The following is a 72,089-nucleotide window of genomic DNA, read 5'->3' on the forward strand; positions in this document are numbered from 1 at the left end:
TATTCAATACATGAAGTTTCAATATACGAACGAAACTCCAGGGACGAATCTACTTAGTATACAGAGATATTACTGTACCTTAATACTTTTAACAGAATAAATATTTTCAATATACTTTCGTGTCTGGTCTCATTTCATCGTAATGGTCATTTATAACTGTCACTGTAACATTATGAAACCATTATTGATGAGTAATCGTTTCCAGCCTTAAGAAACATTATAGTATCTATTTATATAATCGCAATAATTATTCACACATACCATTATGGTCTTAGTAAGATTGTAAGCAACAATATACACATTTCAAAAACTCGTTTGTGGGTCGAGTCTCATCTCTTCATAACAATTTAACACTTACTGTGTAACTGTGAAACCGCTGTACAATAATTCACTGTAATGGTTTACAGCATTAAAGGCGCATTAACTATATTTTAATTATAACGTTGATTTCAGCATTTTTAACTATAATCAGCAACCGCTGTGTTCTTTGGACGTGAAAGTCCGTCCCTCTCCAGTCAGCCAGCAAAACTTGTAATCTCGTACCGAACCCTGAATCTCCACCTTTATCTAACCTTCTCTGGAATTTATATCCCAATATATCCCGATGTATTTGTTTCAGTTTCTACAGTAGTTGTTTCTCGATACCTTTGCCGCTTCTACCTCTACGTCCCTCTCCATTCCTCTCATACCACCACTCGCTCTTCTTAGTCCCTCCTACCTCTCCTTTGCCGTCTCAATATCTCGCATTTCCACATCGTGGATGTGAACCCAGCGACCCTGGTTCTATTCCGAGCCACAGCGAACTTCAGTGGCGAGTGATATTTGAAACCAGCGGTATTGCATGCCGCCCTTCTACTCCCTTCACCCACTATCATCTACCCTTCAAACAACATAAATTCCAGGCACCTGCAAGCACTGTGATTCTTCGTGTGTGATACGTGTTACATTTGATGTTTCATTATTATTAAATTTTGTATTATAATTTTTATTTTTGCACGTGAAAAAAAGTTGTTCAAGAGTGGACAATGTTGGGGCTGAAACGTAGCTTAGCTTTTAACGAGAGGGGGGAGTCAATGGGAAAACGACGATCATTTAATGAGTTTACGCTTACCGAGCAATTTTCACGGAACGTATCTCGCTCATTCAGCGAGACACGCTTATATTAAGTGAGTAATATGATGTTCAAGACTTTAACAGAATACAGCCACATTTTTGACCTTGTGGTGTGCTCAGATCCACGTTCAATTATTAACCACCGAACTCACTCCATAACAGACTAAGATTATCCCACGGATCCCTACATCATATCTCTATTTCAGACACTGCCAGTGACTCAATTCCACGTACTGTGTACCCATACACAAGAGGTATCACACTCGATCTCTCTCAGTCCACATGGTGCAGCAGCGTGCCCGTCTGTTCCCCAGATCAGAGTCGAGACCGCAGGACGGGAATGTGTTCAGGGTGGGCAAAGCCGCTTGTGTGAATACTGCTTCTTGACCGGCCATATCGGCTACGATTTTTAATGGGAGTAGGGGGGGAGAGGGGGCTTCTCCCAGACCCCCTACCTCACACCCTGTGCCATGCGTGCACAAAAACATGAAGTTTACAACATAAGAGAAATAGCGCATCTGTAAAATGATAAAATTAGACGTGGAAAAGTGTGTAGTTTGTGAAGTCACCACTTTGGTACAAAACGATGTATAAGCAAGTAACTTCACGGGGCTTAATGTGGTTATGTCATACTTTTATTTAAAAGCCACAACAAAGACTGAGACATTTTAAAGTGCTTCTTAAATTGTGACTGTTAAACGTAGACAGCCACCACGTTAAACTCCCAGAAAGAGCCTTTTTTGGAAGTGCAATTTTTTTCCATAAAACCTTTCTGCAATCTTGAAAAATGTCTACAAAATTTCATGCCAGCCATAAGGTATGTAATTGGGCATGAGCAGGTAACGTCTCTATCGAAGGGATGACGGCCAAAGGTCAGGAATAGTGGCGTTGTGGAACCCGAGGGAGTGGAATGTGTCTGAGAAAACGTCTACCACGGAGATAGAGTGATGGAATCAGCTTGTGCGAGGGGGAATGTTAAACCACAGAGCGGCGAGAGATGGCGATGACTTGCGGAGACCATACAACAGTGGATTGATCATGGCTGACGATAAAATATAGCATTTCTTCTTGTGTCAGGGTTTATGGCACACTCAAATATCCCAGGGCTAAAGGAATACATTCAAAATGTCAACATTGCAAACGCAACCCTTTACTTTCACTGAAAAGCAAACGTATATATGCAGATTGTCCGTAGAATAGAAAAGGAACAGTTATAGGTCGATAACCCTCAGAAAGTGTAAATTAGGGCGGCCAAGGGAAATAGTTCGGTGCCTGTTTCAGATTTCTCTGGGGGATCGGCACCAATAGGCGAGGGAAATCTCCAAATTCGGTGAATTAAGAAGAGCCCTACGTGGCGCCAAGATTGAGATATAAACATATACTGTACAGCATCACTTAAATGCATCACTAAGGCTGCAATTTTCTTCAAAACTTAATCATTTTCTTTGTTATACTTTGTTAAAAACAGATTATTTTATATATGTACTTTTAGGACAGTGAACGGTAAAGTTTCTGAGCTGGTTTTGATGACAGAAAACGATAACACAAAGTCGTTACATTAATATAAATATCCAATTACAGTGAGGGAAATAAGTATTTGATCCCCTTCTGATTTTGTACGTTTGCCCACTGACAAAGAAATGATCAGTCTATAATCTTAATGGTAGGTTTATTTGAACAGTGAGAGACAGAATAACAACAGGAAAATCCAGAAAAACGCATGTCAAACATTTTATAAATTGATTTGCATTTTAATGAGGGAAACAAGTATTTGACCCCCTCTCAATCAGAAAGATTTCTGGCTCCCAAGTGTCTTTTATACAGGTAACGAGCTGAGATTAGGAGCACACTCTTAAAGGGAGTGCTCCTAATCTCAGCTTGTTACCTATATAAAAGACACCTGTCCACAGAAGCAATCAATCAATCAGATTCCAAACTCTCCACCATGGCCAAGACCAAAGAGCTCTCCAAGGATGTCAGGGACAAGATTGTAGACTTACACAAGGCTGGAATGGGCTACAAGACCATTGCCAAGCAGCTTGGTGAGATTATTCGCAAATGAAAGAAACACAAAAGAACTGTCAATCTTCCTTGGCCTGGGGCTCCATGCAAGATCTCACCTCGTGGAGTTGCAATGATCATGAAAACGGTGAGGAATCAGCCCAGAACTACACGGGAGGATCTTGTCAATGGTCTCAAGGCAGCTGGGACCATATTCACCAAGAAAACAATTGGTAACACACTACGTCGTGAAAGGCTGAAATCCTGCAGCACCCGCAAGGTCCCCCTGCTCAAGAAAGCACATATACATGCCCGTCTGAAGTTTGCCAATGAACATCTGAATGATTCAGAGGACAACTGGGTGAAAGTGTTGTGGTCAGATGAGACCAAAATGGAGCTCTTTGGCATCAACTCAACTCGCCGTGTTTGGAGGAGGAGGAATGCTGCCTATGACCCCAAGAACACCATCCCCACCGTCAAACATGGAGGTGGAAACATTATGCTTTGGGGGTGTTTTTCTGCTCAGGGGACAGGACAACTTCACTGCATCAAAGGGACGATGGACGGGGCCATGTACCGTCAAATCTTGAGTGAGAACCTTCCCTCAGCCAGGGCATTGAAAATGGGTCGTGGATGGGTATTCCAGCATGACAATGACCCAAAACACACGGCCAAGGCAACAAAGGAGTGGCTCAAGAAGAAGCACATTAAGGTCCTGGAGTGGCCTAGCCAGTCTCCAGACCTTAATCCCATAGAAAATCTGTGGAGGGAGCTGAAGGTTCGAGTTGCCAAACGTCAGCCTCGAAACCTTAATGACTTAGAGAAGATCTGCAAAGAGGAGTGGGACAAAATCCCTCCTGAGATGTGTGCAAACCTGGTGGCCAACTACAAGAAACGTCTGACCTCTGTGATTGCCAACAAGGGTTTTGCCACCAAGTACTATGTCATGTTTTGCAGAGGGGTCAAATACTTATTTCCCTCATTAAAATGCAAATCAATTTATAACATTTTTGACATGCGTTTTTCTGGATTTTGTTGTTGTTATTCTGTCTCTTACTGTTCAAATAAACCTACCATTAAAATTATAGACTGATCATTTCTTTGTCAGTAGGCAAACGTACAAAATCAGCAGGGGATCAAATACTTTTTTCCCTCACTGTATTTTTGACGTTCAGTGTTTTTTTTCTTCATGAGCGGGGTTGATGAAGAAAAAGAATACCAGCCTTCAAATTCATCGGCAGAGTTTACTGATGCTTTGAATTGTGATAAAATGTATTCAAAACAGTACACTCACAAAAATCCCAACAGTGTAAATGTTATTTTTAAATTGAAAACCTACTTTTATAGACTGCAGTATATTATGAAATAATGTATGTGACAGTTACAATATTAAAACACAGCTGAATTTTTTTGCACGCAAAAAATATACTCCTGTATTCTGTACGGTATTTTTTACCTTTGGGCCTGCACTCAGAAACGGTGTTAAATATATTAAATCATAGATGATGATTGTGTACAACAATTACGCGAGAGACAGAGGTTATTTGCAAGCCATTGGGCTACCATGAGAGATTCGTTCATGAGGCTATCCACATACAAACACAGAGACAATTTCAACCGAGAAGATGGATTCTGGCTTACCAATCATTGGAAGGATTTGATAAACCATTTCGGGTCTTAATTGATTGTTCACGCTTACGGTGGCTTTCAGACAACATACATTAATTTTTAATCTCCCCCCTGCTCTTTTCCGAACATAGATGGACTCTTCCTTATAAACAAACTGCCAAATCGCTGTCCGTGGTGCTAACGTTTAAAAATAAATAAATACAAACCGCCACTTCTTTCAAATCTTTCTTGCCGTTGGTTTTCACACCTGATGATGACTGTTTGTGTTACAGTCGAAACGTCGTGAGAATTTTATTGTTTTATATATATATTCTTATTTTATTGTTTCCCTTCAACGTGACTTTATCGAAAGAACCAAGAATATGAATTACTGGAGTCACGAAAGCTTTAAATCAAAATTGAAAGAGCTATAGTTCATGGAAGCACAGTTCTGTTCCCCTTTAATGGTGTAGTTGAGTTCCTGAAGAAACCATGTTATGCAAAATCGCGTTATACTAAATAATACATAATACAGGGGTAAAGCACAGTCCGCAATAACACGTGAGATGTGTATGCAGGCTGAACAAAGACTGAGGCACGTGTGGCATCTAAAAGCATCCAGCAGCATCCCACCGTGTGTGATGCTACGCAGAGGCAACCGTACAACCGCTTATTCTTACTCGCGCGACGTAGTTCTGTTCACTCAACCGCGTTTTATCCAATTCGCATCGGCGTTATAAAAAATGTGTTCCCTAATACATGCATCGCGTTATATCCAATTTCATTGTGAAAACATGCGTTAAAGGGGAACTGACTGTAAATTGACTTGGGCTGACATCAGTATACAGTATACTGTGGTATGATGAAGAAAGCTGCAGAAGAAAATTATAACCAATGCACTCTCCATCTGTGTACTAAAACCATTTAAGCAACTCAAGTCCATAGCCAAATATGATATTTCAAAGGTAAATTATTCGTGCATACTGGCTCTACAGTAGTGTCTACTGACTCCGTAGTGGTATCTCCTGACTGTAGCAGTATCTACTGACTCTATAGTAGTATCTGCCGACTCTATAGTAGTAAATACTGACTCTACAGTAGTATCTACTGACTATAGTAGTATCTACTGAATCTATAGTAGTAACTACTAACTCTATAGTAGTAACTACTAACTCGATAGCAGTATCTACTTACTCTACAGTAGCCTCTACCGACTCTGCATTTGTATCTCCCGACTTTACAGTAGTATCTACTGACTCTATAGTCGTAACTACTGACTATATAGTAGTATCTAGTGACTCTACAGTAGTTTCAACTGACTGCAGCAGTATCTACCGACTCTATAATAGTGTATATCGACTCTATAGCAGTAGCTACTAACTCTACAGTAGTATATACTGACTGTAGTAATATCTACTAACTGTATGGTAGTATCTACCGACTCGATAGCATTATCTACTATCACTACAGTAGTATGTACTGGCTGTAGTAGTAGCTACTATCACTACAGTAGTATGTACTGCTGTAGTAGTAGCTATACTAACTCTATAGCAGTGTGTACTGGCTGTAGTAGTAGATATACTAACTCGATAGCAGTGTGTACTGGCTGTAGTTGCAGCTATACTAACTCTATATCAGTGTGTACTGACTGTAGTAGCAGCTATACTAACTCTATATCAGTTTGTACTGGCTGTAGTAGAAGTTATACTAACTGTATATCAGTAATCTTTGGTTCTTTCGGTAAAGTCACGGAGATAGAAAAATAATAATAAAACAGCATAAAAAAACAAATAACCATTAATGTAGACTGTAGCCTGGTTTTTAATCAGAGTGAGTGTACTGGCAGTCTATAATGTAGACTGTAGCCTGGTTGTGAAGTTTGGTGAGTGTACTGACAGTCCATAATGTAGACTGTATCAATGGTTATTAATGGTTACATTATAGACTGCTAGTACGCTCACCGAGGTGAAGAACCAGGCTACAGTCTGCATTATAGACTGTAGGTACACTCACCCAGTTTAAAAACAATTGCTACAGTCTACATTATAGACTGCCAATATGCTCACCAAGCTTAAAACCCAGGCTAGGTCTACATTATAGACTGCCAGTACACTCACCGAGGTTAAAAACCAGGCTACAGTCTACATTATAGACTGCCAGTACACTCACCCAGCTTAATAACCATTGCTACAGCCTACATTATAGACTGCCAGTACACTCACCCAGCTTAATAACCATTGCTACAGTCTACATTATAGACTGGCAGTACAGCCACCAAATTTAATAAGCAGGCTACAGTCTACATTATAGACTGCCAGTACACTCACTCCGAATCAGAACCAGGAAACAGTATACATTCGTGGTTTTATTTAATATTGTTATTTTTTATTAACGTTATTTTTTGTTATTATTTTTCCATCTACATGACTTTACTGAACGAACCAAAGAATATGAATTCCTGCAGTCATTAAAGTTTTAAGTCAAAATCTATAATAGTTCTAACTTCACAGAGTGTAGTGGTGAGGCCTAGTCCCGTGTAGAGCCCCTGGCCTCGCCTAGATTGCCCAGCTGGCAGGCTGGGGCTGAGCTGCTACCCCTCACCCCTCCCACCCACGATCCCCCCGCCCGCTCTGCAGTAGCATCTACGGCCTATAGTAGTAACATCTACCGACTCTATAGTAGTAACTGCACACATTGGGGTGGGGGAGGAGAAGAGGACATCACTCTATGAAGAATTTACCTCAGCGTTTTGTGTATTTTTATTGCATTTTTAAGGTGAATGATAATTTTTCCCCAACGCCACCGATCGCGGGTGTGCGTTGCTAGGGGCAACCACGGCTTTGTCGCGCATGCACAAATGCGTGCTTTGGCGCTTGCAGGGCAGCGTAATGAAATAAATAAATAATAAATTGCGCTGATTTGTTAATTTAACTGCTTTAAAGTTTACGGATGGAAAAATGGAATAGCGCTGGCTCACCACGGGGCTTATGGCGTGGTACCTGGCTACTTTTTTAAAAAAAACTTAAACCCCACGGTTTTGCTAGCCAAATCCTTCGCAAGTTGCGTCCGCACACAGACAGACGGACAGACAGACAGATGGACAGACAGACAGACAGACAAAAAATGACATTCATGGATAACTAGCGGGAAATACCCGTTGTTGCCCGGGGGCAAAAAAGAGACACACACATCGACTTACACACACGGACATCGACCGACACACACAAACACATCGAGCCACACACACACATCGACTCACACACACACAAACATAAACTCACACATACATCGACCTAGATGCACACACATATGGACTTACAGACACACACATATTGACTAACACACACACATGGACTTACACACACAGACATCGACTTACACACATACATTGGAACTTTTAGAGCAGGTTGGCAGCAACATAATTATCTCATCAAAACGTTATACCACAGGGCTCATTGCATTTCGGACCAACACCACCTGACCAGTGAATTAAAACATGTACATCTGGCCCTAAAAAGGAATGGATACTCTGACCGTACCATCCGCCAAGCTGTTTCTCCCTCCATACAGAAACAACCACTTGATACTCCGATCAAAACCATCACACTACCATATATAGCAGGCGTTACTAAAAAGATATCCAAAATTCTAAACAAACACAAGATCCTGGTCCGGTTCAATACAGTACACAAAATCCGTGACCTGATCCCTTCCGTGAAGGATGTCATTCCTGACTTACAGAACCCCGGAGTTTTACAAATTGATCTGCACCTGTGGTGACTGCTATATCGGGGAGACGAAACAACATGTCTCTGACCGAATTCGCGAGCACAAATCAGATTTGAAACACGGCAGAACGAATTCTTCTGCCGTAGCTGATCACTGTTACAACGCTGTGGGTGATCACGATATAATTTTCTCCGATCCCAAGGTTCTTTGCAAACCCACGGGTTTTTTTTTTCATCAGAGATTTGTTCACGAGGCAATTCAGATTTACAAACACAGACACAATTTCAACCGAGAGGATGGTTTCAAATTAAGCAACCATTGGAAAGATGTTCTGAATCAAACCAAACATTAAACTAATTTTCAATGGTACAGTATATTTTTTCAAGTAGTGGTATCCCAAACTTTCGCAGCTGCTTAAATTCCCTTTTCACACCATCAATATGTAAACTCCCCCTCCCCCCCTCGCCGCTCTGCACATGCTCCCCCCTGTACATCGTTCATCATGCTAAGTCCGCTAATTAAATGTTAATTTTTATGCTAATTCCTTTGTCAAGGCGCTCTGCTTCCTCTCACACAGCTTAAAGGTCGCGGTGTTCACTCCAGCGCTGTCCTCTAGACAGTCTGGTCCCTTCACCTGATGAAGGCCACTTGTGTTGTGGCCGAAACGTCATGAATTTTTTATTGTTTTCTTTTTTTTTACGTGACTTTACCGAATAGAACCAAAGAGTATGGATCCTTGCAGTCATGAAAACTTTAAATCTAGAATTCAAAGAACGCCATCAGGGTGGTATCTTGTGGAGCCAGGGCCTGTTGTTGGTCATTTCCTTCGGTGAAGTAGATGCGTTGACCATTTTTGAATTGAAATGGCAAATGGACGACTGTGGGGGAACGCACATGGATGGGGGAGGCAAGAATTATCCAAATGGCCTAATTGCTGCTGATGTATCTTCCTTGGACAAAAAGTTTAACTTCATCCACACTTTGCCCCTCTTTTTGTAAGGCAAAGACAGGCATGTCAGAGCCGTTGTTGATGTATTTGCAAACATTTGATGGCTTGCACAGAATTGCAGAATTCCACATGAATGTGGGGCTTGAAGATCTTGCACAGAAGAGGGCAGTAGGGAACGAGTTAGTGGCAGGTCTGAGCGTTGTTTGAAATCCACCATGCTCAGTATTTCTGCGACGATATGGAGGATAGACATCATGGCCTGACTGAATGTCTTTCAAGAAGTTACGTGGATACTTCTTGGTACACCTGCGGTCTTGCATACATGGCGAAATAGGATTGAACTGCCCACATGGGCCATGGACCATTTGCTTGCAAACCACATCAAATAGGGCAGGGTGTTGATGGGGGTCAGGTAGCTCAGCACTAACAAATGTGTCATTGTCACTTGCATGAATTATTTCCGTCATCCATAGCAAAATGTGAGCAGGAGGAAGAGCACGTTTTTGCCACTCAATGGTGTGCAAGTTACATGTTGTCTTTCCAAAGACACCGCCTTCCTTAGTCGTAATAAGCCTCATGGGTTCATCAACTTTGCAATGATGTCACGTGTGTCTGTTGCCTTTGGGTTTGGAGAAAGCTCTACCTAGATCTCCTTCCATTTAGGATTGCAAGTGAAGGTGATAAAGAGATGGTGCCTGCCATATTGCCTGATGTGCGTCATGGCACCCTGAGTCTTCTCATGGATATATCTTGGTCCACGTGTGAAGGCAAAATAACGAATCTGCCCACATTCTGACCGTTTGCTTGTACGTCAGCATTGATAGTGTCTCTGGGATGAGCATACCTGTTGTATACGCAGGCGTTTTTGATTAAGTTGAATGTAAAGAAGGCACTCACTCTCAATTTTGGCATACTCATCGACAACATACTTATTTGAAGTGGTTTGTGCACCATAATATGTAGTTTCCTCCTTCTGTGTCCATGATCATGAAGGAATATAAGACTTTAGAGGAGACAGTTTTGTGAGGATGTATTTGTCATGTAGCTTTGATAATTTTAGGAATCTGGACGTGGTACAGTATAATGGGGTAGAGTAGGGCATCATATGCTCTGCTTGTGTCAGGAAATTGTTTGATGGTGTTGTCTTGCTATCGAAGCACAAAGTCTCATACCCACTATGGTGGTACCTGCTTTAACTACAGCAGTGCACACCGACTGTGGTGGTTCCTGCTATCACTACAGCAGTGCATTCCGAATGAGGTGGTACCTGCTATCACTGTAGCAGCGCATTCCGACTGTGGTGGTACATGCTTTCACTACAGCAGTGAAAATCGACTGTGGTGGTACCTGCTATGATTACAGCAGTGCATACTGGCAATGGTGGTACTTGCTATGATAACAGCAGTGCATCCTGTGGTGGAACCTGCTTTCACTACAGCAGTGCATACTGACTGTGGTGGCACCTGCTTCCACTACAGCAGTGCATGCCGACTGTGGTGGAACCTGCTTTAACTACAGCAGTGCATGCCGACTGTGGTGGTACCTGCTATGATTACAGCAGTGCATACTGACTGTAGTGGTACCTGCTTTCACTACAGCAGTGCATACTGACTGTGGTCGGACCTGCTATGAATGCAGCAGTGCATAATGACTGTGGTGATACCTATGATTACAGCAGTGCATACTGACTGTGGTAGTAACTGCTATGATTACAACCGTGCATCCTGACTGTGATGGATACCTGCTATGATTACAGCAGGGCATACTATGGTGGTACCTGCTTTCACTACAGCAGTACATACTGACTGTGGTGATACCTATGATTACATCGGTGCATACTGACTGTGTTGGTAACTGCTATGATTACAACAGTGCTTACTGACTGTGGTGGTAACTGCTATGATTACAACAGTGCATCCTGACTGTGATAGATACCTGCTATGATTACAGCAATGCATACTATGGTGGTACCTGCTTTCACTACAGGAGTGCATACTGACTGTGGTAGTACCTGCTTTCACTACAGCAGTGCATACTGACTGTGGTGATACCTATGATTACATCAGTGCATACTGACTGTGTTGGTAACTGCTATGATTACAACAGTGCATACTGACTGTGGTGGTAACTGCTATGATTACAACAGTGCATCCTGACTGGGATAGATACCTGCTATGATTACAGCAATCCATACTATGGTGGTACCTGCTTTCACTACAGCAGTGCATACTGACCATGGTGGTACCTGCTATGATTACAGCAGTGCATACTGACTGTGGTGGTACTTGCTTTCACTACAGCAGTGCATGCTGACTGTGGTGCGACCTACTATGATTACAGCAGTGCATACTGGCTGTAGTGGTAACTGATATGATTACAGCAGTTCATACTGTGGTGGTACCTGCTATGATTACAGCAGTGCATACTGTGGTGGTAGCTGCTTTCGCTACAGCAGTGCATACTGACTGTGGTGGTACCTGCTATGATAACAGCAGTGCATACTTACTGTGGTGGTACCTGCTATCACTACAGTAGTGCATCATGACTCTATAGCAGTATATATCGACTCTATAAAACAAAGTACTCACTTGACAGAGTGGCATGGTGAGGCCTAGTCCTGTGCAGAACCCCCGGCCTCGCCTAAATTGCCCTGCCGGCCGAGGTGGCACCTTTGCAGGCTGGGATGCTATCCCCCCCACCCACCATCCATACAATAATACTATCTAAGCACCATAATATTAGTATGTACCGACTCTATAGTAGTAAGTGCACACATTGGGGTGGCGGGGGAGACGAGGACATGACACTTTGATTCATTGACCTCAGCCTCGTGTGTATTTTTTTTGCATTTTGAACGCGAATGAGAAATCCCCCCCCTCCACCGATGACGCGTGTGCATTGCTAGGGGCAACCCCCGGGCAGCTTTAGCGGTGTGATGAAATAATTGAATAACAAATATCACTAAGTTGTTAATTTATCTACTTTAAAGTTGATGGATGGGAAAACGGAATAGCGCTGACTCACCACGGGGCTTACGACGTGGTACCTAGCTACTTAAACAAAACAAAAACGTAAACCCCAACGGTTTGCGAGCCAAGTCCTTCGCAAGCGTGCGTCCACAGACAGACGGGCAGACAGACGGACAGACGGGCAGACAGACAGACAGAAAACAAATGACGTTCATAAGTAAGATAGACAGATACAACAAAGACGTTGATTTAGTGCAGCTGTCACTGCCCAATAAAATAAACAAATATATGCCAACTTCATAAACAGCAGATAATTATATTTCATCAGTGTTGTTTCAATATTTTAACAAGAATATCCAGTTTCTAGCAATAAGAAAACAAAAACTGAACTAATTCGACCAAAAAAAATAATCCCTGAGCCAGTTATGGCAATTCCACATTCCTATGACAGAAAAAAGTCTTACAATCAGATAACCACTGTAGACTTTCCCCACAAGTGATGCTCATTTATCAACTCCACATTGATATTGGGGCTGACACAACCCCCCAAACAGCATTTGAACTGGCAACCTTCTGAATCAGAATTTTTATTTAGACTTTAGACTGGAGGAGCTGCTCACTCTAACACTGGGCCACCTGGCCAGACTATTATCACTGAGGGTGAACAGCACACTCGACTCCTAAGATTAAAGCAACTATTTAAAATGTGCTTAAATCACTCCTGGAACAGCTATGCTTAATATTCATATTCTTAGCTCTTTCGGTAAAGTCACGTTGAAGGGAAACAATAAAATAACAAAATATATATGTAAATTTTGATTTAAAGCGTTCGTGACTGCAGTAATTCATATTCTTAGCTCTTTCGGTAAAGTCACGTTGAAGGGAAACAATAAAATAATAAAGTCACGTTGAAGGGAAACAATAAAATAATAAAATATTGTTATATATTTTAATATTTTATTGTTTCCCTTCAACGTGACTTTACCGAAAGAGCTAAGAATATAGAAAAATATATATAACAATAAAATTCTCACAATTTTAAAGCAACTATTTAAAATGTGCTTGAATCACTCCGGGAACAGAAGAGGTGTATAGTTATTGCTCAAATCAGAACTGAAAAGAAGAAAACGTTTGGAGGCTTTGTCGCCCCTGGTGCCTCCATTTTAATCTCGAGTGCTCGCTAATTTCACTCCAGGAATGAAATTAATGCTGAGCAAACCTTGGGGCAAACCACGCATAAGAGAACGGACGTGTAACGGTGGCCTTGTATTATGCAACCCCTCCATATTTTTATTTACCCTCCCCTTCCCCTTAAATGTAATTTACAAACACACGCAAAATTACGTACAAGCAATGACTAGCATGTTCAAAATGTAATATATCGGACATTATTTTAACACGAATGTAACTGCCCTTCATGTGACGGGTATTTTTACGTTGTAAACGTTCCAGTGTTTCTTGACTTTGTCAATAACGCCATCTCTGCTGTCTTTCTCTGTTCAATCGACGTCTTATTTCGTCTGCAGACTCTTCTGGATTCATCTGAATTAAATCTAAATTACGGAATGTGATGTACTGAACGTCATTTACTCTTTGTGAGAGTAATTTATTACAAACCTGTAAATAAAGAATTACAATTGTAAATCACCTTCATCGCAGCGTTAAGAGAACTGTTTGAGTTACCTTTCTATCAGGAAGTAAACAAAATGATTCCGTCAAAAATTGGTTTGCCAAACTTCCATTATTCCTCATCTGTGAGAGTGAATAAAAAAAATAGAAACACTTGGTTCTCAACTTACGTTTGTTGCAAATGTGCAATTGTTGTAGGAATTATTTAATTCTTATGAGTATTACAAAGGCGGTGCTGGTATATTTTTGGGAGAAAATGTATTATGCATGTAACAAACTAATAATTAAGGACAATTTTAATAAGCCTTTCATAAAAAACAAAAAAAATATGTTTAAAATTGCATGAAAATCCACGTAGTCTACCCATCGTTACACACACGCGTACAGAGTGTCAGGCGTTAGGCAGAGATCATCAAAACAATATGAACAGGATGCTTCAAAGAAATGTTAACACTTCCGAGAATTTGCAACAACACTACAAGAAACGTGCCTTCGGGCTCTGGAGACCACCTCGAGAAGATTCCAGGCAACGTGTTGACAATGATGGTGAACAGGTGGAGACTTTGACTTTTGAAGCTATTAACATCCATTTGTTATGTTGCAGTGTATTATTCGTTCTTTTTCCATTAAAACCGATAGTCCCATGTTAGTGTTAACATGTTTTTGAAGCACACTGTATAATGGGCACGAACATGTCAACAATTCCAGTATGAACCCGTAAGATGTCTCTTCAACCAGTTCTACATATGTTGAACTTCTTTTGCACCGTATCGTAGCCAACCGTGCTAATCGGAGGTGCGGGGAAGGACAACAAACTAAAGACAGCAACAAGCGGTTCTAAAGCGTCGTTATCGATCACAGAGTTGATTTATATTTAATGCAACGTAGTGTTGTGCGGGGATGTATTTCTCACTTAAATTGTTCTAGGTCGCTGGTAGACTGGAGTAGACATGTGTCTAGGAGCCAAAGCAATAGGGGTACCCAGGTTGGGAGTGAGGGGGGTCAGGTTGGGGGCAAGGGTGGAGAGGGGGGGAAATGGGGCACAGTGCCAAATAACCTTTTGGATTTAACCATTGCTATGGCAAATCATATTTCAGAATATAGAGGTATGTTTTAAATGACATACCCACAAACTGCATGAATCTGAGTGTGATACATTATCACATCAAAGTTTTGTCAGGTTAGAAAATGAAGCAATATCGAACAATTATTTTTTTACATTTTCTCATAGTCAAATAATTCACACATGTAATATTTTTTTACCGTTGCCAATAATGTTATATATAGCCTTTTTGATGGGAAATAAAAGGTGTCTTAAATGTAAGTGTAAACATAAATTAAGTTAACGTAAGTGTCCAATGTAAAAAAAAACAGTCGAGAAAAATCAATGCTTGACCATTTCACACTTCAGGCACAGTAATTTAAAGAACTGAAGGATATCCGAGCAGTGCTTGTAAAGCCAGTATGGGATGTGAATTAAGGGATTACATAGCGTGGAAGAAGTAATTCATCAAATGTTTTTCATGGAATGAAAATGAGATTAATATGCAAGGCCACACTTCCATATCTAAAGGGTGTTTGATATTAAGTCGAGAAATGCTGTGAATTGCACATATTCTAAGAAAATGATGGTGATGATAATGGTTGTCTGTTGAACTACACTTTCTACGGCAGCAATATCTATATATATAGCAAGATGTAAAATGAATGGAACATTCCTCATGTTTATCTAGATTATATATATTCCTATTATCTTCAAGAGGCAATGTCTGCTTGACCGCCATTTTGTTCAGATAATTGTATTCAATGATGAAGAGCTTGTGTGACATTACGCAAAATGTAAGGGACATTGTTTACATTTTAATGACATTTATTTTTTCAAACTATGTAAAAACAACTGAAAAATTAATACTTTTTTCACTCTGTTGCATAAAATGAATGAAAAAATATGTACCACATTACAATAATTCGACGAATGTGCTTTAAGCAAAATGGTGTGATTCTCAAGATAGTGAGTGTTATTCATTGGAAGGGCAATGGGGGAAAACACATGTGATTGGATGGATCAGTGGGCAGGTAAACAAACACTATCAACAAACTTTCAACTATTTTTTATTTCCCCAGGTAAGCCCCACTTGAGCGACATAGCTCTTTTTCAGACACAACCTGGCCACAAATGATAGCTCAACGAAGTGGCTCATCGCGTGGAAATGTATAGCAGTCAAATACTGCAAAAACGCATGTTTTCAAAATGTGGAGGGAATTACCGGAGGACCCAGGGAAAAATCCACGCGACCACGGGGAGAACATGCAAACTCCAAATATACAGGCATCAGGGTCGGGAAGGAACCCACGACCTCCTCTATACGAGGTCAGGTAGTTAACACCTCGCCAATGTCGGTTAGTGGACGGGTAGCGGTCAGCCCCCTAAAGTTGTAGCAACTGGAGGGGCAAAGCCCCCCCCAACCCACCCCCAACCCCCTCCTCTTGCTGAAGGCAGGGCCCCTTATAAATTCTCAGTCAAGTCCAAAAAATGTGGGATGAAAGCAACTGGACAAGATGAAAACATTTCCACAATCAAGCAATGTGTTGCACAGCCTATACCTTATGCATGTATGTTGAACTTGTTTCGCACCATATGTAGCCAACCGTGCTAATCAGAGGTCCTTATGTGCATATGGGGTGAGAGCTAGAGCAGAGTGCATGACAGATAGAGGCAAATTGTGTTGTTACCTATTCTCTCTGGCTTGTAACATTTTTACAAAGTTTATTTCACACTGGCTACGCCGTGCCCTGCATTTAAAAAAGGTCACGATTCAGGGTTTGCGGCAGTTGTGATGAATGCTGGAATTGTGCGAACTTAAACGCTAACCCGCCAAATTCAGGTGAAATGATGACTTAAAAATGCGTCATAAAAACAGTGCGCAACAGATGCTAAGGCAACCAGTCGAGAAGTATCTCACTTGCTGACCCGCCCATACTGGACAGCTGTGAAAGAGAGCTTTATGACTCATCGGATTCCTCCTGCAGTCTAAATAAAGATTCTGATAAAGATTCTGATTCTGTAATTGAGCTGTGTATGCGGGGCATTATGTGACTACCCTACACGTTCGGAATAGAGCATGGCAAGAGAGTGTTGTAGATATGGAGCGGAGCAAAAGGAGGCTATGGTGGGTGGATCGGGCGCAGGAGACACGAGGGCAGGTTACAGGGACGCGCGTTAGAGTGAGCACATTGGGGTCTCTGACCATGGTGAGGACCAAATGGAGGGACTATGAAATAATGGACCTTGGATGTTGAGAGTGTGGACTTTGCCATAACTACAAAAGACCTAGCAGAGAGAAGAGATGGCATTGACCTCTTGGCCTTAACATTATTCTCTCGTTGTTAAATGCTCATGCATTATGATGTTTGAAGAGGACAAACAGTAGTTATCGGTCTAAACCATGACCTTATACAATTAGAAATCCTCACTTCCGCTAGCGAATGAACAACATTTTACGTCCGCTGAGAATTGTAATTTGCAGAGAGTTTGATGGTCTCAAGCAAACCTGTTCACCATTATTTAACAACCCCAAAGTCATATGTTTAAAAACGATTGTTTATACTTTGCCCATTCATATGAAGCTCTGATCATATGACTATGGCATCGTGGACACAGTGAAACGCTTATGAGTAGCGTGCACTGCGTAACCCACTCATTGATTTCGCCACTGGGTTATTAGAACAGAGAACAGCTTCACTTTATTATAGACCCAGGTAACACATTGGCACATAAAAATGTAATGTAAAATAAACTAACGTTTCTCAGCTGGGTCTCTCTTTAAAGCAGTCCTCTTATTTGAATTTGGGGCTTTCGTGACTGTAGGAATTATTCTTTGTTTTTTTCGGTAAAGTCACGTAGAAATAATAAAATAACATAAGAGTGTACGACGTTTCTATTGCAACACAAGCAATCATCATCAGGTACAGAAGAGCTAAATTTACGAGAGAGAGGAGACCTATAACCGCAGATATATGTACAGACACAGATACAACAGGGGATACAGGGAGAGAGAAACGTGGGAGCACACTAAATCAAACAGGCTTTAGCAAGATTTGGAAACCATATAACGCAACACAGACGGTCGGTCAAAACACAATTAACGCAAGGTCAGGTTGATTACGTTATTTCAAAGATTGCTAAATTGTAAGTTAAGTGTGAAATTTAAAATCTAAAAAAATATACAGACCGCATACACATATACGGACATCCAAGCATTGAACGAGTTAGCACAGAGACACATGGAGAGAGACAGGCACACAGTGAAGCATCATCTCTGTGTCAAGGTTTTCTAATAGACAGAGAGGGCGGGGCTGAGATGTAACGGGGCAACAAATTCGAGCGCTGCGCCCAGGCCAAGCAGGAAACTAAACATGCTTGGCGAGACAATGGGACACAAATTAGCATGAAGCGTGCAGCAAGGGGGGGGCGCGGAGGCAGCAGAGGAAACGGCACACACTCGGAAACCCAAGGCACAAACACAGGCAGAGACAACACAGAGACACAAACCCATGTCAAGAACACCAAGGTAAACACACCAGTAGAGAACACAGAGAACACATACCTCCCCGAAGAGGTGGTTGAAACTTGAATTTGGAGCTTTCGTGACTGCAGGAATTATTCTTTGTTTTTTTTCGGTAAAGTCACGTAGAAATAATAAAATAACATAATAGTGTACGACGTTTCGATTGCAACACAAGCAATCGTCATCAGGTACAGAAGAGCTAAATTTACGAGAGAGAGGAGACACATAACCGCAGATATATGTACAGACACAGATACAACAGGGGATACAGAGAGAGAGAGAAACGTGGGAGCACACTAAATCAAACAGGTTTTAGCAAAATTTGGAAACTATTTAACGCAACACAGACGGTCGGCCGAGCATGTTTAGTTTCCTGCTTGGCCCGCGCGCAGCGCTCGAATTTGTTGCCCCGTTACATCTCAGCCCCGCCCTGTCTGTCTACTTAAAACCTTGACACAGAGATGATGCTTCACTGTGTGCCTGTCTCTCTCCATGTGTCTCTGTGCTAACTCGTTCTGCTTGGATGTCTATATATGTGTATGCGGTCTGTATATTTTTTTAAGATTTTAAATTTCACACTTAACTTACAATTTAGCAATCTTTGAAATAACGTAATCAACCTGACCTTGCGTTGATTGTGTTTTGACCGACCGTCTGTGTTGCGTTATATGGTTTACAAATCTTGCTAAAACCTTTTTGATTTAGTGTGCTCCCACGTTTCTCTCTCTCTGTATCCCCTGTTGTATCTGTGTCTGTACATATATCCGCGGTTATGTGTCTCCTCTCTCTCGTAAGTGTAGCTCTTCTGTACCTGATGATGATTGCTTGTGTTGCAATCGAAACGTCGTACACTATTATGTTCTTTTATTATTTCTACGTGACTTTACCGAAAAAAAACAAAGAATAAGTCCTCTTATTGTGAGAATCTCCCACATATAGGTGAAATGAATCCTCACCTCGTTATAACGGAGGGGTTTTATTTATTCATACCGCACAATCCATCGAGACTGCGGATCACCCGATGCGCTTGTTATGCAGTTCTTCATACGAGCCGTGCGAAAAGAATTCCGAGTACTCGTTGCGATAGGATGCCGACAGACGCTCATGACAAATAGGACGTTTGGTTATAACAGCACGTTCACCCGGCCATGGAATGCTTTACACATTGACTGTCAGATGCACTTCATCAATGCGGTAGCGTTTTCTCTATGTTGCTCTAAGAGCTGCCTCGCGTTGTAAGAGAAAACTTAGTCACATTCACCACCATTCCGCTGACAAATAAAAGCATTCATGTGAAATTCCGAATTGTGCATTGTATATCGAACATAAATAACACAAATATACATATGCAATAGACAGTACTTTATGCTGCGGGGAACAAAGCACTCTACCATGACCATTACATTATAAATGTGCATTTATTTGTATATGTATATGGGGACTCTCAAAGGGTTGTCTAAAGCATAGCCAAAACATTATTTGCAGTAACTTTTAGGAAATCGTTGGTTATTTTTTAAATGAAATTCCAAACAAGATCCACACATCTTTTTTCAGTCCCTGAAGTGTTCCCGTATTTGAAGTTACATTTCTTAGGCTGTTTATTCAAAGAAATGCCGATAATGAGACATGCATTAACGACGTGGCGCTGCTAGTTTCAATCTCAAATGTATTTTTCAGCATAGATAAAGGAATTTACAAACATATATATTTTAAACACACCAGAGGTCACGTTGTTTTCGCAACAAATAAAAATATAGGAACAATCTAACGTTACTAATGTCAACGATTGTTCCCGGCAAGCCAAACGTGGGGGGATTATACGGACTGTATGGAGGGGTCTCATGCCAGCTCGGCATGTAATGGTTCACAGCCCTCGGTGATTCCAACAATTGTCACAATCTACGGTTGTGATTAAATTCAGGAATGTATTCCGTTTTCGTCTCAGTTCACCGTATATTTTCAACAACAAAAAAAATCTATCTAGTTTCCACACTATTTTCACTCAATTAGCGTAAACAGAAGGTGAACAAATACTATGCATTATATGCATTATTTGATGCATGTAATGCAAGTGTAAGGATCAATGTTAAATCAACAACACACCTGATGGTAAAGCATTTGTATGCAATTATTTAGCAGCTAACTTATGATGCTATTGATTAATTTTAAGAAGTAACAGTGAATCCCAGCTCAAATGAGCATCGAGGCAATGCTCATCCTCCACCCATTTACAGCCCTGTGCTCGTGGTGGAGATTCTATATTCCTGCTACTCGCCCTGCCGCTGAGCCACCTGGCGTTCTTTAAAAAAATAAATATATAGTGCTTTTTACTTGTTTTTACAGTGCACAATATTGGACAAACAAAGGCATAAATATTAATGGAGAAAACATGAACCATTTCTGATTTTTTCTGACGACATGGTCATTATATACGTCCAGTGGGATTTAACTGGCCTTGATAAATATGAGCACAATAAGGGTCACATACAACAAGTTAATTAAACAATCAGAAGTTCTGCTGTGTAGTGACACAACAGAAAACACAGGCAAATGTGTATAACTAAGGTAGACTGGAATTAAAAAAAATGAAATAAAGAGGTGGACAATAGCAGGTTGGAGTGCTTTTAAAAATCTGAACTTGATAGTTAAAAGTAACATAGAAATGTGCGGAAAGAAGAAAGTGTTTCATCAGTGTGTACCACCTGCTGTGACATGGTCCATGCACATGGTCATTAACAAACAAACAAGAATGAATGTTGAAGGATTATAAGACATGGTGCAGATTGAGGAGGACTTCATCCTGCAGTGGATTGCCCATGACTAATGATGATGAAGGGGTGGTGCATCTCTTCATATAATAGAAGAAGTTAAGAATGAAGTTCAGGCACTGAAGAGTATTAAAGCCCCCGGATTGGATAACATGAGCAGTATCATTAGCATTGGCAGAGGCACTCAATCCAGAATACCATGGGCTTGTTAGTGTGAATTGGGAGACTGGAAGATTGGCCAAGATTTGGACACAGACCTTGATAATTACGTGATCAAAAGGGGCAACCAGTCAGTCACTTGTGGAATTTATTGGATATTTTCATTATTGACACACCTTCGCAAGACCTTGTTGGGTGTTATCCACAATATCATTTAACCCAACACAGATAACTTTCTGGCGAAAGAACCAGCTGAGACTGAAACCCAAAAGAAGTACAGTTCAGCAAATATTTAACGTGCATGCGCTATGTGAAAAGTTCTCGAGGAGGATGGGAAGATGGTCCGTGTAATCGTAGATTTTGTCAAGATGGCGGACAACCTGGCACAGACCAATTTGTCCTGCGGCTGGTCAGAGTTGGTGAAAATGTAATAAGTTTGATACAGAAATGTATGACAATATTGGTGTGGTGTGAGAAAAGTAGTTTGTTTATTTGAGAATAGATGTCAGACAGGAATCCATGCCATCGCCAATCCTCATCATTTGTTATCTTGAATAAATATAAGCAAAATTACTGCTAGAAATCGACTGCAGGGTGTAACGCATCCGTGGATGAATAGTTAGTCATCTTTGTGTTTGCCGATCATATTGACTTGCTTGGATCATTGCAAGAAGAGGTGCAAATGTTTGAAATATATTAGTGGTGCAAGCAAAGCTGTTGGGTTTAAAAATAGCACGTGAAAAGACAATCGATACATCTAAAACATTTTAAAGGGTCTGGATGTTTCTACCCGAATATGAGATGGAAATGGAGTGCAATGAGCACTTCACATTTCTGGGTAGTTTGACTGCAAGGGACACTTGAACATCACTTTGAGATCTGACGATGTATTTGACCTATGACTACTGCTATAGCTGCACTCAGCCACATATGGAAAAGCAAAGGTATTACCACAAAGCGTAAAATGAAATTGCTGCATACTCTTATCTTCAAAATCTTGTTCTATGTACGCGAGAGATGGATGTTAAGGAAACATGACATTACGAGACCTTTTGACCTCAAATTGAAATGCTACAGGAGATTGTTACGTGTTAGCTGTATCGTGACATGCCTATCAAACGAGGCAAACCAACTAAATTTCCAGCAGAATCAGAGTGAATCCTGATATCATCACGGTGTTCAGATGATGAAAATTTAAGTTTGTGGGGCATGTGGGTCGGATGAGCAGAAGAAGCTTGCCAAAGTAAGTTCTGCAGAGACTGGTGCCAGAGGCATACGACATATCTGCGATCAGTGTGGTAGACGATGTGTACAACTGGACAGCATGCAGCGTGCTGTGGTCCTCAAGGTTGTGTGAAGACCACGAAACGTTGCAGGAATATTGCTGGCGAATGATTTCCACGTGCTGCATTTTCCGTTCATGAGGATGTGACCAGGGCTTAGATTCTCACTGGATATTTTTTTCCGGAATGCTGCTATAGGCCGGCTTGCAGTAGGCATAAGATACGACCACTGCAATACAAAGTAATGCTTATCCATGATCATATATTATTGTAGCCTATATTCCTAAAAGCTGATGAAGAGACGTACAGAAATTAAATGACAAAATAACGCGAGATGGATGTGGCATACCAAAATAATTTGCAGAACAGTATACCGGACTGTTCCAGCTGAATTTTAGCACTGCATGTATATGTGTAGCATGTTGAACTTCTTTCGCAACGTACGTAGCCAGCCGGGCTAATCGGAGGTGTGACTGGTGCTCTGCGCTATGAGAAGGGCAGTAGTTACATCTTCAGGTGTGACATCTGAAACATCCACCTCTCCTCATTTGAACATGTATCTATTTCCTGTAGCATGTGTTTCTTCTGCTGTAAAGATCTACACATGCTTCCTTCACTAATGATATGATTCCAATCCCATGCATTATGGTTCCATCTTCTTGAAGAGCTACTATTTTCGATTACAACATATATATATGAAAATACCAAACATGATGGCAAATGTGAAATTTTTGCTTTTGCATGGAAAATTGCACAAATTACGTGGCCAAATTTTTTTATTTAGGCATTTTACCGAGTTCCCGAAGAACAGTTATTTACAAAAATGTCTACCGCGCAAGGCTTTACAAATATAGGGGTTTTATTTTCCAATTCATAATAATTATTCTTGAACAAACATACGAAAACAAAATCCATTAGCAGATAATGCCTATCGTAAACAAAAAATGTCAATCATTCAGACTGAATTTAATGGACAATTAGATTTATCAAGAAAAAGCTCGAATATCAAAATATATTATTGTAATGCTGCATATATAAAGCGATAGCACAGTGTTTAATGCACTGCGTGATAAACCCATAAACTCAAGTTAAATTCTCACTCATGGCCAACATCAGTGACGAATATCTGAATCGGTCCTGGGCCTCCCCTAGGTCGACTCAGCTTAAAATGAGTACCTGGTGCAGTGTGTAAACATCGCCACTAGGGAGACAAAAGCAACCGGGGCATGGTGCTGGCCACCCACCCAATCATGTGCTCGCTAACAGCATTCGTCCCAACAGTCTGTTTAAGGCTATATGCGGGGGATCTTCGTATTTGTTTTATATATTTATATATAACACACACAACATTTGTACAGCACTTATATATGTAAAACACAGGTTAGGGCGACCTGCTCCAACAAACAACTCTCCTCCGTCAATCTCCCCTTTACCAATATTTGCTTTTATCATAAGACTCAATCAGGCTGCATCCACTTCGGGAGGAGACAAAAAAAACTTTACATGGATCATTTTATTGCAGCTGAATTAATTTCAGAATTGCAAATGGCTAACCCATTTCTGGAATAGCACGGTGGGCAATGCTGATGATATATGCTCCTCCAGATATCAGAGCCTAATGCAAGGAGACTGAGTGCTGATCCGGGCTCTTCGACAGGAACACAAAACAGCAGCTGGAACTCTGTTGACAATAAAAAAAATATATAAGAACAATTTACTCTTCCTGTGACCCTAACTTTCAATTCAAGTTCTGCCCATGGAGTCACGCTACATTCAGCAGCAAATGCATGGCCAATACGAGACAGCAACCATTGCTATGGAAACGTGCATGCATAGCACCGACTGCAGTGGAGGAAACATGTTTACAGCCGGGGCGAGCTCGTCTGGTGATGCCAAAAAAAAACAACCTCGCCACGTTGTTCTGATCCCCGTTAACCTCAATTCCAGGCCTTCTGCCAATTGGCCGGTACAGCATTGACAGCGCACGGCATCCTGCGACTCTAAGCATACCGGCCGACTCGTGCGCACACAACCGAACGAGCTTCGTCATCTTCAGCCATCATCAATCCACTGTTGGATGAAGGCCTCCCTAAGCCGTCAACCACCGCCCCCCCTCACCCCCTCAGGATCCTGCGATTCTACAATCCACCTCGCGTTTTACGCATGTGCCGATTTCGTTGCTCCATCTGCCCGGTTTGTGTCTCCTCTGATGCATTCCATCCCTTGAAGTATCTAATGATGATATGTTACGTAATACCAAATTATGCAGAAGGTATGGCCCATTTTTGGACTGCTGTAAGTGGCTTGTAAATGCTCACACTAAGATATCTTTACCAAAGAACGCAAGGTTGCCATAGATCACTGTGGTCCAAACTGCCCAAACTGAACAGCTGACATGTGAATGTTATAGCATTTTTAATTGTATGGATCTTTTTGATTTTTTGCCCGTGAGGTGACTACCCTCTGGAGCTACATTGATCCAGGACTATCCTGAAAACCGATGCCAGTTCAATAAAAGATATCAGAGTACCAAAGAATATGCATAAGTGACAGACTTTTGGTAGTGTTGACATTTAATCTTTGACCTGAAATATAGCCATGGTGAGATATTGTGGTCATGCATCATCTGTGGAAATGTTGTCAGGGTCAGTGAAATGGTGTGACAGATATTGTGGCAAAAGGTGGATTGACAGAATGGTGATTACTCTTGTCACTTGACTATTTGGTAGAATTACTGTGGTTTTTATACATTCATTTTTAATACTACGTGATCAACTTTATTTCCCCTCAGTATTAATATGCGCATGTATACGTGTGCACATTTACATGCGCGTTAAGAAATATTCGTAGGACTTTGCTTCTGCACTTTTGCCATTACATATGAAAATATTTTCTAAATCGATTAACATGCATTGTTTTGTTATTATTAAAAGATAGTTTGTTCAGGGTTTTTTCTTCCTTCCATTGCACGCTGTTGAAAAACAATTCCAGATGCAATAAACATCATGTCATGTTAACCATTCGGTAAAGAGGGGCACAACAAATCCTGCGGCTGTTTTATTTTCCGTGTAACCCGACATCTCCCTACAAACAGATGGATCTCATGCATGTGCTAAATTTCCTGACATTTTTATCTTTACCTCCTGGCCAGATCAGGTGCGATCTGCCGCATTACCACTGCCTGGCGCATTCTGGGTCACCGCAATCACTCACCGCCCGCACAGCCAGGAGCCCAGCAAAAACAAGAAGATCGCACGCTTAACACACACCGTGTCAATATCTGTGAGGTTAAAGAGCAAAAAGGTCCTGCCTTTTAAACTTTTATTGAAATGTTTTCACTTTGGTAAATTCGGGCTCTCTCTCTCTCTCTGATAGGTGTTGTTAGGAGGTGAGCAGGCGTGCGTGTGCTTGCGAGGACGTGTCTTGTGTGTGCGTGCGCGTGCATGCGTGTAAGCGCAGAGGTCTGCTTCATCTGACTTCACCGCTTGACTGCAGCTGGGGCCGAATTCGGGTGCCGAGGAACAGCGGGAGAAATGATGGAGATGACAAAAACATTGAGGGATTTCGTGTGCGGCATGAAAGCTGCAGGTGGGCAAGGCGCTGGGCAGCGCAGTGATGGGTCACAGCAGGAACGGGAGCAGGGGAGCAGGGATTGCAATATGTTTCCCTTTAGTGGCAGGCCAATAGGGGAAAGAGAGTTGCTCTGGTGGTGTATATTGCAGCTTTCAATGGACATTGAGAGAAAGAACAATCTTAAAGGCTTTTCTGGTTAACATTTCAATAACACAGTGTCATGATTGCGTGATTTCAGACGAAACAATATTTGTAGATGCTGTTGAAGGCATATCCGAATTACGTTTATATTCCTTTATCATTAATGGTTGATAATCACAACAGTACACATTCATTTGTTATTGACCTAGATCCAGCAGTGGTTTGTCAAATGGGAATGTGCAGCCTGTGTGTGATTGCATCGCTGTTAATGTGTTACGCATAAAATCTTAGCAACCAAAGTTGAAATTCAGCACTTGATTCCCTCTCAGTAGGTGGCCTTAGCAAAACCATGAGTAGCTGGGTTTACTTGTTAACACAGGTACCTGATGTGGTACTGACTACACCACACCCAGGCAGCACCGTGCCAGCATAACAGATCATTGAAAACAGCACTTATTATATTAATCTGTACCGTAAACTGGATCTCTTTGTCCTTTTGTTTTTGATGAACAAAAATGGAACCGCTTTGCGTATGTTCTGCAACCAAACTATTTTACTTGCAAATAAGTAATGAAGGAAATGCAAAATTTGCATTCGCATCCTCACATTTAATTGTAATTAGTGTCATTATTACGGATGTTTTCAAATTTCAAAATGAATGAGGAATGATATTTCGCATAAACTGCTGCTGGCTAGTATTGCTATAGATATGAAAGCAAGCTTAATGCTTCAAGGCACATACTAGCAGGACATTCGCTTCATCCAAACAGAAGCAGTCAGGCAGTATTTTCCTGCTGTTGCTTAGTAAGCAGAGAATTAGCTAAAAATGAGATGTAAAGCACAGATGCCGTTTGAACAGAAGACCTGCTGGGAAGCAACATTTCATGGTCGTTTGGCATATATAAATATCTATTCCTCATATTTGTGGGCCCCAGGTCTTTCTATATATTTTTTTTCCCTTCCGAAGAGTTATTTTTTCAGGTGCCTCCATAATGGTTCCGAACAGCAGGAAAGCAAAGCAATTATAAGTCGTTTTATTTATCCCAATTCAATCACTGCAACGTTTCTGGCATGGATTTTCAATCTTATCAGTTTTGAATGTGTATTATTTTACAACTGTGTTTCATTGGCGGGGTAGTCACACACAACATTAGAGGTCAGCATTTCGTCATTTGAGTAGGGCTAGTCACAAGTGATTTGTACCATCTCAGCCACAGAACACGCACTGACATTGAATTTCCACTTTCAAAGATTCAGACCGCTCTGGCTATTCTGCTTGTACTGCATTGCAAGGAGACGAGTGGCATACTCTATTCCAGCGTTGTTGTTTATATTTTAGCTATTCCATGATATATGAAAGTGTTTTTCTTAATTTTCATACACATTTTGGAATATATTAGATATTTTATATGATACATATTTTTTCTGGTGTGTAAACAAACAAAATAACTCTTCACTAGGTAAGAACATATTTGATAGCATTGTCCTGATGTGGGAAAAAAGGTATTTGTCTTTTGTGAATAAATCTATACTTCTTCCTTTTCCCTTTATTATCACTATAATACCCCCAAACAAATTCTAGCATATACATCACATTTTTGTACCTTTAGATTTGCTATTCAAAATATCACCCTGACTTTTATTCAGCATGTAAGAAGGGCAATGCATGCACATAGAGAAGCCGAACCAAAATGGCCAGCGGAATGCAGAATACATCCACGTGAAAAGGTCTGCGCACAATAGATTGGTAAAGAAGAGAACGGCGAACAGCCATCACAAGTCAAACACAGCAGTTCCCCAAGGCACGGGCCTTTTGAATATTTAGATACAAATGCTATTATAAATGATATTATCCAGACGCACTGTTTAAAGCACATTAAAAGTGTAGTTATTAGTTGATGAATGTTTAACGTTGAATTAAGCTTACACAAGCTTTAATTGTTATGGATAATATTCGTATTAAACCTGTTTCGACCATATCACCAACATAATGATGTTGTGAAATACGTAATTAACTTCCAGAATGTTTAATGTGCGTAATATCGGTCAACATTATTAGCAGCACCTCATCCCCAGGCATTCCACAATCTGCATTAAACTAAAATGAATAAATGTGGTCTCAAATCAGGTAAGTATGGCCTCGATGACTGATATCTGATGAGAAGAACTTCATCCGGAGGTGAGTTGACAATGAGTTGCACATTATTACCATGAATCTTATTTATTTTAGGCCAGATTCTCATCTTGACGAAATGTCCAACACATCGCCTTTTGGAAGTTGCCACGGTGTTGGTGATGGAGACGTTGACACGTTTCTGTCAGGCATCAGATGCAAATGAACACGTGTCACAATGAGAATGTGGTCCCTTTATGTTAAAGCAACAGCTGGGGAGTACCACCTTAGCAACGTATTATTTGATGGCACAACCTTACGTTTGGATCCATCAAAGCTTGTGTTTAGTTTACGAACGAGGAACCGAGATAAAAAATGGTTTAAAATGTTTTTGGAGGACAGCAGCTGTTAACTTGTAATGTGTATCACTCACTGAGAAGTGCGAATGTATCAGGGTAGTCCGACTATCATACAAATACAAGCGATTTAATCGTGCACGGATACATTTGGCATCGTTCATGGGTATGCGTGGAGGACAAATATCTACTTGACAGTGTATGAGCTCGCGATAACATACTTTACAACAGCGGCGACTCGCGGTTAGACATTGTCATAATGCGGCACCGGTGCAGCGGGTTTGACCTGCCATTGCCATCCCATGAGGACGGTTGGGCTGACAACGGAGACTGATTTACCGATCAGAATGCGCGTGGAAGAAGGGATGCGACGCCAGTGCCCTTGCATACTCCACATCTTTTATTTTCAACCCAGCAACCCAAGTGGTCAGAAAACTGGCACGGTTATCTATAAGCATAAGTGACCACGACAGTATTGGGTGATGTTTTTTGTTGTTGTAAGAGACTGCAAACCAGTGACGTGTTGTTAGTGTTGTTGTAAATATATACACAGCTAGATCTGGACCAGATAACTGACGAGCATCTGCTCATGGCTGGGACAGAAAGCGATGAGTTTCCTCCTGGCTTCGTTGCTCCAAGACATCAGCCCCGCACGCGGCTGATGTCTTGTAGTGTCACATTGAAGACTGCAGAGGCACACACATTAACACGTTCATTTATTATTGTTTTATATATTATATATATATTTAACAATTATGTATATGGATCTTGACTTAAAGCTTTCGTGGCTGCAGGAATTCATATTCTTTGGGTCTTTCGGTCGACCGCTTGCGTTGCGATCGAAAGGTCGTAGTTTTTTGTTATTTGTTGTTATTTCTTTGAGCCTATCTACGTGACTTTACCGAATGACCCAAAGAATATGGATATAACACGTAACATTCTTGCGCGTTCTTGTGTGTTATAGTATGCAATAAGTACAAAGAAGGTTGGTATATTCATGTTGTTACATAACAGGTCTAGCCTTAGCTTCATAGGACGTGGTAGTTGGCAATTTTCAGTATGTTTTGATTGCACTATACATATATAAACATAAAACACCAACCTCAATTTTATAGGGCTCAGATTTGCCATAACTTTGGCAAGTCGAATGAGAGAACATTTTTATAAGTACAGCATACTAGTCCAGTGGCCTAAAATATGGCTCTAGGGTTTGGTGTTATAATTTATTTATGTAGTTTATTGTTAAAAATTCGGTCACAGTCCCTATGATCACTGTTACATTGCATTTATGGCTTTTATTTTGGTGATTTCGAAAACGTTTTTTTGGTTTGGCCATGTTTTTGTTTATTGTAGTACGGAGTTAAACTGATGGCCTAAATCTTAGTTGTCTTGTGGTTGTTGTTGTTTGACTTGCATCCCACTGGGATTTTTGCACACAGCGTTGGTGTACAGTGCTTTTTTCAGGAATATTTTGATGTTTTTTTTTCCTGGATTTTACTGTTTGCACAGTCACTTTAAGATGTTTTTCTTGTTCATGTTTTTTGTTTGTTGCGGTTGCACCCGATTCAAGAGCTGAATGGCTCACAGGGCTATACCAAATAAATGGAACTATGAACTATGAGTTCATCTCCATATATATGTAGTGGATTAACACGCGCATACAGGGTGGATGGTAAAGACGCGCGAGTTATGGACAGTGGGGTCACGTCAGGCCGGCCAGGTGCGGCAGTGAGGAACTGTGAAGTAATGATGGGCACATTAAGTTGGTAAGCGATGCACGGCTGTGATTGGCCGGGGTTGTTGTCAAGGGCAGAGTGGCGCCGGAATGTCTGGTGATAGAGGGAGCAAGTAACAGGTGCGAGGGGACGCGGGGCGTCGGTGGCACACGGTCTAATTAATTGGTTGTTAATGAGAACGGGGATATATTCGGGAGACGAGGAGAACGAGGGGAGTTGTCGCTGGGACTGGAACTAAGCAGGTCGGGGAGAACCGGAGAGAAGACATAGGAGACAGAACAGGCTAGCAGTGGAGTAGAGACAAGCAGAGACAAGCAGTGGAGTAGAGACAAGCAAAGAGACAGCGTGGGACAGAGACAGAGTGAGGCAGAGACAGAGCGAGAGCAAGATACAGAGACAGCGAGAGAGAGACAGAGATACAGCATGAGACAAAGATGGAGAGAGACAGAGACGGCGAGCGACGGAGAGAGACGGAGACAGCGAGCGACGGAGAGAGACGGAGACAGCGAGCGACGGAGGGAGACGGAGACAGCGAGCGACGGAGAGAGACGGAGACAGCGAGCGACGGAGAGAGACGGAAACAGCGAGCGACGGAGAGAGACGGAAACAGCGAGCGACGGAGGGAGACGGAGACAGTGAGCGACGGAGGGAGACGGAGACAGCGAGCGACGGAGACAGCGAGCGACGGAGAGAGACGGAGACAGCGAGCGACGGAGAGAGACGGAGACAGCGAGCGACGGAGAGAGACGGAAACAGCGAGCGACGGAGGGAGACGGAGACAGTGAGCGACGGAGGGAGACGGAGACAGCGAGCGATGGAGACAGCGAGCGACGGAGAGAGACGGAGACAGCGAGCGACGGAGACAGCGAGAGACGGAGACAGCGAGCGACGGAGACAGCGAGCGACGGAGAGAGACGGAAACAGCGAGCGACGGAGAGAGACGGAGACAGCGAGCGACGGAGACAGCGAGAGACAGAGACAGCAAGCGACGGAGACAGCGAGCGACGGAGAGAGACGGAGACAGTGAGCGACGGAGACAGCGAGAGACGGAGACAGCGAGCGACGGAGACAGTGAGCGGCGGAGAGAGACGGAGACAGCGAGTGACGGAGAGAGACGGAGACAGTGAGCGACGGAGAGAGACGGAGACAGCGAGCGACGGAGACAGCGAGCGACGGAGAGAGACGGAGACAGCGAGCGATGGAGAGAGACGGAGACAGCGAGCGACGGAGACAGCGAGAGACAGAGACAGCGAGCGATGGAGACAGTGAGCGACGGAGAGAGACGGAGACAGCGAGCGACGGAGAGAGACAGAGACAGCGAGCGATGGAGAGAGACGGAGACAGCGAGCGACGGAGGGAGACGGAGACAGCGAGCGACGGAGACAGCGAGCGACGGAGAGTGACAGAGACAGCGAGCGACGGAGAGAGACAGAGACAGCGAGCGATGGAGAGAGACGGAGACAGCGAGCGACCGAGAGAGACAGCGAGCGACGGAGAGGGACAGTGAGGGATGGGGAAGGAAGCGGAGTGAGCGAAACGGGCGAAGCACGGGCAGAGCGAGCTGCGGCTAAGTGGAATGACGAAGTCACAGACGTAATGTGAAGAGTTGTAATAAAAGTGGTGTCGGAGAAAACAATCAAGTTGTCCGCGTGAAGTCAACCACTACATATATAAAAGGCAAAGTTGTGAATATGTGTGTCTGTTCAAAATGTTTAGTGTACTTCCCGACATGCAACAAACTTCAAATTTCCCATGTGGGTACTTTCCAGACTGTACACCATGCAAAAATTATAAAAATGCACTTTTGTTTTTTTTTGGGGGGGGGAGCTCAATAACGCATATTTTTTGCACGGCAAGTGAGCTGTGACGTCAAATCTGTCATGTGACCCACGTATGTGGAAGCGTAACGCATTGTAGTGTAGTGGTTACCACGCCGCGCTACGAACCCGGCGACCCGAGTTCAATTCTCGCTCACGGCCACCACTGGGGACGAATATTTTTACTGGTCCTGGGCCTCCCCTAGGTCGACTCGGCATCAAACAAGTAACTGCTCTGCTGTGTGAACATCGCCACTGGGGAGACAAAGGCGGCGGGTGTGGTGAATCCAAGTCCCGGGCGAAGCCGGGTAGTACAGCTAGTATACATATAAATCCACCGTATTTAACATACAGTAAGGTTCAAATGTTCATTCGTTTCGTTCGTCTCTAAGTCGACTTGTCCTGGTGAGGGTCACAGCGACAGCATGTTCAGGAGGTTGGTCCAGACCTCTGCTTCCCTGGCGACAGACTCTAGCTCTTCCTGGGGAATTCCCAGGCCAACCGAGCGACATAATCCCACCAGCATATCTTGTTCCGGCCCCGGGGTCTTCCCCCATTGGGACGTGCTGCCTGGTAGAGTTCCAAGGATAATCTACCAGGGGGCATCGTTATCCGGTGCCTGAACCACCTCAGCTGGCTCCTCTCGGTCCGAAGGAGCAGCGACTCAACTCTGAGGCTCTCCCGGAGCTCCTCGTTCTTTCGGTCATTAGCCAAAGCTCATGATCATATGTGGCACATTAAGAATGGACCACTCTTTTTGTTATTTCCTCGTGCAGCAAGGAAGTAAAGTGTGGTTTTGTGAAAGTCCTTATGTGCTGTGCAGTACATCAATGCACGTGTGTACACCAGCACGCGATAACTGAGTGGTGGGTGGCTGGCAGGGTTATTGAGTAACCTGACTTGTACACCAGTCACGTGGTTAATGGCGACTCGGTTGAGGATTCCTGTGTGTGACACACGTGCTGTTCCATTACTACTATAATAGCCCAGAAATGTGTGTAACGCGTGTGACGTCACTCTGTATGCTGCACCCCCCGTCATTAATCATAAAGTAATCATGAGCGGGTGGATTTTTACACTCACGCAGAAGAAGGTCGAGCGGAAAGATATTTTTTTTCGCAAAGTTGCTTCAAATACGATGACGTTTCTTTACAGAAAGTGACGGTCAAAAATAAATTTACACAGCACAGTGCTACATCCGTACAGTACGTGATTTCTGGGCTATTATACTATCATGAGCAAAAAATTTTTACGCAAATTCGCTTTAAGTTTGACGTTTCTTTATTCAAAGTTAATCAAACAACACAATGTATTCGGTGTCTTTATTTATTTCTTCAGCACTTGAAACCAAAGGTAAGTCTAATTTTTGCTTATAAATTATGATAAAATATATACATTTCTCCGTGATTTTCCAAACATTGTATAAAATTCAAATTGATTACAACCCCAGCGAGCAAAAGCAGAGCAGTGATTTTGAACTAATTGAAGGTGAGTTAAATGCAGTGCTACAGTGACATGAAGTGAGGTGTTTTATGACGTAGTTTTGTGCAAGAATTACTGCCATTAAAACAGTACAAGAGATTCACACAAAATATTGTATACCGAGGTTTCATTTTTTAAGTTAAAAAAATGTATTTACGTGCAAAGATTCCTAAAAAAATATACAATCACGCAAGAAAATGTAAAGGTACATCTTTAATATTACAGCTTCCGTCCTAGGATGGGCAAAAGGCTAATTGAAGGTCAGTTAAATACAGTGCTACAGTGACATGAAGTGACGTGTTTTATGACATAGTTTGTGCAAGCATCACTGCCATTAATACAGTGCTACAGTGAAATGCAGTGTAGTATTTGATGACATTATTTTGTGCAAGATTCACTGGCATTAAATTTACACAAGATACAATTATACTCTGCTCAATTTTTTCGTAAGTGTTACAGCTTTCGTCCTAGGACAGTAAAAAGGCTAGTTTTACAGATTTACCACAATAAATGTGTTTGCCCTCGATTTGGAGCACCTGCCCATGTCCTTAATTTTGAGTGTGCAACACATAGGTCAGGGTGGGAATGTAAATCGACCTGTAAACCGAGAGCTTTGTTTGGGAACTCAGCTCCCGCCTCACTACCACAGAACGGTACAGTGCCCACAACACTGGGAGGCTGCACCGATCCCCCGGCCAATCTCCTGCTCCCACTTACCATCACTTGCGAAAGAAACCACTAAGGGCAGCTGTTCCCCCCTCACCTGGAAAGAACAATCCACCATCTCCTGGGAGTGAACCATGATCTCAGATTTGTAGGTGCTGATCCTCATCCCAGCCGCTTCATACTCGGCATCAAACAGTTCTAGTGCATACTGGAGATCACAGACTGACGAGGCAAAGAAGACAATGTCATCTGCAAAAAGCAGCGATGCCACCTCCACACCCCAATACTGGAGACCTTGGCTGCACCTTGATATCCTGTCTATGGAAATCACAAACAGGAGTGGAGACAAGATGCACCCTTGTCGGAGTCCAACATCCACAGTGAACGACTTTGATTTAACACCAAGAATACGAACACAGCTCTCACTTCTGTAATAGAAGGACCAGATAGCACACAAAAGCAGTAGAGCATACTCCCAGAGCACCTCCCACAATACAATGAAGGGAACATGGTCATATGTTTTCTCTGAGTCTACAAAGCAGAGGTAGACTGGAGAAGAATACTCCCATGATCCCTCAAAGATCTGTTAGGGAAAAGAGCTGGTCCATTGTTCCATGACCGTGATGTAATCTGCATTGTTCCTCCTGAATCTGAGGCTCGACCACCGGGCGGAGCCTCCTTTCCAGCACTCTGGCATAGGCTTTACCTGGGATGCTGAGGAGTATGATTCATCTGTAGTTGGAGCACACCCTCTAGTCCCCTTTTTTAAAAATGGGAACCATGACCTCAGTTTGCCAGTCCAGAGGTACTGTACCCGCCTTCCATGCAATATTGAAAAGGCGTGTTAACCACGACACTCCTACACTGTCCAACGCTTTCAACAACTCTGGTGTGAATCTCGTCCACCCCAGCAGCTTTGCCACTACGAAGGCCCTCAGTCGCGGCAGCGACTTCAACAACCATGATGGATCTGACCTCCCCAGCTGTTTCCAGGGATTCCTCCTGAAAGGAGGGCATGTCCACCGGGTTAAGGAGCTTTTCAAAGTGTTCATTCCACCTCTCGACTATCTGCCTAGCTGAGGTCAATGTTACGCCACCCTTACTGAAAACAGCATGGGCCACATCCCGTCGACCCCTCCTAAGGCATCGGATGGTTTGCCAGAACATCTTTGAGGCTGCCCGGTAGTCCCTTTCTATGGCCTCTCAAAACTCCTCCCATCTCCCACAACCAGGCTTTCGCTTCAGCGACTGCTGCAGCTACCATCCTCTTGGCAAGTCAGTACCTCTCAATCGAGTCAGGAGACCTTTTTCGATTTAAAGCTTTCGTGACTGCAAGGATTCATCTGCTTTGGTTCTTTCAGTAAAGTCACGTGACTTTACCGAAAGAACCAAAGAAGATCAGGATACCTTTTTCTGAACTTAGCTTGGACATTTTTTTATTTAAAGCTTTCGTGACTGCAGTAATTCATATTCTTGCTCTTTCGGTAAAGTCAACGTGACTTTACCGAAAGAGCTAAGAATATTAGCTTGGAAAGCCTCCTTCTTCACCTTGACAGCTTCCCTCACCACTGCTTGCCGCGATGATAGGCACCAACTGCCTTCAGGCCACAGCTTTTCACAAATGCATCGACAACTGTGGTCCTGAACATCGTCCACCCGGACTCAGTGTCCACAACTCCCCTCAGTGCAGGATACGTTTTCCCAGAGATGGAAGTTGAAATCTTTCTGCACTAGGTCTTCCACCAGACTTTCCCAGAAAACCTGCACCATTCGTTTTGGCCTTCCACATCTATCTGGTCAGTGCCACAAGCGTTGGATCCAACTTACCACCAAGTGGTGATCAGTTGACAGCCCTGCCCCTCTCTTCACCCGAGTGTCCAGAACATACGGCCATGGTCCGATGATACAACTATGAAGTCAATCACTGACCTTTGGCCCAATGTGCTCTGGTACCAAGTACACTTATGAGCATCCTTGTGTTTGAACATAGTGCTTGTTATTGACATTCCATGACTAATGCAGAATTCGAATAACATCTCACCGTTTTGGTTCAAATCAGGGGTGCCTTTCCTCCCAATCACGCCTCTCCAGGTATTTCCATCGATTCCCACATGCGTATTGAAGTCGCCCAGTAAGATTATGGAGTCGGTAGGCGGCACTCTGTCGAGCACTGCACCAACTATCTACAAGAAGGCTGAATACTCTGAACTGCTGTTTGGTGCATAAGCACAAACAACAGTAAGAGTTTACCTTTCTGAGACCTGAAGTCTCCTTGAGGTGACCCTTCCATCATACTGGGACAAACTCCAGCTGAACAGCACCCAGCAAGGGCTTGTGAGTATCCCCACACCCGTCCGGGGTCTCTCACCAGAGGTTACTCCGGAATAGGAGACCACCCCCAATCGAGAAGTTTGGTTCGAGTGCCAATGCTGTGTGTGCAGGTGAGACCAACTATACTTAGTCGGTACCTTTCCACCTCCTCCACCAACTCTGGCTCCTTTCCCCCCAGTGATGTGACATTCTACGTCCCAATAGTGTCCATCGCCAAGGTCCAGTCCATCTGAGACCATCCCTCTCTCTGCCATACTGGCATCACACCCGCCCCTCACCCTTTGTCCTGCGGATGGTGGGCTCAGAGGACAGTGCCACATAACCATTTCGGGCTGGGCCCGATGGAGTTACGTGGGTCACCCGGCCAGCAGGTGCTTGCCGACGAACACCACCCCCAGGCCTTGCTGCAGAGGTGTGTCCTAGTATCCCTTGTCCGGGCGAGCTTCTCTGATATCTGTATTTTCTAATCATTCGTGAGGGAGCTTTATTTTGGACCGTTATTTGTCTGAAACCTCCCATCAGACCTGTTTGACAAGGGAGGCCCTATTAGGAGTACAAGGCTCCAGGTGACGTCTCTGAGGGTCAGTGGAACACACTAATCCTACCATCATAAGGTTACGATCCTTCGGTGGGGAGGTTCAAATGTGATAGTACTTTATGAAAAAACAGCAAAACTCTTATCTCTGACCCTATTTTATCCACAACTTCAATTTCCCAAGAAGATCTATAGAGTACTGTGAAACTCATATTAGCCAGACCATATTCTTCCTATGAGTCACAATTATCTGCATTTCCCCATTCCGCATTGTGAAACTAATTTATATCATCCTCATTTTTTTTATAGAAAAGAGGAATTGATATTTTAATGGACATAGCTTTACCCATAACACATTCAGTGGTAAAGCTGTATTCTGTCTGTGAAATGCACATAATTTTCATAGGGGAGACTGGCCATAAATATTTCTATTGCAGATGTTATCAGTGGCTGAAGGGGGTTTAAAGGCCCATTCATGACATGGGAAGGGCATAACGCTGTGTTTTAAAAACTCCTCGACTCACAGGTAGAATTAAAGTTACTGAAAATAACTTGCTTGCAGCTTTACCATGTTTAATTTAATGTTTGTATTCTTATATATAAACAGACATAGATGATTAACAAAAATGTAATTGACTGATATAATTGATTTCAAATGTTTTCCATTGACAAATATTAACCTGGAAATAGAAAATGGAGAGGTTGTGCACTGATACAATTCTAGGTGTGTCTCTGATGTCTATTCATACAATGCATCGTGATGTGGTCAAATACGATTCATCAAAATTCTCCTATTAAAAAAAAGAACAAAAAACGAAGGCAATTCATCGAAGGAAACAATGAGAAAAGCCAGCTAGAAATTAAAAAAAATATATAGAAATCTAAATTGTTAGGCGAGAGGAGCTGCAAGACTAAGTCTGTCGCATACAGATTTGCAGCTCAGAGAGAAAGGGAGCACTCGCAAAACACAGGGATTAATTTACTTCACTCCCACACATTGATTTATTTTAACAATTTGAAGTGGGTTTTTTGTCCCTTTTCTGAAGTGACTGTGATAACCCCTGCCAATAATAGAATCAGGTGCACGGAATTGAAAGGCAGGGTGTGCCGTGTCTACAACAAAAGGTATGAGTTCTCTTTCAGTCTCTCTTTTCCAATCAAAATTTGCCTTATAGAAAAGTCTGAGCTAGAAAAGTCTGTAAATTAAAGTAACCTATTGAGCACCTGTGGCCAGTTGCATAAAACACCTGTAGTGAGTTTTTTTTCAATTGGTGTCTGATTCAGATTGCAAACTAAGGGCAAATGTCACTGAAAATGCTGCATGTAGCCAGCCAAAGTCATGTAATGGAGTATAGTACAGAATACAAATGAAGTGAGTTCAACTGAGTCGCAAACATACTCTTTGGAGGCAACACATTTATTGATACCAACACAAATGGGTAACTGCCCCTTCACCGGATAACAACAATGGTGGTGGACCACCAAGCTAACTACACTAATTACACTGGGAGTTGCTACAATGGACAGGACCCCAGCTTGGGTCCAAGTCCACGTGTTGGTGACTCTTCTCGGACGTCGAACGTAGATTCTTCAAGATGACAACGGCAACGCTGAACCCCGGTCCCTCTGGGGACCTGGCTTATATCCTCACTGGTCGTGGCTGGCCCCTCCCTTGGCCACGACCACCTCGAATCCTCCAGCAGGATCTCGCCCCGACACGTGACCACCCCTAGCCCCCCCCACTTGGGGCCCCTGTGTAGACTTTTCCAGCCACGTGTCCTCCAGGGTCAACCAGAGTGCCACGGCCTAAAGTAACCCCATTCCCTGGACGACACTCTCACACTCCATCCTGTCGGGGTTGGCACTGCACGCCAAGCGTGGTGCCACTGAGCGCTATGACTCAGCGCTCACCGAGCCCCCACTAGGGCTGGTACTACACCCACATATACGGGGTGTCCGCGATGTGAGTACATCGCACGCCGCGCCTCTCCAGGGCCGGCATTACACAGTGACATCCCCGATGTCACTAGACATATGTAGTGAGTAAATATGTTGCAAATAAAAGTGCTTTAATTAAAAAAATCATTATCATATAACTATAGTAACTAGAAGATTTCAGGTCATGCAGGTGATCAACTCCTAGCTCTGAACATACAATTTGTTACTGAAATTGACACAATTTTTGACAACTGTTTAAAATAATTTGTCTTACCTTATCTTCTTCCTTCCTCTGCTTAAGTGCCCTGACTTTTTGTCAATAAAAAAACTCGCCGACTTTCTACTACGTTGCAAAGTAGAAACATCACCGTTCAAATGTGTTCAGTCATGTTGGAGGATGGGTCGTAAATAAAGTTCCAGCATCGTAAATCTATCAATGGTGGTCTTCTACAGAAGTCGTAAATGTGTGTGGAAAATCGGACTGTCGTAAGCCGGTTGTCATGATTCCCAACATTTAAATAAACATTTGTACTGACATTTAAAAATACATGACATTATTACTTCGCTGAATATTGTTTCACAAATGTTATGCGCTCAAAATGGGACAAAACTCACTTGCTCCATTGTAGTATGATAATGATACGTTTGCTGACACTGGAATGCCTCTGTGGGTCTTTAGACATTTAGGAGGGTCCTTTTTGGGAATGTTTTGCACGATATTTAGTTTAATCGGTGACCCTAGAGACAAACTGTAAAACTCCACTCCGTGGCTTCTGTAGCTTTGTGAGAAGCCTCGTTTCTCCACCATCCCTCACAGGCATCACTCTGTTACCCTGCAGGTGGATGTAACAATAGCTTTGTCAGAAACCTCGTTTCTCCACCATCCCTCACAGGCATCACTCTGTTGCCCTGCAGGTGGATGTAACAATAGCTTTGTCAGAAACCTCGTTTCTCCACCATCCCTCACAGGCATCACTCTGTTGCCCTGCAGGTGGATGTAACAGATTGCTCTAGTGCTACGTCACCCAAAATAAATGACAGCCATTGTGACTGAACAATTGATGTTCATTATGTCACACATATGTTGTTTGCAAATATTAATTGGTTTTCTTGAAATAAATTCGTTTTAAATGTTTAATATATAAATAAATACATGCGCTCACACACACACAAATAAACACACTCAGTTCAAACAGTGCTTAATTCATCTAAACACCATCTGCCCCGTATGTCATTATCAGGTTGTCACCTTTCCCAGCCGATGTGTATTCATTATTCGAGCATTTTCGAGTAACCGGCAGAGATCCACGGAACACGCATGTCCTATTCCCCCCTCACAGACCTCAGGACGAGGGCGTTACAACCTTTTGTAGCAACAGCAGGGCAGAACCAACGTCTCACAATTCTGTTGCGGGTTTTTACGTGTTCAATTAAAAGCGCGCTTCAAGTGTCGATATCAACTGTTTCGCGGCGTTTATTTATAAAGCAGCAATAGCGCCGTGTCTAATTTACGTATACGATAACTGTTAAGTTTGGGTTATTTAAAAAAATCTATTTTACCAAGTCTCAACCACGCCATTTCATGAAGGTTTGTAGGAAAGTGTTTACCTAAGGCATTAAAATCAATTTTCTCGGACAAAATAAAGAACTGTTTGGAAATTGCATTACCTTTCATTTTACATGGCTCAGCAATTATCGCAGACTTGTACTAAATGAGAACACAATTACCTCTTGACATTAAATTAAATGAGGTGAATTATGGCAGTTATGAATTTAAAGACCAGCACGATTTGATGTACTGGCAATATATTAATATAGCACTATGAGTAAGTGGTTAGTAACAGTGATTAAATATGTTGTGAGATGTTGGAACTCATTGGCAAGACAAATATTTATATTGCAATTTTTTTGTTGTTGAAAGTGTTACCAGGCTGGCTTACACGGACATTGGCGTCACTGGGCACATTTGTGTGGTGACGTCACGCCTCCCCCTCAACACATTTATTATGTATTTACGCGATCTAACTCCCCCCCATCCCCCCCCCCCCCCCCAAAAAAAACCTGTTTTATAAGTGCTATTAGTTATTCAACTGTATTCAACAACGAGAGGCTTCGGACATAAATGGTCCAAACAAATCCCATTGGCAAGCTTGCTCGCATACAAAGAAGACATCTTCAATGCTACCCATTATAAAACGCATTTGAATTAACACAATTCACATCTTCGTGGTAATTTTACACGGCGTTTTTAATCAGTTTATCTGCACATCCCTTCTGTAATAGGGGGACAGAGGCAGAACTAATTTAATTCACCAGAAATGCACAGTTCTGCCAGATGCCACGCTTAGTATGAAACTGGTTCATAAGCTGCAGTAGCAGCAGAAGAGTAAAGAGGAATTATAGTGCAGAACAAATCTGGGTGCACGTGCCAGAAAGAAATCGTGTGGGTTATAGTAGCTGGGACTTTGCCTTGAGGTGCAAATACACTTCACACAGTGACAGGTTAAATAAAACAGCTGTCAGTGCCGAGGCACATGTCGATTTGATACCCAATTGATTCTCCTGCGCACTATCTTACACACAAAAAATAGTTTATTTGACTTCCTGTCCCATAAGAATCCGGCCATTTTATTATTTATCTCTGTGGCCATATATCGGTTAGAGATCACCTCGTGTTTATCTCCAGTTTATTGTCGCTCCCTTTGTTTGCCCGGCCACCTTTTATTAATAAATACTATAATGTACTGTATATACACAAATGGTGCATGCATATTGAAAGTATAGAATTAGAAACAGGGCCATCATGAGACTACACTATTTAATGATTGTACTAATAGCGTAACATGTTTTTTTTACGTACACAATACTACATGCTACCAATGTGCATGAACGCTTCATGGGGTACAGTTAATCCATTAATCAAGTCTGACATCTACTCTTTAGGGATCACTTGATTTAACCTGAATGTGTTGCATATATACCTGTGAATATAAATATAAATAAATCCCGACATGGAATTACAAAAATTGTATTCAGCCGCTTTGCCCATAGGGTGTTTAACATCAGATTTCTGATGCAACATTGTTTGTGCAAACAGTCTCCATGTAACCCTTCCAGATATATGGGAATTCCTGAATTGTATTGGAAAAGAAAATGCCCCCAGGGAAAAATGATAACAATGGCATGAATACAAATATGAGGCAGAGAATGCTGTGTCCGTGTGTCTATGTATACACTGTAGTGGATATAGAGTGTCTACGTACCTCCTTTTTGTTTAATAGTCTATTACACAATTCGATTATTACATTATCAACCAATCAATATCCTATTATTTGGTTCTTTCGGTAAAGTCACATAGATTGAAAAAATAAAAGTAAATAAAATTAAATAAAAACTACGACGTTTCTATCACGACGCAAGTGATCGTTCCTTATCCACCTGATGACGATCGCTTGCGTCGTGATCGAAACGTCGTAGTTTTTATTTTATTTGATCTACTTTTATATTTTCTATCTACGTAATTTTCCCGAAAGAACCAAAGAATATGAATTCCTGCAGTGACGAAAGTTTTTAAGTCAAAATTCAATCAATATCCTTTATTCACCCTTGTACGAGGCGATTGAGATTCATAATCTCTTATTTTCAAGGGAGACCTTAGCAATCATGATAAAATGTCAATTGACGTAATTATCTTTACAGTTGAACATTCAAACGTAATTATAGAGGGAGTTTTGTTTATTTATTTAAAATTACGAAGGAAAAAAGCTCATGAACAGGTGCTTCAGTAATTCGGACATAAAATGCATGGCAGCAATGGGAATCCAACCATTGTCTGCAAGAGCACATTAACCACGAAACTATTAACCACTCGGCTATCCAGCCACTTAATTGTTACACTTTATTATATAACGTATGTTATTATATTATTTTTATCTTCAGTGATTCTGTAGTGCATAGTGTGGTGTGCAAATGCATTTTGATGTCACGTAAAACCGCAATGATATGCCAATGTTGACATAGTAATGTTTAAATGTTGACGTTGGACCATATGCTAAACACGACGATTGTATTACAAATAACCTGGACAAACAGCTACAATACATCACATTTTAGAGTGTGGAAATTAAATTTGAAATGGCATGTGATTATGTTTTGTGTATGTTGTATATAAATGTTTACAAAACAGACAACACCACTGCATTGGTTGTCGAGGTGATGTTAGCTGTCCAATGTGTTTCAGGTTGCACTGCACCACACATTCACCCAAAAAACACAATCACAAAAAGTTTCAAACAAAAAGCCCTTGTTCTATTTAAGTACTCACCAATCACGACTATATTCAACAATGAGTGCTGCCCATCAAGCTGTATCCTATTAAGCCGAAAATAAAAATGAAATACGGGGGACATGCTTATAATGAATGCCAAACACACTCATCCTCTGCTATAATGATGTTTCATTATCATATTCACTGAAACACAACACACTTTTAGGGGTGGATCTAAAAGGCTGAAGGTAGATTATAAAAAGGTCAATTGTGTTTTGCAAAATTTTGGAGCACCTACGGTGCTCCAACCAGGACGGCAAAGAGACACTCCTGGGAGTGAGCCTTTGGTTATGATGCAGGGCCGCTTTGTCCTCATAAATGCCATGCAATTAAATTCATGGAGACTGAAAAATGCCACTCATTTGTGTTCCCTGTAATAGCATGGGAACAGATATGCGAGCTAACATTTTCAGTCAAAATGGCCCTCTTCTGCTCTCTCGCTCTCTTCAGTGGATATAAAATAAAGAATTTAGCTGTAGACTATAGATGAACATTTCAGAAAAAATATTTTGTTCGTGTGCATTGGCGTGAGTGCGTTTTTTTAAATTAAAAAACAAAGAGCTCTTTTTCCCTCAGTGAGAGACATTTTTTTAACCAGAAACACTCATTATATATAAGTTATGTGTACATCACGTGAGTTTTTGTATTAATGTAAACGTAAAAAATACATCCAAATGTGTCTCTATGTTTCGCTACGTACCTTTATATTGTGCTTCACATCTCCTGATGCTTCATACAGCTGCATTAAAAAAAAACACAAACTTCTTCCAATGCGTTTCTATTTACATTCATCACACCGTGCAATATGCGCACAACATTTTTTTGTAAAGTTTCTATTTTTATTTTGATGAACCAGCAAGTCTCGGTCGCCTGGACATTGAAAAGTCTAAAACCAATATACATCTCATAGGCAGTCCTTGTTGGAGCCAGTTTCTTCATTGAAGTCTCCGTGGACAACCAGAGCATCTCGAGGGGGACACCTGTCCACCACTAAGTAGAGCATGGCATGAAAGGTTTCCTCCTCCTCAAGATCACTCACGTCGGTAGGAGCATAGACAGTGACAAAGAAGAGGATCCCTTGGTTTGATCGCCTACCAGGTTTGGACATTATAGGAGCCAAAACTTATGACTTGCCAAAGGTTAACACCAGGCTGGTTCCCCTCCACTGGTACCCTTTGTACGTAGGTATGGTTGAACATCTTTTTCACCGTACATAGCCAACTGTGCAAATCGGACATTTGGAACAGCTGGGCCAGGGCAGCAGCAAGTATCTCCCACCAACCCGGCCACTGGTCCTGCAGATCTTCATGAGGACATCAGGAATGTTTTTTTTAAATATATATAGTGGCAACCTTGCTTGCTTTGGGCACCAAATTTTTGAAAGAGCTAACTCGAAAAAATTATGAATGCACCCACAATGAATCAAATACGAAATTAAAGGATTTTTTTACAGATAGAGAATAACTCGAATTAAATAGTCTCAGACATCTTAAGTTTATTATCGTTTGTTGTGTACAGTCCCTGGGCAAGGGGAAAGTCAATCCATAGGACAGCCACTGTTAACTTCCCACAAGGTGTACTTATTTTATGAACACCAAACAGATGAAGGGCTGAGTTGACCCTTAAACCGGATTTTAACTTGAAACTTTGCAATTTTGAGCTGCAAGCTCTAACCACATCCAACACTTGGCTAACTTAAGATACAAAGGTAGAATGTTATTTTTTATTGTCATTGATGGCCAAAGCAATTATGCAAACATTTGTAAATATATACAATGACTCCCACTATTTACCCTATTTTCTGTTGTTTCCGTTTGTCTAAATGCAATTGAATTGATTTGTACAGTTTATTTGTGTTTCCACTAAACTTTTAACAGTTTAAAAACAAGTAATGTAATATGCAATTGTTGAGCGAATAACATTTAATTTAAATAGCTAACACAACAAACGAAAGTTTGAATTATTTGTATTACTTCTTTGACAACTAAATAAAATGAATTAAATTATCGTTTAAAAAAAATCACGTTTAAGATATTGAAACTATGTAATGGTGCCCAGGATTCCGAATGCAAATCTAGTCTCGATAAGCATAGCTATACTGTACCGAAGACTGTTTCATCTGACACATTGTTATTGTTAATTGCAATATGGCAGTGTGAACAAATTATCTAAAACTGTCCAATTAAATACATTTAAACACCAATTACCCTTAATTGAGGATCATTAAACCTTTGCATTCTTACAAATTGGCCTGTCAAGGTTAATATCAAAGGCGTAGGATTTTTAGCAGGGGTACAAAAATTAGAAACACTCAAAGTTTACTGGTGCAGTCCAGCTGTATTCAAATCCACTTCAGCTTTTTTTTCATTTGCACATGTTAAAAGCATTTTTTAAATCTGGAAAATGACACATCATGGATTTTTGTGATAAAATTGCACGTGTTTTCAATAAAAATAAAACCTGTATCTAACAGGAAGGGTCTTTACCTATGAGCATCAGTTCACCAGTCTTGGCTCAAATAAGCTTGACTGCTGATGAGACACTGAATGTCAATTCTGGTCCTGAGTTTGCTTATGTTGAACCAATGCTGCTCAAATTATGCAAGGCTGTGTAGCTGATGGGATGTGTAGAAAAGACGTAATTTAGTTTTTATGTGGAAGAACATATATGTGAAGGAAACATGCTGTCTGCTTATTTATTTTGTGAATTATATTCTCCACGACACATAATTGCTTTGTGTTGTGTAGTTTAAAGCAGTTACCTCCAGAAAATGTATTGAGACTCGGTGAGGTTTTCATCGGTAAACTAAAAAATTATATACAGTGTCTACTCGGGTCCATGAGGCATGGTGACCGCATGGAAATGCCTTCATCTAGCAGTGGATAAATCATGGCCGATGATGTTGTCTCCTTTAATATGTATAGTGGTTGATTTCACTCGGACAACTTTTGTATTTCTTCCAACACCACTTTATTGTTCTCCACATGTCCTCAATGCTCCACACTTCCCTTGTTGCCACTGCTCGCTCGCCGTGCCTCACTCGACTCGCTCGCCGCCTTTGTCTCTCCACTCTCCACTTCTCCGTCAGCTCCGATGTCTCTGTGCTTCCCCTTACTGCTAACTGCTTCGTCTCTGCTCCCCGCTATCACTGTGCTTCCCCCACTGCTGGCTGCTTCGTCTCTGCTCCCCATCACTGTGCTCTCTCTACTGCTGGCTGCTTCGTCCCTGCTCTCCGCTATCACTGTGCTCTCTCTACTGCTAACTGCTTCGTCTCTGCTCCCCGCTCTCCGCTATCACTGTGCTCTCTCCACTGCTAACTGCTTCGTCTGTCTTCCGCTCTTCACTATCACTGCTAACTGCTTAGTCTCTGCTCTCCGCTATCACTGTGCTCTCTCCACTGCTAACTGCTTCGTCTGTCTTCCGCTCTTCGCTATCACTATGTTCTTTCCACTGCTAGCTGCTTCTCTCTTCAGCTGCTCCACGCCTTGCCTCGTCCAGCCCCCGACTCCAACTCCCCGTTTCTCCTCGCGTCTCCCCAATTTATCCCCGCTCTCATTACACCCCAATTAATTAACCCGCGTCCTAACGGCGCTCCGCGTGCCCGTGCGCCTGTTACCTCGCCAGACTTCAAGACGCCACTCCAGCTCTGACAACAACACCAGCCAATCACACTCCAGCCCTGACAACAACACCAGCCAATCACAGCCGTCCTTGGCTCCCCCCCAGCTTAATTGGCTCAATCGTTACCCCATCGTCCCAATATGACCCCCTACTGCCCTGCTCCCGCGCAAACTCACCAATTACCCCCATGCGCCTATTTATTCCACTACATCTGTAAACAGGTATAAACAGAAGCAAGTCATGGGCTTGTTGGAAATCATTCAAAGTGCCTCCTTACTCCGAACGATGAATCCGCTTCACTGCCATAATTACAAATTACTGTTTGAGTATTCCCCAGGTAAATGCATCTGCATTTAAGAACTGTTCAAATTAGCAATGGTGCGGAGAGGCATTGTCACGTGCGGCGAGAGGTTTAGACGGCCTAGCCAGGCATCTGTAAATGGTGCATCGAAGCATGAAGTACATCTGCGTTAAGTAGCATTCCCATTAACACCAGTCCAAGCATTTCTTTGCTATAATTGACGCTTGATAACAAACCACTTAACATTTAATCTGAGCCTATACGTTTTAGTGGTGCCAACAGTTGATAAGCAGGAGCCATAGGGCTATGAATAAAAAAAAACATTTGACAAGTATTTGATGTTAATCATCCATAATTGTAAAAGCTGTTCTTTTGTTCACTCAGAACAATATTTCTTAGAAAGTACATTTCATTCTGAAGAAAAAGTGTACACAGCTGGAGGGTAATACACTCCTTTGATAGGAATCGTTATGTAAGTGAAGGAGAATGGCAGGCGTTTCACAACCGCTAGTACACGTCATCGGCCAAGTGACATGCTGGCTAGCTGTGCCTGTTACACTGCTTGGGGGGGGGGGATGAACAACCAGCAGATCCAACAACTTACACCGAGAGACAGAAAGAGGAACACATGAATTCAGAGAACAAACATAAATCAGACGTAAAACTGAGTGGGCATTGGGCAGGACACTGGCCTGATGATGGCTGATGGACCAAAGACTGTTGATGGAATGGCAGCAAAAGGATGGAACGTGCCTAAGAGGATAACTGCTGCGTGAGATTGTGCAGAGATCAGCTCAGGTGCATGAGCGAGATTGATTAAGGCATCACAAGAACACATAGCAAGAGGGACGGTGCTAATGTCAGGACGCGTTTATCCAGTGTGCACAGATCACAACTCTTGATAAAAGTGACGGGAGCATACACTGGTGCATAAACGAGCGTATTGCAGTAGCACATACTTAACGTCATTCTTACCCAACTATATAATACCTTGTTAAGAATAAATAACATAAGAAAACATCCATATGTGGATTAAAATTGCACCCACGGCAATACCTAATGAATGCCAAACCTGTACCTTGCCCTTGAACCAAAGTATCTAACAGCATACATTTTAAATTTCCAATTAATAAAATAAGTGCGAAGTTAAATCTTTGGAACATTAAGACTGTTGCACTTTTATGTGCACCTCTGAAGGTTGAAAGATGTGAATGCATAATTAAGACCTTCGAAGACAAACTGAAAGGGGGATCCTGGTGTAAAACAATCTAAACACGCCAGAAAACAATTTATAGTTTATCAACACATAAATACTCCACATGTCAATTCAAATAACTTATGAACAAAACATTCCATTAAACATCTGCCAAGGTACCAAATCTTTCCCTTTGCGAATTAAAAAATGGTGACAGGAGCTGTTTGGCTACACTTCACCATGTTGGTCATTGCAAGTTCGTGAAATGTGGGGTGGGCATGCCTACCCAGGACAGGTTCAGAAATTACGAGTCACAGATGTGAGCCATGATCGGGAATTGATTATCTAATCACCCATCGACCAGCCCCCCTCATTAATATTCATGAGGATATTATTTTGGTCTTTCGGTCACGTAGATGGTTCAAAGAAAACAACAAAAAACAGTGATGTTTCGATCACAACACAAGCGATCGTCATCAGGAGGAAAGAGAGAAGAATATGAATTCTTTAAGTCAAGATTCATGAGCAGGTAACGTCCTCCAAATGGACACCCCCTGACCCCTCCTCATTAATAATCATGAGCGGGTGACGTCACTCGATATGGAGTACTCCCTCCCTCATTAATAATCATGAGCAGGTGACGTCACTCAATAAGGAGTACTCCCCCCCCCCCCCTCATTAATAATCATAATAATCATGAGCAGGTGACGTCCTCCACATGAACACCCCCCCCCCCATTAATAATAATTAGCGGGTGACGTCACTCCACATGGGGGGGCGAGGCGCCTCCTCCCCCCTCCTCAGCGTCAACTGACAACCCTCACTACAAAGGCAGAACCCTCACGTCACGTGATCTCCGTGACGCTGTTGAGACATCAAAGTAAAAAGGACGTCATGATGAACGAGGGATTATAACCTTAAAATGAAATAGGTCTGTGTCACCGCGCCCTTAGAAATTGCACACGAATTGATGCAATGAATATCACGTCGCGGTCTGATTTTTGCTTGCAAGTTTCCGATTTACTGCAATACACCCGTCCATGGACAGGCAAAAGGCTCGTTGATTATAAGTCTCCATGTTCACACTACTGTGCCTACGCTCACCACCACAATGCAAAACATCTCTCAACGACGTGAAAAAGCACAGCAAAGCAGTGGAGAATGTGACAAAATTAAACAGCTTTTAATCGGTATGAATTCTGTTACAGTCTGCACTCTGCGTAACAAGGGACTTGCCCTCTCTCCCTCCACCCTGTATTATACTCGCATCTTTATCTATCAAATCTCCATGTGCCCGCTTCTCTATAAGTCCCCAGCACGAGTGAGTCTGCAGGTGCAGCTGCGAGCGACACTCAGCAGGCTGGAGGAAAACTGCTCAGCGAGTTGGGAGATTGACGGCATCGGTATGTCGTCGAAACTGATTGGTCCACACCAGAATCGGCTTTCTTTTGAGCCTCGTCTCAGACGGTGTTAGACCAGAGGATGCCAAAAGGCGTACAGCCCAAAGACAATGTTTTTTTTTTGCACTCTGACCACAAGTATTGTGGTTAATGCAGACATGATTCCTTGTAAAAGGTTTCAGTTTGGTGTTTTAACATCTTAACATCTGTTTTGTAGCTAGAAAAAAATGAGAAAAACCTATTTTCATACTGTACTGTTTTCCCATTTTATAAGGTCTACTTTACTGGCATATTAAAACATTTAGAATCAGCTTATTTAAAACTACATGAACATACATTTGTAAAGACAATGCGTGTGTAATGACAGTGTGTGTGTAAAGACAGTGCGTGGACTAGCGGTCACGAGCGGTAATTGCAGGTGTTGAGAAAGAATAGAAGGCTAGCTATTGCCTGGTTCTTAACCTTGGTGAGTGTACTGGCAGTCTATAATGGAGACAACCTCGGTGAGCATGCTAGCAGTCACTAACAACAGTGCATACTGACTGCGGTGATACCTGCTATCACTACAGCAGTGCATACCGACTGAGGTGATACCTGCTATCACTACAGCAGTGCATACCGACTGTGGTGGAACGTACTTTCATTACAGCAGTGCATACCAACTGTGGTGGAACCTGCTTTCACTACAGCAGTGCATACTGACTGTGGTGGTACCTGCTATGACTACAGCAGCTCATAGCGACTTTGGTGGCACCTACTTTCACTGCAGCAGTGCATATTGACTGTGGTGGTACTGCTTTAACTACAGCATTGCATACCGACTGTGGTGATTCCTGCCATCACTACAGCAGAACATACCGACTTTGGTGGTACCTGCTTTCACTACAGCAGTGCATAGAGACTGTGGTGGTGCCTGCTTTAACCACAGCAATGCACACCGACTGTGGTTGTTCCTGCTGTCACTACAGCAGAACATACCGACTTTGGTGGCACCTGCTATCACTACAGCAGTGCATACCAACTGTTGTGGTGCCTACTATCACTACAGCAGCGCATATCAACTTTGGTAGCACCTGCTTTCACTGCAGCAGTGAATACTGGCTGTGGTGGTGCCTGCTTTAACTACAGCATTGCATACCGACTGTGGTTGTTCCTGCTATCACTACAGCAGAACATACCGACTTTGGTGGTACCAGCTTTCACTACAGCAGTGTATACCGACTGTGGCACCTGCTATCACTACAGTAGAACATACCGACTTGGTGGTACCAGCTTTCACTACAGCAGTGTATACCGACTGTGGCACCTGCTATCACTACAGCAGTGCATACCGACTGTGGTGGTGCCTGCTATCACTACAGTAGTGCATAGCAACTGTGGTGGTACCTGCTTTCACTACAGCAGTGCCTACTGACTGTGGTGGTATTCTGCTATGACTTCAGCAGTGCATGCTGACTGTGGTGTTAACTGCTATGATTGCTACAGTGCATACTGACTGTGGTGGTACCTGCTATGATTACAGCAGTGCATAGAGACTGTGGTGGTGCCTGCTTTAACTACAGCATTACATACCGACTGTGGTTGTTCCTGCTTTCACTACAGCAGAACATACCGACTTTGGTTGTAGCAGCTTTCACTACAGCAGTGTATACCGACTGTGGCACCTGCTATCACTACAGCAGTGCATAGCAACTGTGGTGGTACCTGCTTTCTCTACAGCAGTGCCTACTGACTGTGGTGGTATCCTGCTTTGACTACAGCAGTGCATACTGACTGTGGTGGTCCCTGCTATGATTGCTACAGTGCATACTGACTGTGGTGGTACCTGCTATGATTACAGCAGTGCATACTGACTGTGGTGGTACCTTCTATCACTACAGCTATGCAAACCGACTGTGCTGGAACCCGCTATCTATACAGCAGTGCATACTGACTGTGGTGGTACCTGCTATCACTACAGCAGTGCATACCGACTGTGGTTGTAACTGCTATCACTACAGCAGAGCATACCGACTGTGGTGGTACCTGCTATCACTGCAGCTATGCAAACCGACTGTGCTGGAACCTGCTATCACTGCAGCACTGCATACTGACACACATGTAAATATAGATGTGTAGTTAAACCCGCCATCACCTGACACCGCCAATTGTTAAGGTTTGTCACGTAAACAAAACATGCCAATTCGTTATTAGTACAGCACACTGGTGTGATGGAGAGTAAACCCACAACATTTACTATTCGAGTACGACGTTTTGCCAGTAATTACAACTAGCATCATCAGGCGACAGCCAGAGTTGTGGAGAAATCCTCCTGTTTCGATCCACCGCTTCACCCCACAAGCAAATTCATACACTGCACTGTGCTTATATGTGTAGTGAGTTCACGGGACACGGAGACGGTGGAGTCGAGGCAGCACTTTTTTATTTAACTTCACAAAGGGTTACACTAGAAGGGGTAACGGCCCCTTCACCTGTATACACGCTGGGACACCCCCTAAGCTATCTAGCCTAACTCCTGTGCTCCCAGTTCCTCCAGCTACAGGCACTAGAGGAGGCTATCTGATCTGACCCTGGTCAAGCACAGATCACGGCACCCCACCAACCAGACCGACCCTTAAAAGGGCTCCGGCTCTGAGGCTCTGGGGCCGCACCACTGGCTTACCCTGCCGGCCCTTAAAATGACTGCGGTCAGGGAAGTCCCAGGGTCTATCTAGCCGGTCTTCCTTCTTCACTCGTTCTTCCTTCTTGGCCCCAACACACTGCCCCGAGCTCTCTGGCTCCCCGCCCTTTATACCCATACACCCCTGAGGGCGGGGCTATAGCGGACGTGGTTGTAGCCACCAAGGTTTGGCTGTGTGTTACCTTCCCACTACACACCTACACATGTATAAAGGTAAATATTATAAAGAGTGCTGATTTAGGCTAACAAATTAAGTACGTTCGAAAAATGTTGGTCCTGCCTAAGTTCTCATTACATTCTCCATTAACCATTTTTAGGTCTACATACAACATAACATAACAATAAAAACGAGACAAAATGTTATTTCACGTAACTCTTTAAGATAAATCCTGCATAAAATGTATACAGCATATGTAAAATCTAGATTGGTTCAGTAAAATGATTCTGTGTGTTAAGAAATATCTTCCAGTTATTTTAGATAGGAGCCAGTATTTTCTCGACAGGCAGCACCCAGCAAGGATGATATACTGTATATCATGCCCAATAAGTAGCTCCAGGCAGCTTCCAATTTAGTATAAATCAGTCGCTGCGATGTAACATGGTAATGCAATATGCAGCCACCTATTAGCAGAAGTTTAGTTTGTTTAACTAGGTGACAACTCAAAGCAACCAATATATTCTCATTTGCAAGTGTAATCAACGTATGCAAGGGCCATTATCAACAAGTCACATACCCAAGTTTTACATTGGTTGCCATCGTCTGGTGTGAATGTAATTGGATTATTTTTTTATATTAAGCTTATAACCTTAGCACATCATCAGCTGTACAGAATGCACTCCTGGGCAAGGTCCTCACTTCCGGATGCTGACACCACTGCCAAGGAACCTATGCAGATGCCATTTATCCCACTCCCACAATGTACCCCTGTTCCATCAAATCTACCCCTTGTCAATCCCTTCATGCATCTTGTATATTTATAGTTACAATTTTCCCAGTGGTTTCCACCAATTTATTGTCAACGCCTTCTTGTAAAATAAACGTCAGCCCTCGGTCAATTCCCCGCTGGATGAAGACATCCCTGTGTCGTGGTGAGGCCTTCATCCAGTCGAGGATTGTCATTTGAAGGGAGTGGGATCTGGCTGTGGTCAGGAATTGAACTCAGGTTGCTCTGTTCACAGTGCCACGTGTTAACCACTGCGCCAGCACTCCCTCCATCACACTGTAAGATGCGTTTCCAATTTCTGCTTTTTTATGACTGCATGGTTTTTTGATCTTTCTGTGTTTAGTTTGTTGTCCTTCCCTCACACCTTTAATTAGCACGGTTGGCTACGTGCTGCGCGAAATAAGTTCAACATACAACATAGTTCAACATTCATCCATGCGTTAAAGTTTTGCACAGACACAAGCGCAATAAATATATTGATGTTAGTTCCCATTTAAAATGTATATTTTTTTTTTAAACCCATGTGCTTCAGCAGATCACTTATTACAATTCACTGGATGTTCAGGAATGAATATTTTTTTCCCCAACGGGAACATAGCTTATTGTGGGAAATACTAATTTCTCCACCACTTCTCAGTAATGATAATACTGTCATAAAATGTTGTTTTATATAGTATAAAAGCACCAACAGCCATTGGGAAAACCTCAAAATTTGGAATTAACTATAATGGATTTTTGATAGCGGATAATTCAGACTTTATCCGAATGCCCACACAAAACATGGTGTGTTCAGCCTTTTGAGTCACACATCCCCCAGTTTAATCTATGTTTTGTTCAACACCCTTTATTGAACCCTTTCAAAGCAATTTTAATATGTCTGTACAGCAATCCTGAGTGTCGGTGGCATTACTTCAATACAGCCAGTCGTATTGCATTCAAAACGTATAAGTAGGTATGTGTCTCTCTCTTTCCGTGTTCGTCACGAGAGAACAGGCCGGCTAAAAAAAGGATTCGATGACAAATTTTTGTCCCCTTCCATATCACAAGGAATTCTAAGATGACTGGACAACTTTGAGATGTGGGAACACGAGTGGGTCACGTTACAGCAAAACTTTTTTCAAAAGTGTTCTTCTGGGTAGTGTCCGTATCTCTGCAATGTTTACCCAAATACACCAACATTAGCCACAATACACCACACTGTTCAGTCCTCCTGTTGCCTGCTGAGCCACGACTCAACATAACATTCCTATTTTAACAAAAAATACCTTAAAATATATCTCAGCCTAAATGTCCTATCCACCACCACTGCAACGATGCATACACTAAATGATTACTTTCCTGCAGTAGTAATATATATTTTAATATCTAATTATGTTCATATCTAAATGAAGCAAAGCATACTTTACCAATACTTTACAAATCACAAATGCATAAAACAAAATAGTTGTATTTTATCTGAATATAATAAATTAATTCCTTCCAAAATACCAGACAAATCCCTAGCTCGCACCAAAACACTTGGACCTCAAACGCCAAATCCACGGCTGTAGGGTGGCCATTTGGTATGAAAGGCCATGTGCTTTCCAGTCACGCGCTTAAGAACCACCTTGTGGTCACCAAGCAACAACCTTCTAACCATTGACAGTGAAAATTAACATTAGTTTGGAATATCAGAAGAAGAAGAAGAAAAACTAGCCTTTCGATTGAAATACATGCATATAATTCACCTTCGATTTTACCAAAGCAAAGTCGTTCACGCTCATAAATATAGCTCAATAAAATGAAAACACAATGGCCCTGGCACCATTTTGTTGTGACACTTGAGCGCCAAAGGCGGCAAATGAGGTCCCGTAACATATGTAGTATCCTCGTTCAGGGGCGGAGCCAGGGGGGGTGACAGGGGTGACATTCTGCGTTATAAGTGTACGACACTCGGTCTGGCGGACTCCGTGCAACTGCATTGTCAGAGTGTGTCGCCAACCGATGGCGTCTGGTTCAACAGCCTGGACTCTCTCTAAATCATTCTTGATATTAACATTTGTTGAATGTCACCCCGGCCTGAAATCCTGGCTACGCCCCTATCCTCGTTCCTCCTGGTGTTTGTGTGCGTGTGGTGTGCGGCGCACACACTCAGTCGGAGACGAGGTAGTTGCAGGAGGCACCGTCTTTCTCTCTATTATCTCGTTCACACCACCAACTCCGGCCTCCTCTCTCACAGACTACGCTGCCGTACAACCCAGCTCAGACACGACCCTGTCAGCGTTGCACCGACGGCGTCGACCAGGACAGCCAACTACTGTTCAGCCGTGCAATGATCGGGCGAATGTGGCAGCGACAAAGGCAGTGGCGACGACAGCGACGACGAGATGAGTCCACTCCCTGAACCGACAGTCCGTAGCTCTCCGCTGCTTATATTCCACTCGTCGCGGCCTGGCTTCGCTCCAGCCACGCCTCCCTTCTTGAACCCACCAGAGGGTTCCAGAGGCCTCCCTATGAGGTTTACCGTGACCCTTGCCCCAGTTCCTCCGCCTTGCCGGCACACCCGTGTATATGCCAAACGGCATGTGCACTAACTGTCCACCGCAGTTGCTGCTGCTGGACTGCAGTCGGCGCTGTGTCACTACACATACTTAAATATAAACATCTCGTACCTGCACCAGCAACTAAGAGGCACCACCTAAGCCCACACGACACAAACCTCCCACAACTGCTCAATCCCCCTGTCGATGGAATAGAACAAATTGCCATGGATATTTCATAAACAGTACTAACTCATAAAAACATAAAACTTTAACACCAAATGTAACTATATATTTATTATCACAATCCAATTCATGAACAATCAATTCACGTTCAGTATGATCTCAAACATGATCATGTTTAATGTTAATTAGTATTGCTTTTAACGTTATACAGCTAGGTTATAACAACACAAGGATTACCCATCTCCCGCTGAGCCAGCACTGAAGAGAGCCCGTGGACATGAATCCAACAGCTGCTGCCTGGGAATGGCTCTAAAACCACGTGTGGCTTTAGGTCCAATCCTGATTGCATCCGATCCCTATTGCATCACGATGACACCATGTGGAATGCAGCGTGCTGCTACTCCATGCACAATTATACGTGTGATTAGTCACAGACAAGCACACGCCGGCTACATATGGCTTTTCTCATGAGACATTAATAGTTAAAACACATTAATGATTACTTACGAAGGAATTGTTTTAATTGTATACATCGATTATCCATTTACATGCAAATGCAGTATATGGAAATTATGAATTATACTTCACAGGGGACGAATACTAATTACATATAAGTATGTAGGCATTATAAATTACTGTATAATATAATGAACCTAAAACACACTCACACACACCTACACAAGCACTGAAAAATTGCCTGACAAAAATGTTTGATCCTAAATAAGGTCGAAGGTCATTGGTAATTATAGAGTTTGCTAAAAAAGCAATGCATTAGCGTAAGTGCACACCGCAATCTTATTTAGTAACACTGTATTTGTTTATTGCAGTTAAACATTTCAACAAATAGTTGTTACTCCAAATATGAACTTGGATTGATAAAGGGGAGGGTTTATTCAAAATACATTTCTAGAATGAATTATAATATTTGTAAATAAGATTTAAAAAATTGTACGGTAAAAGATAAAGGTACAGCTCTGAAATGTCTTCCTCACACCACTGCTGGCACACGGGCCTCCACTAGGAAGCTGTAGAGGGTATTGGCTTACTCTTTCAAACTGGCCAAGTGTTTTGGAAGAAGTGAAAAGTACCCACACTTGACCCCATACATTAAGTAGTTTGCATCAGAACATCTGTTATGGGTAGTGTAGTTTTAAAATGTAAGGTGGACAATATTTAATATAATGCACAATGAAACATTAAACAAGAATCTATTGAATTTTGATTTAAAGCTTTCGTGACTCCAGGGATTCGTATTCTTCGTTCTTTCGGTAAAGTCACGAAGAAGGGAAACAATAAAACAATAAAAAAATGAAAAATAGAAAACAATAAAATTCTCACGACGTTTCGACTGCAACACAAGCAATCATCATCAGGTGTGAAAACCACAGCAAGAAAATTAAAAAGAAGTGGCGGTTTTTTTAACGTTAGCACCACGGAGAGCGATTTGGCAGTTATTCAGATGGATGAGTCCATCTATGTTCGGAAAGAGGAGGGGGGAGACGAAAATAATGGATGCAGTCTGAAAGCCACCGTAAGCATGAACAATCAATTAAGACCCAAAATGCTTTATCAAATCCTTCCAATGATTGCTAAGCTTGAGTTCACTGGCAATGTGTTCCTGGTCGGAGATGCATTGGGCTCAATGGTGCAGAGTCTTGATGAGGGAATTCTTCTGGGATGGATGGTGGTTAGGAATTCGGTTTCAGGTAAGCATCCATATGGGGAGATTTTCTATAGACAGAGTGGCTCATTGAACCATCAGGTCTCTTTCTTATTAGAACATCCAAAAAAGGTAGCTTGCCATCTTTTTCGACTTCCATGGTAAATCTGATGGCTGGGTGTATGGAATTGATGTGGTTGAGGAATTGGTCTAGAGCAGGCCGGCCATGTGGCCAGATGAGAATAGTGTCATCCACGTACCTCTTCCATATTGTTGGGAGCAGAGTGGCAGTCTGGATGGCGTCAGTCTCAAATTTCTCCATGAAAATTTTGGCTACAACTGGAAATAGGGGGGAGCCCATTCAGGTGTCCTCAGTTTGTTTGTAGAAAGTTCCATTCCAAGTGAAGTATGTATTGGTTAAGCAGTGTCTCACAAGGGGGGGGGGGTACCTCAGTGTTTAGTCCTTGATGAACCAAGTCTTCAATGATTGCGATGGTGCCAGGTACAGGAACTTTGGTGAATAAGGAAACTACATCAAAAGTGACAAGCAGGTCGTCTGGGGACAGGGAAATACCCTTGATTGTCGATACCAGGTGAGTCGAATTTTGTACCGCAGAGGTGCTTTTTCCAGTGAAAGGCCGCAGGATTTCAGACAGAAAACGAGCCAGTTTGAAGGTGGGGGAGTTGATAGTAGAGACAATGGGATGAAGGGGTGTATCTACTTTATGTATTTTTGGTAAGCCGTATAATCTTGGTGGCCTGGCAGCAGAAAGTTTCAACGAGAACTGTTTGGTTTGATCAATTAATGCAGTTGAATCAGAAATGATTTTGTTGGTTTGTATGACGAGGCTGTTGGTGGGATCTCTTTTTATTTTTGTATAGCTGCCATCGTTGAGTAATTCTTGAATTTTGTTGTTATATTCTATTTTATCCATGATGACAGTGGCATTGCCCTTGTCAGCTGAGAGGATGACAATGTCATCCCTCTTTTTTAATGTATATAATTCAAAACGCTCATCTTTGCTGAGGTTGCTAGCTGGCATCTTTGCGTTTTTGAGGGTTGCAGCGATTTCAGATCTTGCTACGTCTGCAGCGATGTGACCCAGGCCTTTGAGAGCCACATCTACTTGGGCAATGATATCATTAACTGGTATGTGTTTAGGTGTGACTGCACAATTTTTTTTCTTTTTTTGATATGTGTGTAGTGACATAAATAGGGTCACTGCACTGTTAGTGTCAGCCACTAATTCTGAAGTGCCGCTGAGCGATGGGAACCTCCATTGGAGGCTCGAGGGACACGTGACCGGGAGCTGGGAGCTCCGGACTTGATACCACAGAGGGCGTGGCCAAAGGCGGAGCAAGGCCGCGGCCAGGGGAATAAAGGGAAGCCCCGAGCGGGATCGGGGCTCGTTTGCGGGGGATCAACTCGAGAAGTCTTCGCTCTTCGCTCCTCGTTCGCCGTGAAGTCTTAGCTGGGAATCGTGGGTCAAGCAGCGTGTGCGCTGGCTGGCCCATTCATTCTGTTAACGCACACGCACATAGCGAACAATACAGCCACACCTAGCTATAGAACTCAGAGTGGTTACATAGGTTGTTTATTAAACGTGTGCCTCCAAGTACTGTATAGTGTGTGCGCCTCTGTGTTTCCACACGACATGTGCATTCTTAAATTGAAAGGTTCAGGAAAGCTTCAGTCTATTAAAATTGCACGTAACCAAAGCACAGTCTTTACATTTGTGTGTTGTCGCATCTACAGTCTACACACTCTGATCTGCGCAAATAAGTACTATAAATGCTGCCCATACTTGCACATTAATGTTGCACTCTATACACCGCAATTGTCTAAAATTGCAGTCGACATGCTGTGCGTGGCTAAAAATGCAGTCTATATGCCGCACGTGCCTAAATAAATAAAAATGCGTTGTGAAGATTATTGGACCACTTACCAGGAGGCTTTTAGCAGCAGGTTTGAACATTGTACACAGATTGTACTCATTTGGCGGTTCATATAGAGCAGTTTGGTGGATTCTCGGAGACGCCTACCACTTTAATACAGGACACAATGCCGAAAAACATTTTCAATTCGCACATTAAAAAGACTGCCATGAATGATAAGCGCTGGAGTTCTCTGATACGCAACGTTAAAACAATGTGTAACGTGTAAAAAACAAACATTCGTGTTCATGCAATCTTATTAAAACTCAAATATTGTAAACACAAACGAATGAACCTACGCATTTATTTAATTAGTTATGTATGTCAATATGTGTGCTTTACCTATGTGCATGCAAAACCATGGTGGATCAAGGTGCACACATCAAACAAACATTATTTACCAGACGTGCAAATTGTAACTTTCAATAAATATATTTTTTAATTATTGCAGGGTGCAACGTTTTAAAGGAGAAATTAAAACTATCTTAAAACCCATGGGGTGTATGTTAGACGCAGTCATTTTAGAGAAGAATAAACTCACAATGCAAATGAAAGCATTAAATATTGCATCAGCATTATAACTATTTTGACACCCCGCTATATCATTGTCAACAGTGAGATTACAACTGCGGTGAGGTTGGATTTTTTACATTATTTATTGTGCGTAGCCAATTTTCGCTTGACAGGCTGAGTTATTAGCTGGCATTTTCCTACCAAGTGTACTCTAAGGGGCCAGTTAAAATGAGCAATTATCACAATTGCAGTCTATCAACTTCTCGGAACAGATCACTGTTCAACAAAAAAAAACGACTGTTGACCCTGAACATTTTCTTCAGCCCATAAAAGCAACTCTGAATCTATAAAAAAAACACACCCTGGTTTTGTCCTTCCATCGCATGCATAGTAAAATGTTTTGCGTGGCATATTTTTCTTGTGTTATAAAGCTGTAAAATATTAAATTAAATAGTGCAGACATCCTTGAATGCTCGTAATTTCATACAATAGACCTTGCTTATTTTAATGCAGGTGTATGGAAATATTGCATCTTTAATTGCTACAGTAGTCTCTTTCTTAAAGGCTCAAATACGTATCCTTGCACTGTTGCTTTGACTGCAATTCAGACACACAAACCGTTAAAGTGTAAAATCACCGACTAACATGATCTCAGCACCTTCCTGAGACCAGCATTTGCCTCTCGCTAATTTAACTTCCCCAACTCCGCCTAATTTCTGCTGCACGTAAAATTTGCCGATTTTAAACCAAACCATATGCGCCACACAAGCGATCACATGTGCATGCAGACACCGCTCCCGCACCCTGAAAATTGCACAGTGGAATTCAATTAATGTGTCATTCCCAGCATTAATTTTACTACATTCAAAATATTAAGCTCTATGTAGGTCTTTATTTATAAGTAGCATTTTGCCCGTCCAAGGACGGGTGTATTGCAGTAAATGTGAAACTTGCAAGTGAAAATCAGACCGCGACGTGATATATTCATTGCATCCATTCGTGTGCAATTTGTAAGGGCGCGGTGACACAGACCTATTTCATTTAAAGGTTATAATCCCTCGTTCATCATGACGTCCATTTTACTTTGATGTCTCAACAACAGCGTTACGGAGATCACGTGACGTGAGGGTTCTGCCTTTGTAGTGAGGGTTGTGAGTTGACGCCGAAGGGGGAGGAGGCTACTCGGCCCCCATGTGGAGTCACGTCACCCGCTAATTATTATTATTATTGGAGGGGGTGTTCATTTCGAGGACGTCAACTGTTCATGATTATTAATGAGGGGGGCTGTTCGATGTGGAGTGACGTCACCCGCTCATGAATATTAATGATGAGCAGGTCCACGTGAAGGACGGTTAATGATTATTAATGAGGGGGCTGGTTGACGTGGAGTGACGTCACGAGCGTTAAGGACATTCCTGGGTGATTATATAAGATATGTATTGTTTTTCATCACAAAAGTGACAAGTTTGCGTATTAATGTATTAAAATTAACACACAAATTATGTCAGTTTACCAAGTCCATGCACCAACTCAAACTGCTGTTTATTTAAAATACACAAGAGTAGCAAAATCACTCATGTCAGTAGATCCACGGTAATTTTCCAATATGATTACTATGCATATAGGGTACTTGTTTTCACTGAATATCTTTAAAAATATATACTAATTGTTTGCAGTGATTTGTTCACGTCACGTAAATATTAAAATCCTTTTGCACTACATGTATCTGAACATGTTCTGTGAACAGTACACATACCTCTCTCTATTCATAGCAGCTGATGCAAATAGCAGTCAGTGAGTATTGCACTATGGTGCTCCCATGCAGCTCAAAGAGAGAGAGAGAGCTCAAAATCTCACCATACGCAATATAATTCAGCCCTCCATCACTTAAGCCTACAGTGGCAATGGGAATGTTAACACAGCGTGATGCAAACGTAGGGGTTCAATCATGTTTCAGTTGGGTCTTGGCAATGAATATATTTATATATCAAAAAAGGTTCAAAATACTGTAATGTATTTTAATTTTCGTTACATGAAAACTGACTGAGAAGACCGTGCAGATGAGGTTTCAATCCATGGGAACGGTCGTCACCCTATGCCCTATCGCTCGTGGTGCTACTCGGCTGCATGCAGTGTCATGCCCTGCTGATTTTTTTTAAAGCATTCGTATGTGCTTCTGCAATATTCAGCGTACTACGATGTGGTTGCCGCTGTTGTTACGTGTGTGGTAAGTGAAAACACAAAGGCTACTGGAAAAGAGTGTTACCTGCAACATAAATTATGTCTATACCACATCCCCTATTTCTTTGCAGTCGATAAGGGAATATAATGTCGGGGTTATGATATCATCACTGCAACTCAATGATAACCAAGTGCAGCAGACGTAGCCTATCGTCCACTAGGTGCAGGGTGTAGTCCATTGGTCATATCCACTGACGCAGTGGTGTTGTGTTAGCATGCTATTCCCAATTCAGCTGATGCATCACCAACATCAGTCCATTCGCCATGGGGTTTCGGGGTGCACCAGTGATGCTTCGGCAATCCACTCTCCACCTCTTGCTCTATACCCTACCCATCCTTCCCTTATTTTTGCCATTTTGTACCGTAGTCGGTGAGCATTGTCAAGCGCATTGGCGAAAGGCGCATTATAAATCCAAAATAGAAGAGAATAGAATCCAGCGGCTCTCCGGCCGATTTATCGTTCTCGTTCCTTCCACTGGACCCTGCAGGGTGGTCTTGTGAAGTCCCTCTCATCTTCGAGTGACCATGGCCAAACCTTCACAGCTCATGCACCCTCTTTGCCGTTGCCAGTGATGGTGCGTGTACTCTGATTCATTTGGTCACCTCCGCACATATTGACTCGTTTGTACGATGGGCGGTATATAGAATTTAAAGAAGTCTTCAAAAGCCCTGCATCTGAACAACCTGGATTTTCGTCTTGGTTGCCAATTTTTACAGCCATATAATGCTGGAGATATGTCTATTGTTTGTAGTACTGTACATGTAATTTTGACCCGATAGAAGTACCTTTGTTTACCCATATCCATCTTAGTTTTGCTAAGATTCCTGCTGCAATGGCCATTCTAGTCTTAACCTCATTCTCTGATCTACCATCATCAGTTTTCTGTGTGCCCTTAAATATTTAAAGCTCACTTTTCCAGTGTTTCTCCTGCTGACATATACATTCCAATGTGCTGTGTCATCACTCATCTAGTAATCACCCATCTTCCTCTCTTGCCAATCATTTTCATTATACATGATGTTGCCACTGTATAGTCTACATGGTAGTTATGTCAGTTTATCTGCTGACCCTGCAATCCAATAAAAAATATGTCCATCTAAGATTGCAGATCATGACTCCTCCGAATGATACACAACCATCAAATGATTCAAGGGTATCTGGCATGAACTATTCTAAATGCGAAATGTTAAATAGCACTGGCGGTAAGGGAAACCTACACTAATAATAATCACAATTTCTAGAATACAGTAGCATAGGAACCCATAAAAAGGGCACTGAACAAAAGACAAACGCATTAAACGTCAGTCATGATGAGTCCACTGCAGTCAGATAGAGATGGAGTGTCACTTGTGGCTATTGAAAGGTGACGTTTGAGTGGGATTTTTGAATGACTCGGCAGCTTGGACACGCAGTGGCAAGGATTCTTCCAGGCCTGGGAGGTGGCCGGCAATGGCAAAGGGGTGGTCGCCAAACATCGTTTTCTTCTTTGGAACGCACAGCCCACCTTGCGCAGCAGATCTCAGGCGATGCCTGGACTCATTGGCGGCGATTAGACACTAGGGTGGTCACCGTCCAGGCGCAGTTGTAGGTCAAGTTTGAAGTCGACACGCTAGGGGACCTGCAATCAATGTACAGGGTGCTCCAGATGTCTTGTAACCCCCAGTTAAATGACCACTATTTCCCCCCCCCCCCCTTTGCCGATTCATTTCTGTTTAAAATAAAACCTACTTTGAAAAAAATATATTTCACGTTTTAGAGGATTAAATGGGGGTCACGAGACATCCGGAACACTCTGTAGTTTGTCGTGCAGGAGACGTGTCACGTGGTCAGCTTCTGACTGCCGCAGTCATGATTGCTACACACCAACTGTTGCATGGAACCACTCACTAAGAGTGTTGTCTACCAGAAAGTGCACTTTGTGTGCATTATTTTAGCAATTCCACAATTTTTATTATCATTTGGATACTCTAGGCTTTGTTTCTCACACACTATTTGTGATATTGGAAATGTGCTCTCGTGTACTTCTTCCACCACTGAAAGCTGCCCGTTTCTTCTGATAAAAATTGGTTCTCTCTGTGAATTGAGCCTTTAAAGGACACATACTTTACTCGGTTGGCTGATCAGACTAATTATACAATACATTTTTACATTGGTTGAGGTTCAGTTAATTTTGTTTTAAGTATCGGTATCATTACACATCTTGTCCCATTAGGTTGGCTATTTGCCAGGCTGCCGGGTGGTGGTGCAGATGTTGTGGAGGATGTCAATTTTAATCTATCTTGCTTTGACAAGTTCAGCTTCAATGTTATGTTTTACAGCTGCCTTTCCAGATGTCATGTTCCTTTCTTTCTTTGTTATGTTACTTGTCAGTTGATAAAATATTGTTTTGTCCGTGTTCATGCTAAAGTTATAAAGTGGTTTAGTACTCTATCTATATTTCTATAACCGCTTTACTTGATATCTATATAGGTTTTCATTTTATGTACCTTTGCTGATATTCTTGCTTTGTGTTCTTTGGGGAGTTTCCTGACAGTTAATTTGAGTTTATTCTCTTGAGACCATTCTTATTTTGCTTCCCCTAGTGTGAGTTCTCATGGCACTTGATTATTTTTTTGCATTTTCTTCTGCATTGTGGTGTCACTTTGATTTCAACTATCCACGTTGGTTGCTTACATCCATCCCGTCAGTCACCCATCATTGTTTCTCCTCCTTTTCCACGCCGCTCCACTGAAATGTTGCCTGGAATCATGCTAGCAGCAGTAGTGGTGTAAACTTTCCTCCAAACAGGAACGGCGTGTTTTGTTTGGGGATGCCTTCGATGTTTGATGGTCATGATTAGTAAGTCATGAATGATCTCTGTGGACGTGGGTGCCTAAGAAAGATCAAGCCTTGTTCTTCTTTTTAGAAGACTGGAAATGTTTGTACCTTAGTCCGTAGTCAATGTGTTTGTAATATTCACTACCAGGCAGGTGCTTGTGAATATTTTCATTGGTGTGGGGGCAAAGGTTGCTGACTATGACATCGTTGCTTAGTTTAGCAAATTCATTGAGCTTTAGACAAAACTTAATTGTGTGGCCCTTAGCATAATTCCCCGTGGTGTTTTTCCAAGTATCTGTATGCATTTGTTCCTCCTCTAGAATAATTATCTTCGCTTTATCACGATATCCTTTTGTGATTTAGCAACCATGGTATCAAAGACTCTTCCACTTTGTCAACTGCCTAATCATTAGCAGGTATAGATCGTGATTATACTTGTACGAGGCCGATGTTAGCGGGATTTGCATATGGACGAGTGGAGATCATTCTACACGCGACAAAAAAACTTGCAACAAATCTTATCTGAAACACCTTTAAAGTCTACCTCCAGTTACAGCTGGCTCTGTGTGGCAAAAGTTGACTCAGTATCTAGTTTGCAAGCAGGCATTCGTCTGCCAATGGGGACGGAGGCAATGATTGCAATGTTATCCCAATTTTGTAATTTGCAGGTCACTTTTCACACTTGCCAAAATTTTAACCATGCTACCAGCACACAATGGCCTACTCATTTCTAATTGCACTCGGAATGTTTAACGTCCACCGTCGAGCAGACAGAAAGCGTTTCAGGGTAAATGCGCCCACAGTAATAACTAGGGCACCCTGCCGTAATCGAACCACGAACCCCTAGCAACAAGTGCCGAGCTTGATACCGCTGGTCCAAGTACTTTTTTCCATAATTAGTTCAGTGTTAAGCCATTACATGTGTGTTATCCCAAGTATATCGCCATCAGAAGCACCCCATCTCCGAGATGAAAGAATTGAATGCTCCCGTGTTGTAGAGTCTTCTCACATTCCATGTTCCTGTCGGAAGATCTTGTGAACACAGTTTTAGATTGCTTTCCTGCCCAGGAGCATACTGCACTCGATACCTCCACCCTGGTAGGGGCCAGTGAAAGGTACGGCTTTGTTGATGCAGGAAACAAAAAAAACGTAGGCGCTTACCCAGGCGGGCTGATGGGAGGAACCCAATTTAATCAATTTGCAAGTGATGCTTAATGAACACAAAATCGCACCCGGCGTTATGCCTTAGATATGTTTAGACATACCAGGTGTTCAGATAATCTCATTGGTGTGGCGGAGGGGAAATGCCACGTGGGCAAGTCCAATTGTAACCAGGGCACAATCTAATTCACCAAGAGTGGTCACATTTCTGCATCTGAAGACCTTAGAGTTGGGAGATGGAAAGGCAGCCACCAGGGAGTCCGTGAGGTTTTTTTCAGTTCGGGGGCGGCTGCCCTTTGCTGCCTCGTGATGGCTGGTGTCTAACGGTGTCACGAGATTAGGAGCTCAACGAGGAACACGTCAAGCTTGTGCAAGGTGTGTTATCGGGGAAATTAAAAGATGGATGTAAATAGTGCAGAAATAAAATGTGCACAAATATTTCTCATGAAATATCAACTGCCAGAAATAACACTCCCCTCCTCCTCCTCCATCACCTCTCCCTTCATTTCTACAAGACAGCAGGTAGGCATTTTACAGCAGAAAATGTTAATTGTTGAGCGTTATCTCAAATCTATAATTAACAGAGATTCAAAGACTTTGCGGTTCCAAGGGAGTGAGGCTTCTCCCCTGTTACCTCCTGGAGGCCCAACCCCAATCCTATAGTTTGCGGTCTACTTTCAATGAAATAGTTCTTTCTTTTATTTAAACCTTTCGTGACTGCAGGGGTTCATATTCTTGGTTCTTTCGGTTAAAGTCACGTGGAAGGGAAACATAAAAAAATGACTTTACCGAAAGAACCAAAAATATGAAAGCGTTCTTGTTACATTACCGACACTGCCAGTGCTCCGCTATCCATGATGTTTGCTAAATAACCCACGCTGTCCGTCGGTGGTGTGAAGTATACACTGGAGGAACGGAACAGCCAGTACCGGCTCTTTGCACTGTAAGGAACGTGGGCAAACAGTGTCGCCATCCGTTCGTTCATCGGTATTACGTGAACACGGGACTGAGGCATCGCTGCGGGTTTTGAAGGCTTTAAAATCAAGCGTACGATGATGAACGACGCCATTTACATTAATTAGCCAGACCAAGATGACGAAATATGTTGAGTAACGCATTCTTTGGTTTTACGTTAATCAAGCGTAGATCTTTTTTTTCGATGAGAAAAATCTGTCCTCGAGTTAATTAAAATTGAATTCATGTCGCTGTGTACATCCTTCCGTGTTCTAAAAAACTGACACAACCAAATCGCTGAGAGTTTTGATGGAATGTTTCGACTTTAGACTTCGCCCTCGCATGTCATTTAAAGTTAAACTTTAACTTTGAAATGCACAACAACAAAAAAAAACAGCCATGGCCTCGGTGGCAATTAAAAAAGGCATTTGATTTATCTTAAATAATACGCTAACAAAAGTTAATGCGAACAAGTTTTAGGAATTACATATTTTGTTTACATATAAATCGTACACTGCAAGACAGTGCTACACAATGTAATGCACAGGACAGTGCTTCACACTGGTTAGCAGTGACCTTTAATATAAACTAAATTTATTTCAATGCAAATATTTTCACTGATTGGTCCCATCTGTACAACTTCCCCGCACCTTCGATTACCACGGTTGGCTACGTACGCTGCGAAAGAAGTTCAACGTATATACACACATTCTCAAATTAGCATCCCTATATATATTAAAAAAACATGATGCTCTTGCTTTGCATGCTTATTATTTTTTTCTTCATTACTGGTACCGTATTCAAGTGGGATGTCAAGTATAAAGGACTTGCTGCTTTACAAGTCACAGATTAGTGTGCAGGTCCACGTGCTGTAGTCAATTTCAATTATATTAAAAGCAGCATGCCTTACGATGGCCTGCTGTGGTTTTTACTGGAGGAATAACACAGCATAACGGTCGACAGAGCGGTAGCTCGATAAGAAAAGTTCATCACAAAGAGCATTGCCTTGGAATATTGCGTGACCTCGCGCAGACTCGCAGACACATGGAGAGAGTGTTCCACAGAGATGTGCCTCCTCTGCTTAACACCACATTACATCCACGCCGCATTTAGACGTGACCTCCGACTCACATTTATGGTTGTCACTCACGGGAGGTATTGATCAGGTAAAAACGGAACGCTCTGAAACTCATGTTGAACACAGTGGTGCTTTTTGTTTATTGATTGCTACTGAATGTGCAGGTATAAGCAATTCACATGCTAGTAAGGGGTAATATTTGTATCACCCTTCGTGTTGCAACTGGGTCACTTCAGAAAGAAAAATAATAATTACGTGCCCTACTTTTACAGGCTGGTAAATTTTGGGGCAAAGAGTTGATTTGTAACCTGCTGATTATATGAAATTAGCTATGGTAAGCATTTTCTAATTGTTACTTCTATGAATCAAAAACACCCACATATTTAAAGAATATCTCAATTGTTAACGAACCTCGCCTCTTATGTAATTCTCCATCCTTTGTAAGTAATAATAAAAGATTAATACAAAAAAATCCTCGTTATCTTTATATCGTGGCAGGGCATAACATTCATTCCCCAGACTAACTGAACCACTGCATGTCAATTCCAGTCGTTAAACCCCAAGTTATTTCATTTCCCATGTACAGATACTGCTACAGAGATTTGACAAACAAAATCCCTAAACCACTCACATTTCTTAATTTAATCATGATCGTAGATTATCACAATGCGTAGCTTTCAGATAATAGGCATAAATCCCTTTTACAGTTGGTAAAGCATTTGCCTTGTTGAAAAAGCATCCGAGTGCATATATAAATGGACCAGTTAATCTGTCACTAAGTGCCACTCCTGTGCCACATTATTTGCATGTAACAGGGCAATGTGACCCAGGCCTGGTACAATTAGTCGTCTAAACAAGCCCATACCAATAATCCGAACTGTAGATGCAACCGTGCATTCCTGCAAGCAGGAACATCGTGTAGAATCTGGATTGTGTTAATACACGGAGAGTGATGGATATGTATAAATCACAGTCCTAAGAAAAACGTTTGACAATAAACATCACTCTGTAGGGTGGGATATATCCTTCATCAAATACCAAAGTTGAAAATTGAAGGATGATACATTTTAATTTATTAAGTGCTTCAATGCAAATGCATCTCAAAGTGATTTACAAAAATGGATCGACATGCTCGTGATTACAATGTGAACAGAGTAATATTAGAGAAAAGAGAGACAAAGTTAAACGACATCACAGGTCGGGAAATGCGTGGGACAAAGGATACACAAGTTGAACACAACCATACTCAATGTTTTTTTCGGTAAAGTCACGTATGTGGAAATGTCCTAAAATTATATTAAAATAAAACAATCACGACGTTTCGACCTCAATACAAGCGATCCTCATCAGGTGTAAAAAAAAACCAAATCGACATCAACGCAACACATAGAGAGCGTCAAACTGTATGGAGGTAAATACAACAAGAAGATGAGAGACGAGAATTCAACAAACCCAATAAAAGATGTGATTCACAACCAGTCAGGCCAACAACACAGTTAGACACTCACCTGGCGGACCACGAATTTCAGAAGAGTGCTAAATTTCGAGTTCACCTCTGGGTTGGACATACTCGTTAACATTATTTACACCTGATGAGAATCGCTTGTATTGCGGTCGAAACGTCGCGATTGTTTTATTTTAATATAATTTTAGGATATTTCCACATACGTGACTCTACCGAAAAAACCATTGAGTAATTTATGCAGTCACGGAAGCTTTAATTCTTCACAACCATACAGCGTTGGTGTACGGTGCTTTTTCAGGAATATTTTGCTGTTTTTTCCTGAATTTTCTGTTTGCACAGTCACATAGTCACTTTAAGATGTTTTTCTTGTTCATGTTTTTTTTGTTTTTTGTTTGTTGCGGTTGCACCCGATTCAAGAGCCGAATGGCTCACAGGGCTATACCAAATAAATGAAAACTGAAACTTAGGTTATTTTGGTAAAGTCATCACTTTACCGAAAGAACCAAAGCGTATGGATTCCTGCAGTCACGAAAGCGTAAAAATCAAGGTTGAACACAACCACCCTCCCCGAGGCTCCATGTAAAGTCAAGTGCGCACATTATCCGTTAGTCAAATAATGTTAACGAGAATGCGTCATCGCTAAACTAATTCCAAGACCGTACACGTTAAACTGTAAACTGTTTCAGAGCGGTACCCTTAAAAGCAAGTACACTTAATTTTGTGCGCATGGATTAATTTCCGACAAAATGTCCAATTATGTTCAGCTACATTCAATTGGAGTGTTCGCTGTTATTTTTAAAAGCACGCACGGTGTCTTTCACAATCTGTCAGCGTGGTCTTCATATTACACCGGAGAATAATGGGGAGAAAAGAATACGCAACTTGCCATAAATTACATTTCACATCTTTTAGAGTAAAAAAAACAAAATATGTTCAACCTATAAATGTAGTTACAAAACCGTTAAAGGTTTTCACAGGCTGAGGCACTAAAGTCTGCTGCCATCACGTAAATAATGACGCAGCTTTGCTAAGCAATACAAAAAAACTTCATTCCTTTCTGGGAAACAAAAATACGTAAAGCCAGCTACTTTGAGTCAACTGAATTTCTGCAATTGATCAAAATCCATGCAAGAGAGGCGGCGAAGTGTGAGCAGCTGCTGCTTTTAGAAGCAAGCGTGATTCTTAAGAGGTGCAGCTGCTTTTTTTCAAGTGCAAAGTCAATGCTGATTGTACAAACGTCAGTAATTATTACTGACAGGGTTCCCAGCACTACAATGGACAGCTTTACCTGCACCTCCTATGAGCACGGTTGGCCTAGGTACGGTGCGAAATAAGTTTAACATAAATACATTTTCTTATTATAATAAATCACCATTATGATAGCAATAATGAAAGACGCTACAAGTATAATTCTGAACACTTTTAGATATCATTACTATTCTGGGTGTACCAAATACAGTATAAATACAGAGTTTCAACACGATACTGTAACAAGTGTGGTGACATGGAATGGGTCACTACGTAGCATAGCGCGGGTTGCTGGCAGAGGAGGGGATCTGCAGTTGCAGCAGCCCTGTCTGACAGCAGGTCACGTGATAAGTCAGAGAGAGGGATGTTGGGGAAAGAT

This window comes from Petromyzon marinus, chromosome 13, assembly GCF_048934315.1.
Source record: "Petromyzon marinus isolate PM22_M1 ecotype Great Lakes invasive population chromosome 13, UKy_Petmar_22M1.pri1.0, whole genome shotgun sequence".
Taxonomy (NCBI): domain Eukaryota; kingdom Metazoa; phylum Chordata; class Hyperoartia; order Petromyzontiformes; family Petromyzontidae; genus Petromyzon; species Petromyzon marinus.